This window comes from Oncorhynchus mykiss, chromosome 3 (assembly GCF_013265735.2).
Source record: "Oncorhynchus mykiss isolate Arlee chromosome 3, USDA_OmykA_1.1, whole genome shotgun sequence".
NCBI classification, from domain to species: Eukaryota; Metazoa; Chordata; class Actinopteri; order Salmoniformes; family Salmonidae; genus Oncorhynchus; species Oncorhynchus mykiss.
Genome location: NC_048567.1, coordinates 82154235 through 82226323, shown reverse-complemented (window position 1 = coordinate 82226323; position 72089 = coordinate 82154235). Strand labels below are relative to the sequence as shown.

The following is a 72089-nucleotide window of genomic DNA, read 5'->3' as shown; positions in this document are numbered from 1 at the left end:
AATCTCACGCCCAAGACAAAGGGACTCTCCTGCCCAAGACAAAGGGACTCTCCCGCCCAAGACAAAGGGAATCTCCCGCCCAAGACAAAGGGAATCTCCCGCCCAAGACAAAGGGACTCTCCCGCCCAAGACAAAGGGACTCTCCCGCCCAAGACAAAGGGAATCTCCCGCCCAAGACAAAGGGACTCTCCCGCCCAAGACAAAGGGAATCTCCCGCCCAAGACAAAGGGAATCTCCCACCCAAGACAAAGGGAATCTCCCGCCCAAGACAAAGGGACTCTCCCGCCCAAGACAAAGGGAATCTCCCGCCCAAGACAAAGGGAATCTCCCGCCCAAGACAAAGGGAATCTCACGCCCAAGACAAAGGGAATCTCCCGCCCAAGACAAAGGGACTCTTTCAGCCCAAGACAAAGGGACTCTTTCACCCAAGACAAAGGTACTCTACCGCCCAAGACAAAGGGACTCTCCCGCCCAAGACAAAGGGAATCTCCCGCCCAAGACAAAGGGAATCTCCCGCTCAAGACAAAGGGACTCTCCCGCCCAAGACAAAGGGAATCTCCCGCCCAAGACAAAGGGACTCTTTCGCCCAAGACAAAGGGAATCTCCCGCCCAAGACAAAGGGAATCTCCCGCCCAAGACAAAGGGAATCTCCCGCCCAAGACAAAGGGACTCTCCTGCCCAAGACAAAGGGACTCTCCCGCCCAAGACAAAGGGACTCTCCCGCCCAAGACAAAGGGAATCTCCCGCCCAAGACAAAGGGAATCTCCCGCCCAAGACAAAGGGAATCTCCCGCCCAAGACAAAGGGACTCTTTCACCCAAGACAAAGGGACTCTTTCACCCAAGACAAAGGTACTCTACCGCCCAAGACAAAGGGACTCTCCCGCCCAAGACAAAGGGAATCTCCCGCCCAAGACAAAGGGAATCTCCCGCTCAAGACAAAGGGACTCTCCCGCCCAAGACAAAGGGAATCTCCCGCCCAAGACAAAGGGACTCTTTCGCCCAAGACAAAGGGAATCTCCCGCCCAAGACAAAGGGAATCTCCCGCCCAAGACAAAGGGAATCTCCCGCCCAAGACAAAGGGAATCTCCCGCCCAAGACAAAGGGACTCTCCCGACCAAGACAAAGGGACTCTTTCACTCAAGACAAAGGGACTCTCCCGCCCAAGACAAAGGGACTCTTTCGCCCAAGACAAAGGGACTCTTTCGCCCAAGACAAAGGGACTCTCCCGCCCAAGACAAAGGGAATCTCCCGCCCAAGACAAAGGGACTCTCCCGCCCAAGACAAAGGGAATCTCCCTCCCAAGACAAAGGGACTCTTTCGCCCAAGACAAAGGGACTCTCCCGCCCAAGACAAAGGGAATCTACCCGCCCAAGACAAAGGGAATCTCCCGCCCAAGACAAAGGGAATCTCCCGCCCAAGACAAAGGGACTCTCCCGCCCAAGACAAAGGGAATCTCCCGCCCAAGACAAAGGGACTCTTTCGCCCAAGACAAAGGGAATCTCCCGCCCAAGACAAAGGGAATCTCCCGCCAAGACAAAGGGACTCTCCCGCCCAAGACAAAGGGAATCTCCCGCCCAAGACAAAGGGAATCTCCCGCCCAAGACAAAGGGACTCTCCCGCCCAAGACAAAGGGAATCTCCCGCCCAAGACAAAGGGAATCTCCCGCCCAAGACAAAGGGACTCTCCCGCCCAAGACAAAGGGAATCTCCCGCCCAAGACAAAGGGAATCTCCCGCCCAAGACAAAGGGACTCTCCCGCCCAAGACAAAGGGAATCTCCCGCCCAAGACAAAGGGAATCTCCCGCCCAAGACAAAGGGACTCTCCCGCCCAAGACAAAGGGAATCTCCCGCCCAAGACAAAGGGACTCTTTCCGCCCAAGACAAAGGGAATCTCCCGCCCAAGACAAAGGGAATCTCCCGCCCAAGACAAAGGGAATCTCCCGCCCAAGACAAAGGGACTCTCTTGCCCAAGACAAAGGGACTCTCCCGCCCAAGACAAAGGGAATCTCCCGCACAAGACAAAGGGAATCTCCCGCACAAGACAAAGGGACTCTCCCGCCCAAGACAAAGGGACTCTCCCGCCCAAGACAAAGGGAATCTCCCGCCCAAGACAAAGGGACTCTCCCGCCCAAGACAAAGGGAATCTCCCGCCCAAGACAAAGGGAATCTCCCGCCCAAGACAAAGGGAATCTCCCGCCCAAGACAAAGGGACTCTCCCGCCCAAGACAAAGGGAATCTCCCGCCCAAGACAAAGGGAATCTCCCGCCCAAGACAAAGGGACTCTCCCGCCCAAGACAAAGGGAATCTCCCGCCCAAGACAAAGGGACTCTTCCGCCCAAGACAAAGGGACTCTCCCGCCCAAGACAAAGGGAATCTACCCGCCCAAGACAAAGGGAATCTCCCGCCCAAGACAAAGGGAATCTCCCGCCCAAGACAAAGGGACTCTCCCGAACAAGACAAAGGGACTCTTTCACTCAAGACAAAGGGACTCTCCCGCCAAAGACAAAGGGACTCTCCCGCCCAAGACAAAGGGAATCTCCCGCCCAAGACAAAGGGACTCTCCCGCCCAAGACAAAGGGACTCTTTCGCCCAAGACAAAGGGAATCTCCCGCCCAAGACAAAGGGACTCTTTCGCCCAAGACAAAGGTACTCTTTCGTCCAAGACAAAGGGACTCTTTCGCCTAAGACAAAGGGACTCTTTCGCCCAAGACAAAGGGACTCTTTCACCCAAGACAAAGGGACTCTCCCGCCCAAGACAAAGGGAATCTCCCGCCCAAGACAAAGGGACTCTCCCGCCCAAGACAAAGGGAATCTCCCGCCCAAGACAAAGGGACTCTCCCGCCCAAGACAAAGGGAATCTCCCGCCCAAGACAAAGGGACTCTTTCGCCCAAGACAAAGGGAATCTCCCGCCCAAGACAAAGGGAATCTCCCGCCCAAGACAAAGGGAATCTCCCGCCCAAGACAAAGGGACTCTCCTGCCCAAGACAAAGGGACTCTCCCGCCCAAGACAAAGGGACTCTCCCGCCCAAGACAAAGGGAATCTCCCGCCCAAGACAAAGGGAATCTCCCGCCCAAGACAAAGGGACTCTCCCGCCCAAGACAAAGGGAATCTCCCGCCCAAGACAAAGGAACTCTCCCGCCCAAGACAAAGGGAATCTCCCGCCCAAGACAAAGGGAATCTCCCGCCCAAGACAAAGGGACTCTCCCGCCCAAGACAAAGGGACTCTTCGCCCAAGACAAAGGGACTCTTTCGCCCAAGACAAAGGGACTCTCCCGCCCAAGACAAAGGGAATCTCCCGCCCAAGACAAAGGGACTCTCCCGCCCAAGACAAAGGGAATCTCCCTCCCAAGACAAAGGGACTCTTTCGCCCAAGACAAAGGGACTCTCCCGCCCAAGACAAAGGGAATCTACCCGCCCAAGACAAAGGGAATCTCCCGCCCAAGACAAAGGGAATCTCCCGCCCAAGACAAAGGGAATCTCCCGCCCAAGACAAAGGGACTCTCCCGCCCAAGACAAAGGGAATCTCCCGCCCAAGACAAAGGGAATCTCCCGCCCAAGACAAAGGGACTCTCCCGCCCAAGACAAAGGGACTCTCCCGCCCAAGACAAAGGGACTCTCCCGCCCAAGACAAAGGGAATCTCCCGCCCAAGACAAAGGGACTCTCCCGCCCAAGACAAAGGGAATCTCCCGCCCAAGACAAAGGGAATCTCCCGCCCAAGACAAAGGGAATCTCCCGCCCAAGACAAAGGGAATCTCCCGCCCAAGACAAAGGGACTCTCCCGCCCAAGACAAAGGGAATCTCCCGCCCAAGACAAAGGGAATCTCCCGCCCAAGACAAAGGGACTCTCCCGCCCAAGACAAAGGGAATCTCCCGCCCAAGACAAAGGGACTCTCCCGCCCAAGACAAAGGGACTCTCCCGCCCAAGACAAAGGGACTCTCCCGCCCAAGACAAAGGGACTCTCCCGCCCAAGACAAAGGGAATCTCCCGCCCAAGACAAAGGGACTCTTTCGCCCAAGACAAAGGGAATCTCCCGCCCAAGACAAAGGGAATCTCCCGCCCAAGACAAAGGGAATCTCACGCCCGAGACAAAGGGACTCTCTTTGCCCAAGACAAAGGGACTCTCCCGCCCAAGACAAATGGAATCTCCCGCCCAAGACAAAGGGAATCTCCCGCCCAAGACAAAGGGACTCTCCCGCCCAAGACAAAGGGACTCTCCCGCCCAAGACAAAGGGAATCTCCCGCCCAAGACAAAGGGACTCTCCCACCCAAGACAAAGGGAATCTCCCGCCCAAGACAAAGGGAATCTCCCACCCAAGACAAAGGGAATCTCCCGCCCAAGACAAAGGGACTCTCCCGCCCAAGACAAAGGGAATCTCCCGCCCAAGACAAAGGGAATCTCCCGCCCAAGACAAAGGGAATCTCACGCCCAAGACAAAGGGAATCTCCCGCCCAAGACAAAGGGACTCTTTCGCCCAAGACAAAGGGAATCTCCCGCCCAAGACAAAGGGAATCTCCCGCCCAAGACAAAGGGAATCTCACGCCCGAGACAAAGGGACTCTCTTTGCCCAAGACAAAGGGACTCTCCCGCCCAAGACAAATGGAATCTCCCGCCCAAGACAAAGGGAATCTCCCGCCCAAGACAAAGGGACTCTCCCGCCCAAGACAAAGGGACTCTCCCGCCCAAGACAAAGGGAATCTCCCGCCCAAGACAAAGGGACTCTCCCACCCAAGACAAAGGGAATCTCCCGCCCAAGACAAAGGGAATCTCCCACCCAAGACAAAGGGAATCTCCCGCCCAAGACAAAGGGACTCTCCCGCCCAAGACAAAGGGAATCTCCCGCCCAAGACAAAGGGAATCTCCCGCCCAAGACAAAGGGAATCTCACGCCCAAGACAAAGGGAATCTCCCGCCCAAGACAAAGGGACTCTTTCGCCCAAGACAAAGGGAATCTCCCGCCCAAGACAAAGGGAATCTCCCGCTCAAGACAAAGGGACTCTCCCGCCCAAGACAAAGGGAATCTCCCGCCCAAGACAAAGGGACTCTTCCGCCCAAGACAAAGGGAATCTCCCGCCCAAGACAAAGGGAATCTGCCGCCCAAGACAAAGGGACTCTCCCGCCCAAGACAAAGGTAAATCTCCCGCCCAAGACAACGGGAATCTCCCGCCCAAGACAAAGGGACTCTCCCGCCCAAAGACAAAGGGAATCTCCCGCCCAAGACAAAGGGAATCTCCCGCCCTAGACAAAGGGACTCTCCCGCCCAAGACAAAGGGACTCTCCCGCCCAAGACAAAGGGACTCTTCCGCCCAAGACAAAGGGAATCTCCCGCCCAAGACAAAGGGAATCTCCCGCCCAAGACAAAGGGAATCTCACGCCCGAAGACAAAGGGACTCTCTTTCGCCCAAGACAAAGGGACTCTCCCGCCCAAGACAAATGGAATCTCCCGCACAAGACAAAGGGAATCTCCCGCACAAGACAAAGGGACTCTCCCGCCCAAGACAAAGGGACTCTCCCGCCCAAGACAAAGGGAATCTCCCGCCCAAGACAAAGGGACTCTCCCACCCAAGACAAAGGGAATCTCCCGCCCAAGACAAAGGGAATCTCCCACCCAAGACAAAGGGAATCTCCCGCCCAAGACAAAGGGACTCTCCCGCCCAAGACAAAGGGAATCTCCCGCCCAAGACAAAGGGAATCTCCCGCCCAAGACAAAGGGACTCTCCCGCCCAAGACAAAGGGAATCTCCCGCCCAAGACAAAGGGACTCTTTCGCCCAAGACAAAGGGACTCTCCCGCCCAAGACAAAGGGAATCTACCCGCCCAAGACAAAGGGAATCTCCCGCCCAAGACAAAGGGAATCTCCCGCCCAAGACAAAGGGACTCTCCCGAACAAGACAAAGGGACTCTTTCACTCAAGACAAAGGGACTCTCCCGCCAAAGACAAAGGGACTCTCCCGCCCAAGACAAAGGGAATCTCCCGCCCAAGACAAAGGGACTCTCCCGCCCAAGACAAAGGGACTCTTTCGCCCAAGACAAAGGGAATCTCCCGCCCAAGACAAAGGGACTCTTTCGCCCAAGACAAAGGTACTCTTTCGTCCAAGACAAAGGGACTCTTTCGCCTAAGACAAAGGGACTCTTTCGCCCAAGACAAAGGGACTCTTTCACCCAAGACAAAGGGACTCTCCCGCCCAAGACAAAGGGAATCTCCCGCCCAAGACAAAGGGACTCTCCCGCCCAAGACAAAGGGAATCTCCCGCCCAAGACAAAGGGACTCTCCCGCCCAAGACAAAGGGAATCTCCCGCCCAAGACAAAGGGACTCTTTCGCCCAAGACAAAGGGAATCTCCCGCCCAAGACAAAGGGAATCTCCCGCCCAAGACAAAGGGAATCTCCCGCCCAAGACAAAGGGACTCTCCTGCCCAAGACAAAGGGACTCTCCCGCCCAAGACAAAGGGACTCTCCCGCCCAAGACAAAGGGAATCTCCCGCCCAAGACAAAGGGAATCTCCCGCCCAAGACAAAGGGACTCTCCCGCCCAAGACAAAGGGAATCTCCCGCCCAAGACAAAGAAACTCTCCCGCCCAAGACAAAGGGAATCTCCCGCCCAAGACAAAGGGAATCTCCCGCCCAAGACAAAGGGACTCTCCCGCCCAAGACAAAGGGACTCTTTCGCCCAAGACAAAGGGACTCTTTCGCCCAAGACAAAGGGACTCTCCCGCCCAAGACAAAGGGAATCTCCCGCCCAAGACAAAGTGACTCTCCCGCCCAAGACAAAGGGAATCTCCCTCCCAAGACAAAGGGACTCTTTCGCCCAAGACAAAGGGACTCTCCCGCCCAAGACAAAGGGAATCTACCCGCCCAAGACAAAGGGAATCTCCCGCCCAAGACAAAGGGAATCTCCCGCCCAAGACGAAGGGACTCTCCCGCCCAAGACAAAGGGAATCTCCCGCCCAAGACAAAGGGAATCTCCCGCCCAAGACAAAGGGAATCTCCCGCTCAAGACAAAGGGACTCTCCCGCCCAAGAAAAAGGGAATCTCCCGCCCAAGACAAAGGGACTCTTCCGCCCAAGACAAAGGGAATCTCCCGCCCAAGACAAAGGGAATCTGCCGCCCAAGACAAAGGGACTCTCCCGCCCAAGACAAAGGGAATCTCCCGCCCAAGACAACGGGAATCTCCCGCCCAAGACAAAGGGACTCTCCCGCCCAAACAAAGGGAATCTCCCGCCCAAGACAAAGGGAATCTCCCGCCCAAGACAAAGGGGCTCTTTTGCCCGAGACAAAGGGAATCTCCCGCCCAAGACAAAGGGACTCTCCCGCCCAAGACAAAGGGACTTTCCCGCCCAAGACAAAGGGACTCTCCCGCCCAAGACAAAGGGAATCTCCCGCCCTAGACAAATGGACTCTCCCGCCCAAGACAAAGGGAATCTCCCGCCCAAGACAAAGGGACTCTTTCGCCCAAGACAAAGGGAATCTCCCGCCCAAGACAAAGGGAATCTCCCGCCCAAGACAAAGGGAATCTCACGCCCGAGACAAAGGGACTCTCTTTGCCCAAGACAAAGGGACTCTCCCGCCCAAGACAAATGGAATCTCCCGCCCAAGACAAAGGGAATCTCCCGCCCAAGACAAAGGGACTCTCCCGCCCAAGACAAAGGGACTCTCCCGCCCAAGACAAAGGGAATCTCCCGCCCAAGACAAAGGGACTCTCCCACCCAAGACAAAGGGAATCTCCCGCCCAAGACAAAGGGAATCTCCCACCCAAGACAAAGGGAATCTCCCGCCCAAGACAAAGGGACTCTCCCGCCCAAGACAAAGGGAATCTCCCGCCCAAGACAAAGGGAATCTCCCGCCCAAGACAAAGGGAATCTCACGCCCAAGACAAAGGGAATCTCCCGCCCAAGACAAAGGGACTCTTTCACCCAAGACAAAGGGACTCTTTCACCCAAGACAAAGGTACTCTACCGCCCAAGACAAAGGGACTCTCCCGCCCAAGACAAAGGGAATCTCCCGCCCAAGACAAAAGGAATCTCCCGCTCAAGACAAAGGGACTCTCCCGCCCAAGACAAAGGGAATCTCCCGCCCAAGACAAAGGGACTCTTTCGCCCAAGACAAAGGGAATCTCCCGCCCAAGACAAAGGGAATCTCCCGCCCAAGACAAAGGGAATCTCCCGCCCAAGACAAAGGGACTCTCCTGCCCAAGACAAAGGGACTCTCCCGCCCAAGACAAAGGGACTCTCCCGCCCAAGACAAAGGGAATCTCCCGCCCAAGACAAAGGGAATCTCCCGCCCAAGACAAAGGGACTCTCCCGCCCAAGACAAAGGGAATCTCCCGCCCAAGACAAAGTGACTCTCCCGCCCAAGACAAAGTGACTCTCCCGCCCAAGACAAAGGGAATCTCCCTCCCAAGACAAAGGGACTCTTTCGCCCAAGACAAAGGGACTCTCCCGCCCAAGACAAAGGGAATCTACCCGCCCAAGACAAAGGGAATCTCCCGCCCAAGACAAAGGGAATCTCCCGCCCAAGACGAAGGGACTCTCCCGCCCAAGACAAAGGGAATCTCCCGCCCAAGACAAAGGGACTCTTTCGCCCAAGACAAAGGGAATCTCCCGCCCAAGACAAAGGGAATCTCCCGCTCAAGACAAAGCGACTCTCCCGCCCAAGAAAAAGGGAATCTCCCGCCCAAGACAAAGGGACTCTTCCGCCCAAGACAAAGGGAATCTCCCGCCCAAGACAAAGGGAATCTGCCGCCCAAGACAAAGGGACTCTCCCGCCCAAGACAAAGGGAATCTCCCGCCCAAGACAACGGGAATCTCCCGCCCAAGACAAAGGGACTCTCCCGCCCAAAACAAAGGGAATCTCCCGCCCAAGACAAAGGCAATCTCCCGCCCAAGACAAAGGGGCTCTTTTGCCCGAGACAAAGGGAATCTCCCGCCCAAGACAAAGGGACTCTCCCGCCCAAGACAAAGGGACTTTCCCGCCCAAGACAAAGGGACTCTCCCGCCCAAGACAAAGGGAATCTCCCGCCCTAGACAAATGGACTCTCCCGCCCAAGACAAAGGGAATCTCCCGCCCAAGACAAAGGGACTCTTTCGCCCAAGACAAAGGGAATCTCCCGCCCAAGACAAAGGGAATCTCCCGCCCAAGACAAAGGGAATCTCACGCCCGAGACAAAGGGACTCTCTTTGCCCAAGACAAAGGGACTCTCCCGCCCAAGACAAATGGAATCTCCCGCCCAAGACAAAGGGAATCTCCCGCCCAAGACAAAGGGACTCTCCCGCCCAAGACAAAGGGACTCTCCCGCCCAAGACAAAGGGAATCTCCCGCCCAAGACAAAGGGACTCTCCCACCCAAGACAAAGGGAATCTCCCGCCCAAGACAAAGGGAATCTCCCACCCAAGACAAAGGGAATCTCCCGCCCAAGACAAAGGGACTCTCCCGCCCAAGACAAAGGGAATCTCCCGCCCAAGACAAAGGGAATCTCCCGCCCAAGACAAAGGGAATCTCACGCCCAAGACAAAGGGAATCTCCCGCCCAAGACAAAGGGACTCTTTCACCCAAGACAAAGGGACTCTTTCACCCAAGACAAAGGTACTCTACCGCCCAAGACAAAGGGACTCTCCCGCCCAAGACAAAGGGAATCTCCCGCCCAAGACAAAGGGAATCTCCCGCTCAAGACAAAGGGACTCTCCCGCCCAAGACAAAGGGAATCTCCCGCCCAAGACAAAGGGACTCTTTCGCCCAAGACAAAGGGAATCTCCCGCCCAAGACAAAGGGAATCTCCCGCCCAAGACAAAGGGAATCTCCCGCCCAAGACAAAGGGACTCTCCTGCCCAAGACAAAGGGACTCTCCCGCCCAAGACAAAGGGACTCTCCCGCCCAAGACAAAGGGAATCTCCCGCCCAAGACAAAGGGAATCTCCCGCCCAAGACAAAGGGACTCTCCCGCCCAAGACAAAGGGAATCTCCCGCCCAAGACAAAGGGACTCTCCCGCCCAAGACAAAGGGAATCTCCCGCCCAAGACAAAGGGAATCTCCCGCCCAAGACAAAGGGACTCTCCCGCCCAAGACAAAGGGACTCTTTCGCCCAAGACAAAGGGACTCTTTCGCCCAAGACAAAGGGACTCTCCCGCCCAAGACAAAGGGAATCTCCCGCCCAAGACAAAGGGACTCTCCCGCCCAAGACAAAGGGAATCTCCCGCCCAAGACAAAGGGACTCTTTCGCCCAAGACAAAGGAACTCTCCCGCCCAAGACAAAGGGAATCTACCCGCCCAAGACAAAGGGAATCTCCCGCCCAAGACAAAGGGAATCTCCCGCCCAAGACAAAGGGACTCTCCCGCCCAAGACAAAGGGAATCTCCCGCCTAAGACAAAGGGACTCTTTCGCCCAAGACAAAGGGAATCTCCCGCCCAAGACAAAGGGAATCTCCCGCTCAAGACAAAGGGACTCTCCCGCCCAAGACTAAGGGAATCTCCCGCCCAAGACAAAGGGACTCTTCCGCCCAAGACAAAGGGAATCTCCCGCCAAAGACAAAGGGAATCTGCCGCCCATGACAAAGGGACTCTCCCGCCCAAGACAAAGGGAATCTCCCGCCCAAGACAACGGGAATCTCCCGCCCAAGACAAAGGGACTCTCCCGCCCAAAACAAAGGGAATCTCACGCCCAAGACAAAGGGAATCTCCCGCCCAAGACAAAGGGGCTCTTTTGCCCAAGACAAAGGGAATCTCCTGCCCAAGACAAAGGGACTCTCCCGCCCAAGACAAAGGGACTTTCCCGCCCAAGACAAAGGGACTCTCCCGCCCAAGACAAAGGGAATCTCCCGCCCTAGACAAATGGACTCTCCCGCCCAAGACAAAGGGAATCTCCCGCCCAAGACAAAGGGACTCTTTCGCCCAAGACAAAGGGAATCTCCCGCCCAAGACAAAGGGAATCTCCCGCCCAAGACAAAGGGAATCTCACGCCCAAGACAAAGGGACTCTCCTGCCCAAGACAAAGGGACTCTCCCGCCCAAGACAAAGGGAATCTCCCGCCCAAGACAAAGGGAATCTCCCGCCCAAGACAAAGGGACTCTCCCGCCCAAGACAAAGGGACTCTCCCGCCCAAGACAAAGGGAATCTCCCGCCCAAGACAAAGGGACTCTCCCGCCCAAGACAAAGGGAATCTCCCGCCCAAGACAAAGGGAATCTCCCACCCAAGACAAAGGGAATCTCCCGCCCAAGACAAAGGGACTCTCCCGCCCAAGACAAAGGGAATCTCCCGCCCAAGACAAAGGGAATCTCCCGCCCAAGACAAAGGGAATCTCACGCCCAAGACAAAGGGAATCTCCCGCCCAAGACAAAGGGACTCTTTCACCCGAGACAAAGGGACTCTTTCACCCAAGACAAAGGTACTCTACCGCCCAAGAAAAGGGACTCTCCCGCCCAAGACAAAGGGAATCTCCCGCACAAGACAAAGGGAATCTCCCGCTCAAGACAAAGGGACTCTCCCGCCCAAGACAAAGGGAATCTCCCGCCCAAGACAAAGGGACTCTTCCGCCCAAGACAAAGGGAATCTCCCGCCCAAGACAAAGGGAATCTGCCGCCCAAGACAAAGGGACTCTCCCGCCCAAGACAAAGGGAATCTCCCGCCCAAGACAACGGGAATCTCCCGCACAAGACAAAGGGAATCTCCCGCCCAAGACAAAGGGAATCTCCCGAACAAGACAAAGGGACTCTTTCACCCAAGACAAAGGGACTCTTTCACCCAAGACAAAGGGACTCTCCCGCCCAAGACAAAGCGACTCTCCCGCCCAAGACAAAGGGAATCTCCCGCCCAAGACAAAGGGACTCTCCCGCCCAAGACAAAGGGACTCTCCCGCCCAAGACAAAGGGAATATCCCGCCCAAGACAAAGGGACTCTCCCGCCCAAGACAAAGGGAATCTCCCGCCCAAGACAAAGGGAATCTCCCGCCCAAGACAAAGGGACTCTCCCGCCCAAGACAAAGGGAATCTCCCGCCCAAGACAAAGGGACTCTTTTGCCCAAGACAAAGGGCCTCTCCCACCCAAGACAAAGGGACTCTCCCGCCCAAGACAAAGGGAATCTCCCGCCCAAGACAAAGGGACTCTTTCGCTCAAGACAAAGGGAATCTCCCACCCAAGACAAAGGGACTCTCCCGCCCAAGACAAAGGGACTTTCCCGCCCAGAACAAGGGGACTCTCCCGCCCAAGACAAAGGGAATCTCCCGCCAAAGACAAAGGGACTATCCCGCCCAAGACAAAAGGTATCTCCCGCCCAAGACAAAGGGACTCTTTCGCCCAAGACAAAGGGTATCTCCCGCACAAGACAAAGGGTATCTCCCGCCCAAGACAAAGGGACTCTCCCGCCCAAGACAAAGGCACTCTCCTGCCCAAGACAAAGGGACTCTCCAGCCCAAGACAAAGGGAATCTCCCGCCCAAGACAAAGGGAATCTCCCGCCCAAGACAAAGGGACTCTCCCGCCCAAGACAAAGGCACTCTCCTGCCCAAGACAAAGGGAATCTCCAGCCCAAGACAAAGGGAATCTCCCGCGCAAGACAAAGGGACTCTTCCGCCCAAGACAAAGGGAATCTCCCGCCCAAGACAAAGAGAATCTCCCGCCCAAGACAAAGGGAATCTCCCGCCCAAGACAAAGGGAATCTCCCGCCCAAGACAAAGGGAATCTCCCGCCCAATAAAAGGGACTCTCCCGCCCAAGACAAAGGGAATCTCCCGCCCAAGACAAAGGGAATCTCCAGCCCAAGACAAAGGGACTCTCCCGCCCAAGACAAAGGGAATCTCCCGAAAAGGCAACGGGAATCTCCCGCCCAAGACAAAGGGACTCTCCCGCCCAAAACAAAGGGAATCTCCCGCCCAAGACAAAGGGAATCTCCCGAACAAGACAAAGGGACTCTTTCACCCAAGACAAAGGGACTCTTTCACCCAAGACAAAGGGACTCTCCCGCCCAAGACAAAGGGACTCTCCCGCCCAAGTCAAAGAGAATCTCCCGCCCAAGACAAAGGGAATCTCCCGCCCAAGACAAAGGGACTCTCCCGCCCAAGACAAAGGGACTCTCCCGCCCAAGTCAAAGGGAATCTCCCGCCCAAGACAAAGGGAATCTCCCGCCCAAGACAAAGGGACTCTCCCGCCCAAGACAAAGGGACTCTCCCGCCCAAGACAAAGGGAATATCCCGCCCAAGACAAAGGGACTCTCCCGCCCAAGACAAAGGGAATCTCCCGCCCAAGACAAAGGGAATCTCCCGCCCAAGACAAAGGGAATCTCCCGCCCAAGACAAAGGGACTCTCCCGCCCAAGACAAAGGGAATCTCCCGCCCAAGACAAAGGGACTCTTTCGCTCAAGACAAAGGGAATCTCCCGCCCAAGACAAAGGGACTCTCCCGCCCAAGACAAAGGGACTCTTTCGCCCAAGACAAAGGGACTCTCCCGCCCAAGACAAAGGGAATCTCCCGCCCAAGACAAAGGGAATCTCCCGCCCAAGACAAAGGGACTCTCCCGCCCAAGACAAAGGGAATCTCCCGCCCAAGACAAAGGGACTCTTTCGCCCAAGACAAAGGGACTCTCCCGCCCAAGACAAAGGGACTCTCCCGCCCAAGACAAAGGGAATCTCCCGCCCAAGACAAAGGGACTCTTTCGCCCAAGACAAAGGGAATCTCCCGCCCAAGACAAAAAGACTCTCCCGCCCAAGACAAAGGGACTTTCCCGCCCAAGACAAAGGGACTCTCCCGCCCAAGACAAAGGGAATCTCCCGCCCTAGACAAATGGACTCTCCCGCCCAAGACAAAGGGAATCTCCCGCCCAAGACAAAGGGACTCTTTCGCCCAAGACAAAGGGAATCTCCCGCCCAAGACAAAGGGAATCTCCCGCCCAAGACAAAGGGAATCTCCCGCCCAAGACAAAGGGAATCTCCCGCCCAAGACAAAGGGACTCTCCCGCCCAAGACAAAGGGAATCTCCCGCCCAAGACAAAGGGAATCTCCCACCCAAGACAAAGGGAATCTCCCGCCCAAGACAAAGGGACTCTCCCGCCCAAGACAAAGGGAATCTCCCGCCCAAGACAAAGGGAATCTCCCGCCCAAGACAAAGGGAATCTCACGCCCAAGACAAAGGGAATCTCCCGCCCAAGACAAAGGGGCTCTTTCACCCAAGACAAAGGGACTCTTTCACCCAAGACAAAGGTACTCTCCCGCCCAAGACAAAGGGACTCTCCCGCCCAAGACAAAGGGAATCTCCCGCTCAAGACAAAGGGAATCTCCCGCTCAAGACAAAGGGACTCTCCCGCCCAAGACAAAGGGAATCTCCCGCCCAAGACAAAGGGACTCTTCCGCCCAAGACAAAGGGAATCTCCCGCCCAAGACAAAGGGAATCTCCCGCCCAAGACAAAGGGACTCTCCCGCCCAAGACAAAGGGACTCTCCCGCCCAAGACAACGGGAATCTCCCGCCCAAGACAAAGGGACTCTCCCGCCCAAAACAAAGGGAATCTCCCGCCCAAGACAAAGGGAATCTCCCGCCCAAGACAAAGGGGCTCTTTTGCCCAAGACAAAGGGAATCTCCCGCCCAAGACAAAGGGACTCTCCCGCCCAAGACAAAGGGACTTTCCCGCCCAAGACAAAGGGACTCTCCCGCCCAAGACAAAGGGAATCTCCCGCCCTAGACAAATGGACTCTCCCGCCCAAGACAAAGGGAATCTCCCGCCCAAGACAAAGGGACTCTTTCGCCCAAGACAAAGGGACTCTCCCGCCCAAGACAAAGGGAATCTCCCGCCCAAGACAAAGGGAATCTCCCGCCCAAGACAAAGGGAATCTCACGCCCAAGACAAAGGGAATCTCCCGCCCAAGACAAAGGGAATCTCCCGGAAACGACAAAGGGAATCTCCCGCCCAAGACAAAGGGACTCTCCCACCCAAGACAAAGGGACTCTCCCGCCCAAGACAAAGGGAATCTCCCGCCCAAGACAAAGGGACTCTTTCACCCAAGACAAAGGTACTCTCCCGCCCAAGACAAAGGGACTCTCCCGCCCAAGACAAAGGGAATCTCCCGCTCAAGACAAAGGGAATCTCCCGCCCAAGACAAAGGGAATCTCCCGCCCAAGACAAAGGGACTCTTTTGCCCAAGACAAAGGGACTCTCCCGCCCAAGACAAAGGGACTCTCCCATCCAAGACAAAGGGAATCTCCCGCCCAAGACAAAGGGACTCTTTCGCTCAAGACAAAGGGAATCTCCCGCCCAAGACAAAGGGAATCTCCCGCCCAAGACAAAGGGAATCTCCCGCCCAAAACAAAGGGACTCTCCCGCCCAAGACAAAGGGAATCTCCCGCCCTAGACAAATGGACTCTCCCGCCCAAGACAAAGGGAATCTCCCGCCCAAGACAAAGGGACTCTTTCGCCCAAGACAAAGGGAATCTCCCGCCCAAGACAAAGGGAATCTCCCGCCCAAGACAAAGGGAATCTCCCGCCCAAGACAAAGGGAATCTCCCGCCCAAGACAAAGGGACTCTCCCGCCCAAGACAAAGGGAATCTCCCGCCCAAGACAAAGGGAATCTCCCACCCAAGACAAAGGGTATCTCCCGCCCAAGACAAAGGGACTCTCCCGCCCAAGACAAAGGGAATCTCCCGCTCAAGACAACGGAAATCTCCCGCCCAAGACAAAGGGACTCTCCCGCCCAAAACAAAGGGAATCTCCCGCCCAAGACAAAGGGACTCTCCCGCCCAAGACAAAGGGAATCTCCCGCTCAAGACAAAGGGAATCTCCCGCTCAAGACAAAGGGACTCTCCCGCCCAAGACAAAGGGAATCTCCCGCCCAAGACAAAGGGACTCTTCCGCCCAAGACAAAGGGAATCTCCCGCCCAAGACAAAGGGAATCTCCCGCCCAAGACAAAGGGACTCTCCCGCCCAAGACAAAGGGACTCTCCCGCCCAAGACAACGGGAATCTCCCGCCCAAGACAAAGGGACTCTCCCGCCCAAAACAAAGGGAATCTCCCGCCCAAGACAAAGGGAATCTCCCGCCCAAGACAAAGGGGCTCTTTTGCCCAAGACAAAGGGAATCTCCCGCCCAAGACAAAGGGACTCTCCCGCCCAAGACAAAGGGACTTTCCCGCCCAAGACAAAGGGACTCTCCCGCCCAAGACAAAGGGAATCTCCCGCCCTAGACAAATGGACTCTCCCGCCCAAGACAAAGGGAATCTCCCGCCCAAGACAAAGGGACTCTTTCGCCCAAGACAAAGGGACTCTCCCGCCCAAGACAAAGGGAATCTCCCGCCCAAGACAAAGGGAATCTCCCGCCCAAGACAAAGGGAATCTCACGCCCAAGACAAAGGGAATCTCCCGCCCAAGACAAAGGGAATCTCCCGGAAACGACAAAGGGAATCTCCCGCCCAAGACAAAGGGACTCTCCCACCCAAGACAAAGGGACTCTCCCGCCCAAGACAAAGGGAATCTCCCGCCCAAGACAAAGGGACTCTTTCACCCAAGACAAAGGTACTCTCCCGCCCAAGACAAAGGGACTCTCCCGCCCAAGACAAAGGGAATCTCCCGCTCAAGACAAAGGGAATCTCCCGCCCAAGACAAAGGGAATCTCCCGCCCAAGACAAAGGGACTCTTTTGCCCAAGACAAAGGGACTCTCCCGCCCAAGACAAAGGGACTCTCCCATCCAAGACAAAGGGAATCTCCCGCCCAAGACAAAGGGACTCTTTCGCTCAAGACAAAGGGAATCTCCCGCCCAAGACAAAGGGAATCTCCCGCCCAAGACAAAGGGAATCTCCCGCCCAAAACAAAGGGACTCTCCCGCCCAAGACAAAGGGAATCTCCCGCCCTAGACAAATGGACTCTCCCGCCCAAGACAAAGGGAATCTCCCGCCCAAGACAAAGGGACTCTTTCGCCCAAGACAAAGGGAATCTCCCGCCCAAGACAAAGGGAATCTCCCGCCCAAGACAAAGGGAATCTCCCGCCCAAGACAAAGGGAATCTCCCGCCCAAGACAAAGGGACTCTCCCGCCCAAGACAAAGGGAATCTCCCGCCCAAGACAAAGGGAATCTCCCACCCAAGACAAAGGGTATCTCCCGCCCAAGACAAAGGGACTCTCCCGCCCAAGACAAAGGGAATCTCCCGCTCAAGACAACGGAAATCTCCCGCCCAAGACAAAGGGACTCTCCCGCCCAAAACAAAGGGAATCTCCCGCCCAAGACAAAGGGAATCTCCCGCCCAAGACAAAGGGGCTCTTTTGCCCAAGACAAAGGGAATCTCCCGCCCAAGACAAAGGGACTCTCCCGCCCAAGACAAAGGGACTTTCCCGCCCAAGACAAAGGGACTCTCCCGCCCAAGACAAAGGGAATCTCCCGCCCTAGACAAATGGACTCTCCCGCCCAAGACAAAGGGAATCTCCCGCCCAAGACAAAGGGACTCTTTCGCCCAAGACAAAGGGACTCTCCCGCCCAAGACAAAGGGAATCTCCCGCCCAAGACAAAGGGAATCTCCCGCCCAAGACAAAGGGAATCTCACGCCCAAGACAAAGGGAATCTCCCGCCCAAGACAAAGGGAATCTCCCGGAAACGACAAAGGGAATCTCCCGCCCAAGACAAAGGGAATCTCCCGCCCAAGACAAAGGGACTCTTTCGCTCAAGACAAAGGGAATCTCCCGCCCAAGACAAAGGGACTCTCCCGCCCAAGACAAAGGGACTCTCCCGCCCAAGACAAAGGGAATCTCCCGCCCAAGACAAAGGGACTCTTCCGCCCAAGACAAAGGGAATCTCCCGCCCAAGACAAAGGGAATCTCCCACCCAAGACAAAGGGAATCTCCCGCCCAAGACAAAGGGACTCTCCCGCCCAAGACAAAGGGAATCTCCCGCCCAAGACAAAGGGAATCTCCCGCCCAAGACAAAGGGAATCTCACGCCCAAGACAAAGGGAATCTCCCGCCCAAGACAAAGGGAATCTCCCGGAAACGACAAAGGGAATCTCCCGCCCAAGACAAAGGGACTCTCCCACCCAAGACAAAGGGACTCTCCCGCCCAAGACAAAGGGAATCTCCCGCCCAAGACAAAGGGACTCTTTCACCCAAGACAAAGGTACTCTCCCGCCCAAGACAAAGGGACTCTCCCGCCCAAGACAAAGGGAATCTCCCGCTCAAGACAAAGGGAATCTCCCGCCCAAGACAAAGGGAATCTCCCGCCCAAGACAAAGGGACTCTTTTGCCCAAGACAAAGGGACTCTCCCGCCCAAGACAAAGGGACTCTCCCATCCAAGACAAAGGGAATCTCCCGCCCAAGACAAAGGGACTCTTTCGCTCAAGACAAAGGGAATCTCCCGCCCAAGACAAAGGGAATCTCCCGCCCAAGACAAAGGGAATCTCCCGCCCAAAACAAAGGGACTCTCCCGCCCAAGACAAAGGGAATCTCCCGCCCTAGACAAATGGACTCTCCCGCCCAAGACAAAGGGAATCTCCCGCCCAAGACAAAGGGAATCTCCCGCCCAAGACAAAGGGACTCTTTCGCTCAAGACAAAGGGAATCTCCCGCCCAAGACAAAGGGAATCTCCCGCCCAAGACAAAGGGACTCTCCCGCCCAAGACAAAGGGACTTTCCCGCCCAGAACAAGGGGACTCTCCCGCCCAAGACAAAGGGAATCTCCCGCCCAAGACAAATGGAATCTCCCGCCCAAGACAAAGGGACTCTCCCGCCCAAGACAAAGGGACTCTCCCGCCCAAGACAAAGGGAATCTCCCGCCCAAGACAAAGGGACTCTTTTGCCCAAGACAAAGGGACTCTCCCGCCCAAGACAAAGGGACTCTCCCGTCCAAGACAAAGGGAATCTCCCGCCCAAGACAAAGGGACTCTTTCGCTCAAGACAAAGGGAATCTCCCACCCAAGACAAAGGGACTCTCCCGCCCAAGACAAAGGGACTCTTTCGCCCAAGACAAAGGGACTCTCCCGCCCAAGACAAAGGGAATCTCCCGCCCAAGACAAAGGGAATCTCCCGCCCAAGACAAAGGGACTCTCCCGCCCAAGACAAAGGGACTCTCCCGCCCAAGACAAAGGGAATCTCCCGCCCAAGACAAAGGGACTCTTTCGCTCAAGAGAAAGGGAATCTCCCGCCCAAGACAAAGGGAATCTCACGCCCAAGACAAAGGGAATCTCCCGCCCAAGACAAAGGGAATCTCCCGGAAACGACAAAGGGAATCTCCCGCCCAAGACAAAGGGACTCTCCCACCCAAGACAAAGGGACTCTCCCGCCCAAGACAAAGGGAATCTCCCGCCCAAGACAAAGGGACTCTTTCGCTCAAGACAAAGGGAATCTCCCGCCCAAGACAAAGGGACTCTTTCGCCCAAGACAAAGGGAATCTCCCGCCCAAGACAAAGGGACTCTCCCGCCCAAGACAAAGGGACTCTCCCGCCCAAGACAAAGGGAATCTCCCGCCCAAGACAAAGGGAATCTCCCACCCAAGACAAAGGGAATCTCCCGCCCAAGACAAAGGGACTCTCCCGCCCAAGACAAAGGGAATCTCCCGACCAAGACAAAGGGAATCTCCCGCCCAAGACAAAGGGAATCTCACGCCCAAGACAAAGGGAATCTCCCGCCCAAGACAAAGGGGCTCTTTCACCCAAGACAAAGGGACTCTTTCACCCAAGACAAAGGTACTCTCCCGCCCAAGACAAAGGGACTCTCCCGCCCAAGACAAAGGGAATATCCCGCCCAAGACAAAGGGACTCTCCCGCCCAAGACAAAGGGAATCTCCCGCCCAAGACAAAGGGAATCTCCCGCCCAAGACAAAGGGAATCTCCCGCCCAAGACAAAGGGACTCTCCCGCCCAAGACAAAGGGACTTTCCCGCCCAAGACAAAGGGACTCTCCCGCCCAAGACAAAGGGAATCTCCCGCCCTAGACAAATGGACTCTCCCGCCCAAGACAAAGGGAATCTCCCGCCCAAGACAAAGGGACTCTTTCGCCCAAGACAAAGGGACTCTCCCGCCCAAGACAAAGGGAATCTCCCGCCCAAGACAAAGGGAATCTCCCGCCCAAGACAAAGGGAATCTCACGCCCAAGACAAAGGGAATCTCCCGCCCAAGACAAAGGGAATCTCCCGGAAACGACAAAGGGAATCTCCCGCCCAAGACAAAGGGACTCTCCCACCCAAGACAAAGGGACTCTCCCGCCCAAGACAAAGGGAATCTCCCGCCCAAGACAAAGGGACTCTTTCACCCAAGACAAAGGTACTCTCCCGCCCAAGACAAAGGGACTCTCCCGCCCAAGACAAAGGGAATCTCCCGCTCAAGACAAAGGGAATCTCCCGCCCAAGACAAAGGGAATCTCCCGCCCAAGACAAAGGGACTCTTTTGCCCAAGACAAAGGGACTCTCCCGCCCAAGACAAAGGGACTCTCCCATCCAAGACAAAGGGAATCTCCCGCCCAAGACAAAGGGACTCTTTCGCTCAAGACAAAGGGAATCTCCCGCCCAAGACAAAGGGAATCTCCCGCCCAAGACAAAGGGAATCTCCCGCCCAAAACAAAGGGACTCTCCCGCCCAAGACAAAGGGAATCTCCCGCCCTAGACAAATGGACTCTCCCGCCCAAGACAAAGGGAATCTCCCGCCCAAGACAAAGGGACTCTTTCGCCCAAGACAAAGGGAATCTCCCGCCCAAGACAAAGGGAATCTCCCGCCCAAGACAAAGGGAATCTCCCGCCCAAGACAAAGGGAATCTCCCGCCCAAGACAAAGGGACTCTCCCGCCCAAGACAAAGGGAATCTCCCGCCCAAGACAAAGGGAATCTCCCACCCAAGACAAAGGGTATCTCCCGCCCAAGACAAAGGGACTCTCCCGCCCAAGACAAAGGGAATCTCCCGCTCAAGACAACGGAAATCTCCCGCCCAAGACAAAGGGACTCTCCCGCCCAAAACAAAGGGAATCTCCCGCCCAAGACAAAGGGAATCTCCCGCCCAAGACAAAGGGGCTCTTTTGCCCAAGACAAAGGGAATCTCCCGCCCAAGACAAAGGGACTCTCCCGCCCAAGACAAAGGGACTTTCCCGCCCAAGACAAAGGGACTCTCCCGCCCAAGACAAAGGGAATCTCCCGCCCTAGACAAATGGACTCTCCCGCCCAAGACAAAGGGAATCTCCCGCCCAAGACAAAGGGACTCTTTCGCCCAAGACAAAGGGACTCTCCCGCCCAAGACAAAGGGAATCTCCCGCCCAAGACAAAGGGAATCTCCCGCCCAAGACAAAGGGAATCTCACGCCCAAGACAAAGGGAATCTCCCGCCCAAGACAAAGGGAATCTCCCGGAAACGACAAAGGGAATCTCCCGCCCAAGACAAAGGGAATCTCCCGCCCAAGACAAAGGGACTCTTTCGCTCAAGACAAAGGGAATCTCCCGCCCAAGACAAAGGGACTCTCCCGCCCAAGACAAAGGGACTCTCCCGCCCAAGACAAAGGGAATCTCCCGCCCAAGACAAAGGGACTCTTCCGCCCAAGACAAAGGGAATCTCCCACCCAAGACAAAGGGAATCTCCCACCCAAGACAAAGGGAATCTCCCGCCCAAGACAAAGGGACTCTCCCGCCCAAGACAAAGGGAATCTCCCGCCCAAGACAAAGGGAATCTCCCGCCCAAGACAAAGGGAATCTCACGCCCAAGACAAAGGGAATCTCCCGCCCAAGACAAAAGGAATCTCCCGGAAACGACAAAGGGAATCTCCCGCCAAAGACAAAGGGACTCTCCCACCCAAGACAAAGGGACTCTCCCGCCCCAGAGACAAAGGGAATCTCCCGCCCAAGACAAAGGGACTCTTTCGCTCAGGACAAAGGGAATCTCCCGCCCAAGACAAAGGGACTCTTTCGCCCAAGACAAAGGGAATCTCCCGCCCAAGACAAAGGGACTCTCCCGCCCAAGACAAAGGGACTTTCCCGCCCAGAACAAGGGGACTCTCCCGCCCAAGAAAAAGGGAATCTCCCGCCCAAGACAAAGGGAATCTCCCGCCCAAGACAAAGGGACTCTCCCGCCCAAGACAAAGGGACTCTCCCGCCCAAGACAAAGGGAATATCCCGCCCAAGACAAAGGGACTCTCCCGCCCAAGACAAAGGGAATCTCCCGCCCAAGACAAAGGGAATCTCCCGCCCAAGACAAAGGGAATCTCCCGCCCAAGACAAAGGGAATCTCCCGCCCAAGACAAAGGGAATCTCCCGCCCAAGACAAAGGGACTCTTTCGCTCAAGACAAAGGGAATCTCCCGCCCAAGACAAAGGGAATCTCCCGCCCAAGACAAAGGGACACTCCCGCCCAAGACAAAGGGACTTTCCCGCCCAGAACAAGGGGACTCTCCCGCCCAAGACAAAGGGAATCTCCCGCCCAAGACAAATGGAATCTCCCGCCCAAGACAAAGGGACTCTCCCGCCCAAGACAAAGGGACTCTCCCGCCCAAGACAAAGGGAATCTCCCGCCCAAGACAAAGGGACTCTTTTGCCCAAGACAAAGGGACTCTCCCGCCCAAGACAAAGGGACTCTCCCGTCCAAGACAAAGGGAATCTCCCGCCCAAGACAAAGGGACTCTTTCGCTCAAGACAAAGGGAATCTCCCACCCAAGACAAAGGGACTCTCCCGCCCAAGACAAAGGGACTCTTTCGCCCAAGACAAAGGGACTCTCCCGCCCAAGACAAAGGGAATCTCCCGCCCAAGACAAAGGGAATCTCCCGCCCAAGACAAAGGGACTCTCCCGCCCAAGACAAAGGGAATCTCCCGCCCAAGACAAAGGGACTCTTTCGCCCAAGACAAAGGGACTCTCCCGCCCAAGACAAAGGGACTCTCCCGCCCAAGACAAAGGGAATCTCCCGCCCAAGACAAAGGGACTCTCCCGCCCAAGACAAAGGGAATCTCCCGCCCAAGACAAAGGGACTCTTTCGCTCAAGAGAAAGGGAATCTCCCGCCCAAGACAAAGGGAATCTCACGCCCAAGACAAAGGGAATCTCCCGCCCAAGACAAAGGGAATCTCCCGGAAACGACAAAGGGAATCTCCCGCCCAAGACAAAGGGACTCTCCCACCCAAGACAAAGGGACTCTCCCGCCCAAGACAAAGGGAATCTCCCGCCCAAGACAAAGGGACTCTTTCGCTCAAGACAAAGGGAATCTCCCGCCCAAGACAAAGGGACTCTTTCGCCCAAGACAAAGGGAATCTCCCGCCCAAGACAAAGGGACTCTCCCGCCCAAGACAAAGGGACTCTCCCGCCCAAGACAAAGGGAATCTCCCGCCCAAGACAAAGGGAATCTCCCACCCAAGACAAAGGGAATCTCCCGCCCAAGACAAAGGGACTCTCCCGCCCAAGACAAAGGGAATCTCCCGACCAAGACAAAGGGAATCTCCCGCCCAAGACAAAGGGAATCTCACGCCCAAGACAAAGGGAATCTCCCGCCCAAGACAAAGGGGCTCTTTCACCCAAGACAAAGGGACTCTTTCACCCAAGACAAAGGTACTCTCCCGCCCAAGACAAAGGGACTCTCCCGCCCAAGACAAAGGGAATATCCCGCCCAAGACAAAGGGACTCTCCCGCCCAAGACAAAGGGAATCTCCCGCCCAAGACAAAGGGAATCTCCCGCCCAAGACAAAGGGAATCTCCCGCCCAAGACAAAGGGAATCTCCCGCCCAAGACAAAGGGAATCTCCCGCCCAAGACAAAGGGACTCTTTCGCTCAAGACAAAGGGAATCTCCCGCCCAAGACAAAGGGAATCTCCCGCCCAAGACAAAGGGACTCTCCCGCCCAAGACAAAGGGACTTTCCCGCCCAGAACAAGGGGACTCTCCCGCCCAAGACAAAGGGACTCTCCCGCCCAAGACAAAGGGACTCTCCCGCCCAAGACAAAGGGAATCTCCCGCCCAAGACAAAGGGACTCTTTTGCCCAAGACAAAGGGAATCTCCCGCCCAAGACAAAGGGACTCTTTCGCTCAAGACAAAGGGAATCTCCCACCCAAGACAAAGGGACTCTCCCGCCCAAGACAAAGGGACTCTTTCGCCCAAGACAAAGGGACTCTCCCGCCCAAGACAAAGGGAATCTCCCGCCCAAGACAAAGGGAATCTCCCGCCCAAGACAAAGGGACTCTCCCGCCCAAGACAAAGGGAATCTCCCGCCCAAGACAAAGGGACTCTTTCGCCCAAGACAAAGGGACTCTCCCGCCCAAGACAAAGGGACTCTCCCGCCCAAGACAAAGGGAATATCCCGCCCAAGACAAAGGGACTCTCCCGCCCAAGACAAAGGGAATCTCCCGCCCAAGACAAAGGGACTCTCCCGCCCAAGACAAAGGGACTCTCCCGCCCAAGACAAAGGGAATCTCCCGCCCAAGACAAAGGGACTCTTTTGCCCAAGACAAAGGGAATCTCCCGCCCAAGACAAAGGGACTCTTTCGCTCAAGACAAAGGGAATCTCCCACCCAAGACAAAGGGACTCTCCCGCCCAAGACAAAGGGACTCTTTCGCCCAAGACAAAGGGACTCTCCCGCCCAAGACAAAGGGAATCTCCCGCCCAAGACAAAGGGAATCTCCCGCCCAAGACAAAGGGACTCTCCCGCCCAAGACAAAGGGAATCTCCCGCCCAAGACAAAGGGACTCTTTCGCCCAAGACAAAGGGACTCTCCCGCCCAAGACAAAGGGACTCTCCCGCCCAAGACAAAGGGAATATCCCGCCCAAGACAAAGGGACTCTCCCGCCCAAGACAAAGGGAATCTCCCGCCCAAGACAAAGGGACTCTTTCGCTCAAGAGAAAGGGAATCTCCCGCCCAAGACAAAGGGACTCTCCCGCCCAAGACAAAGGGACTCTCCCGCCCAAGACAAAGGGAATCTCACGCCCAAGACAAAGGGAATCTCCCGCCCAAGACAAAGGGAATCTCCCGGAAACGACAAAGGGAATCTCCCGCCCAAGACAAAGGGACTCTCCCACCCAAGACAAAGGGACTCTCCCGCCCAAGACAAAGGGAATCTCCCCCCCAAGACAAAGGGACTCTTTCGCTCAAGACAAAGGGAATCTCCCGCCCAAGACAAAGGGACTCTCCCGCCCAAGACAAAGGGACTCTCCCGCCCAAGACAAAGGGAATCTCCCGCCCAAGACAAAGGGACTCTCCCGCCCAAGACAAAGGGAATCTCCCGCCCAAGACAAAGGGAATCTCCCACACAAGACAAAGGGAATCTCCCGCCCAAGACAAAGGGACTCTCCCGCCCAAGACAAAGGGAATCTCCCGCCCAAGACAAAGGGAATCTCCCGCCCAAGACAAAGGGAATCTCACGCCCAAGACAAAGGGAATCTCCCGCCCAAGACAAAGGGAATCTCCCGGAAACGACAAAGGGAATCTCCCGCCCAAGACAAAGGGACTCTCCCGCCCAAGACAAAGGGAATCTCCCGCCCAAGACAAAGGGACTCTTTCGCTCAAGACAAAGGGAATCTCCCGCCCAAGACAAAGGGACTCTTTCGCCCAAGACAAAGGGAATCTCCCGCCCAAGACAAAGGGACTCTCCCGCCCAAGACAAAGGGACTTTCCCGCCCAGAACAAGGGGACTCTCCCGCCCAAGACAAAGGGAATCTCCCGCCCAAGACAAAGGGTATCTCCCGCCCAAGACAAAGGGACTCTCCCGCCCAAGACAAAGGCACTCTCCTGCCCAAGACAAAGGGACTCTCCCGCCCAAGACAAAGGGACTCTCCCGCCCAAGACAAAGGGAATCTCCCTCCCAAGACAAAGGGACTCTCCCGCCCAAGACAAAGGCACTCTCCTGCCCAAGACAAAGGGACTCTCCCGCCCAAGACAAAGGGACTCTCCCGCCCAAGACAAAGGGAATCTCCCGCACAAGACAAAGGGACTCTCCCGCCCAAGACAAAGGGAATCTCCCGCCCAAGACAAAGGGAATCTCCCGCCCAAGACAAAGGGAATCTCCCGCCCAAGACAAAGGGAATCTCCCGCCCAAGACAAAGGGACTCTCCCGCCCAAGACAAAGGGAAGCTCCCGCCCAAGACAAAGGGAATCTCCCGCCCAAGACAAAGGGACTCTCCCGCCCAAGACAAAGGGAATCTCCCGCCCAAGACAAAGGGACTCTCCCGCCCAAGACAAAGGGAATCTCCCGCCCAAGACAAAGGGACTCTCCCGCCCAAGACAAAGGGAATCTCCCGCCCAAGACAAAGGGAATCTCCCGCCCAAGACAAAGGGACTCTCCCGCCCAATTGCACAACGTCCCAGAATTTGAGAATTGAACAATATATATATTTTTGAAATTGTGTAAATGGGCGGGGGGGGGGGGGGGGGGGGGAGCTACGATCCGTCCACTTTGTTCACCATTGTGATACCATGGGGGAAAAAAAAGAAACGCACAGCCACATTACCCTGCTTTTCCTCAATTATGAGGCTTGCATCTACAGGTTGGATAAAATGTTTGATAAGAATACTTTTGAAAAGATTACAATGTTATTTAAGTCTTCTAAAATGAATGGTTTTGATCTAATGGTAACTCATGCCCAGCCAAGTGGCCACGCCCAAGTGAATAGACAGTGGTTGTAAATGATGAACCAACCCCTTTTCTACATTTTTATAAAAATCCCCCCCCCCCGTGACCCAAAGTCATGTCAGTTCCAAATACCATGTGGACTTGTCCTCACGTTTAAAAAGGGCTAATTCTAATTTCAACTCTACAGAATAGAAAACGTGAGCGCCTGCTCCACACGTGAAATGGTATGAACTCTGAACTATTGATCTCTCAAGAAGAAGAGAGTCCTAGATCACAGCCTAACAGACTGCAGCTGTAAAGGTAGCAAATCTAGTAAAAACATTGACCGACGCAGAAGACCGCAAGTGAGATGAACATCTCACTCCACGACGACCCGGCAGAATCTACAAAGGGATAATGGCGACCTCGACTGGGCAAACCAGAGCCTCGCATCACCAGCTTAATCGTAAATACTGATTTCATTCCTTTATCCGAACGAGCGATTGTTAAAGTGCATATGTATTCACATTTATGCAAGAATAGGTTCCCATTGTCTTCCTCCGCCCCCCCCCTCTTTTCCTCTCAGAATCTATCATGCTTTACCCAAACTGTTTTTGTTTAGTCCACTAGGGACTTTCCTATCATTGTTAGTAAACAATATCTACTGTTTGATTGTTATGGATTTCTGTGATTATTTAGTTAGTAAATAAATAATTCATTAAATTTGTATATCGCTGATTCATTATGGAAACTAGGGTTCGTGCAGATGTGCAAGAATTTTACGACGTTTGGAATGAGACTAACAAGGTAAAGAATAATTAATGACTGCTATTGATATAAAAGATCTTCAGATCTTTAAGAGGGGATTCGGGAGATAGCCCATGTGCTGGAGTTACATTAAGTTAGCAGATCCACTAACTCACCATCCAGCCCAGTGGTGGAGTTACATTAAGACAGCAGATCCACTAACTCACCATCCAGCTCAGTGGTGGAGTTACATTAAGATAGCAGACCCACTAACTCACCATCCAGCCCAGTGGTGGAGCTACATTAAAACCTCTTTGGGCTAGGGGGCAGTATTTTCACGTCCGGATGAAAAGCGTGCCCAAAGTAAACTGCCTGCTACTCAGGCCCAGAAGTTAGAATATGCATATTATTAGTAGATGTGGAAAACACTCTGACATTTCTAAAACTGTTTTAATAATGTCTGTGCGTATAACAGAACTGATTTGGCCCCGAGCACAATCCATCCAGGGAATGTTTTTTTGAGGTTAATATGTTTTCCATTAGTTTTTGGTAAAGCCTTTTGAATAGAAATATGCTTGCAGTTCCTATGGCTTCCACTAGATGTCAACAGTCTTTAGAATTTGGTTGATGTTTTTCTTTTGAGAAATGAAGAAGTATTCTTTTCCGCTCCATGTGTCACAAGTCTTTTGTTGAACGCGACCTGGAACGTGCTTTGTTTTCGTCCGGTATTGAGCACAGTATATCCCTTCTTAAATTGTATAGATTATTTATGTTTTACAGTCGGATTAGGAATGTTGTTTGAAATGTTTGGACCAAGATTACAGGTAACTTATTAGATACTTTGCAGGAATGTTGAGCGAGTTGTATTTGTGAATCAAACGCACCAAATAAATTGACATTTTTGGGACCTAAACAAGGACATTATCGAACAAAATTACCATTTGTGATATTTATGGGACATTTTGGAGTGCCAACAGAAGAAGATCTTCAAAGGTAAGGCATTCATTATATCACTATTTCTGTCTTTTGTCGCGCACCTGCCTGGTTGAAATCTCATTTTCATGTGTTTGTATGCGGGGTGCTGTCCTCAGATAATCGCATGGTTTGCTTTCGCTGTAAAGCCTTTTTAAAATTGGACACCTTGGCTGGATTAACAAGAAGTTAAGCTTTATTCTGATGTATAACACTTGTATGTTTTATGAATTTTTATGATGAGTATTTCTGTTTTTGAATTTGGCGCACTGCAATTTCACTGGGTGTTGTCAAATCAATCGCGTTAACGGGATTCGAGTGGGAGTAGGATAGAAGGGATCCCGAAGAGGTTTTAAGACAGCAGATCTACTAACTCACCATCCAGCCCAGCCAGAGAGCTGTAGTCATGCTGTGGAAGCTGCTGCTGTTGTCTGGCTCTAGCCATAGCCAGCTCTGTCAGACTGTAGTCCTCTACATAGTCCAGAGGCAGCTCCGGTTCCTCGTAGTAGGGTGGGGCCGGCAGGGCTGCTGCCCCCCGGTGGCGGAATGAGGGCTGTGCAGGGGAAGAGGACAGATAGAGGGAGATGACGTCCTGTAGCAGTTGATGGTCCCTCTCTCTCTGTTTGGCCTGTTGGTATCTGGAGGAGGGGCGGAGCCCTGCGTAGACTCCTCCTCCCTGGTGGAGGGAGCGCTCCATATCTTCCTGGTATCTGTGCTGTAATACACAGAGAGATGGTTTACGGATGAGTTCTGTGTGTGTGCGTGAGTGATTTCATACATTAAACCTTTACTTGTAGCCAGGTAAAGTCATTGAAAATGTACAGTTATAACTATAACTTCTGTTCCCTGATGGAGAGAATCTCCAAATACATGTATACATGTTCAGAATGTTACCTGGTGATATGGTACTGTTAGACAACATACTCAGAATGTTACCTGGTGATATGTTGCTGCTAGCGATAGACAACATACTCAGATTGTTACCTGGTGATATGGTGCTGCTAGACAACATACTCAGAATGTTACCTGGTGATATGGTGCTGCTAGACAACATACTCAGAATGTTACCTGGTGATAAGGTGCTGCTAGACAACATACTCAGAATGTTACCTGGTGATATGGTGCTGCTAGACAACATACTCAGAATGTTACCTGGTGATATGGTGCTGCTAGTGATAGACAACATATAGAGACAGAATACTGACAGCGGAGTTTAAACCAAGTTTACATACATTATATACAACTAGGTAGAGAAGGCACAGAGCCTCAAGGGAATGAATAGATATACAAATACAGTGGGTTTACGGTTGATATACAGTTTAGTATATGAATATACAGAACTAGTCAAAAGTTTGGACACACCTACTCATTCCAGAGTTTTTATTTTATTTTTTTAACCATTTTCTAAATTGTTGAAAAAAAGTATGAAATAACACATATGGAATCACGTAGTAACTAAAAAATATATTTGAGATTTGAGATTCTTCAAAGTAGCCACCCTTTGCCTTGATGACAGCTTTGTGCACTGTTGGTATTCTCTCAACCATTTTCATGAGGTAGTCACCTGGAATGCATTTAAATTAACAGGTGTTTGTGGAAATTCTTTGTTGTGACAAGGTAGGAGTGGTATACAGAAGATAGCCCTATTTAGTTAAATACCAAGTCCAATGTATGACAAGAACATCTCAAATAAGCAAAGAGAAACGACAGTCCATCATTACTTTAAGACATGAAGGTCAGTCAATCCGGAAAATTTCAAGAACTTTGAAAGTTTCTTAAAGTGCAGTCGCAAAAATCATCAAGTGCTATGATGAAACTAGTCCTCATGAGGACCGCCACAGGAAATGAAGACCCAGAGTTACCTCTGCTGCAGAGGATAAGTTCATTACAGTTACCAGCTGCAGAAATTGCAGCCCAAATAAATGCTTCACAGAGTTCAAGTACAGACACAACTCATCATCAAATGTTCAGAGGAGACTACGTGAATCAGGCCTTCATGGTCAAATTGACACCAATAATAAGAAGAGACTTGCTTGGACCAAGAAACATGAGCAATGGACATTAGACCGGTGGAAATCTGTCCTTTGGTCTGATGAGTCCAAATTAGAGAGTAGGTGAACGGACGATCTCGGCATGTGTGGTTCCCACTGTGAAGCACAGAGGAGGAGGTGTGATGATGTGGGGGTGCTTTGCTGGTGACACCGTCTGTCATTTGAATATGGCAACTTCAACGGTTGAACTAACTATGTAATGGATGGATCAATCAAATGAACTTATAAACCAATCAATCAAATGTATTTATAAACCAATCAATCAACTGTATTTATAAACCAATCAATCAAATGTATTTATAAACCAATCAATCAAATGTATTTATGTAATATGCTTTATAGCCATTCTTTGATCTGTGTCCCTAAGTGGAGACATATTATCTATAACCATTCTTTGATCTGTGTCCCTACGTGGAGCCATATTATCTATAGCCATTCTTTGATCTGTGTCCCTAAGTGGAGACATATTATCTATAGCCATTCTTTGATCTGTGTCCCTAAGTGGAGACATATTGCATCTCAAGGTCTCAAGCTGCGCCCCCCTGAAAAATGACAGTGCTTATTCGGGAGTGACGGGTTGGGGTTAACCATCGCTTTGTTAGCCAATGGGACTAGGTAGCCAGCTAGTTTCCCATCCCATCCACCAGAGGACGCTTGGACAAGCCCCGCACTGTCCAAGCCCTCCACATCCATGAAGTGGGAATACCCATGCAACATTAGCTTGGGCCCAGGTCATCTAATCGATGAAGTCTGGAAAATAAGGCAAGCAGCGCTTGACTGTGGCTAGCACCAGTGGCAGCTATTTCTCACCAAACCGGGATGCCTTCCGCACCTGGGGGAGGAGGATGGCCACTCCACTTATAAGTGTCTCAATGAGCGGAAGCCAAGGATTCCCATGCTACATCCACAGCAGGGTAGTGTGTAACAGGTCACATGTCATCAGAGCACAACACATGCTGAAATGGTGTACTATTCTACCTTTACTATTCTACCTTTACTATTCTACCTTTACTAATCCACCATTACTATTCTACCTTTACTATTCTACCTTTACTATTCTACCTTTACTATTCTACCTTTACTATTCTACTTTTACTATTCTACCTTTACTATTCTACCTTTACTATTCTACCTTTACTATTCTACCTTTACTATTCTACCTTTACTATTCTACCTTTACTAATCTACATTTACTATTCTACCTTTACTATTCTACCATTACTAATCCACCTTTACTATTCTACCTTTACTAATCTACCTTTACTATTCTACCTTTACTATTCTACCTGTTTAATTCAGATCCCGCGACACAGTTAACCTCAGTTGCTGGGACTGTTGCTATATGTCCCGCGATACCGCTAAAGTCTGAAGAGCTGTTGCTTGGCGAAGCAGCTAGCCTAGCTGCTAGCTATCAAGCTAGCCACGTTTCCTTTAACAGTTTGAACACAGCCCGCGACGTGGTTAGCCTTTGTATCTGGCACCGTGGATAGTTCCGGGCTTGTAGCTGTTTAAATCCCTGCTGTTTGTTGCCGTTTCCATTGGACCTGTGAGCTGTGCTGGCTGGAATTACGTTGTTTTACCAACATTAGCCTTCGTTGCCATCATCATGCCACCAAAAGTTAAAGATCTTTTAAAATCAACAACACGATGTATACAAGCAATTGTTACAGCAACAGGAAAATAGCTTCAAGTGTTTTGTCCAAATACTGGTGGACTCAACTAACAAAAGAATGGCTGATCTGATTAGAACAGTTTGCAGTTCTCCCCGGGAGAATGTGGATGTCATGATAGAGACAGACTTACAGCAAGATGACAAACTGTAAGTCCATTCGAGATGACATCAGCACTGTCTGTGAATCATTACTACAGATGACTAGGAAAAAAATACTATCTAGACGGACAATCCAGGAGGAACAACGTTTTTGTGGATGTCATACCAGAGTCTCCACCTGGATGGAGACTGAAGAGAAAGTGAGAACAATTATCAGTGAAAAAAAGCTGCAGATGGAACATAGGCAGATTGAGGTGGAGCGCGCTGTAACGAGCCCAGGTGACAGTCTCAGGTTGATAGTGGTGAAGTTCCTAAGGTTCAAGGACAATACGGCTGTTCTGGAGAGAGCCAAGAACTTGAGAGGAACCAGAGGTGGGAAAAAAACGTATGGAAGCTACCAGAAAGCTGCCAGAAAGCTGCCAGAAAGCGTGGTGTCATTGCTTACATCCCCTACGATAAGCTCATTGTCCACCACGGGAGGTTGGGCTCGTGGTAATGGCTGGAGCAGAATAGGTGGATTGGTATCAAATATATCAAACACTTTCCGACTGTTTGATGCCATTCCATTTGCTCCGTTCTGGACATTATTATGAGCCGTCCCCCCTTCAGCAGTCTCCTGTGTTGTCCACCCTCCTTCCAGAAAGCCTGGGAGGAGCCGAGAGAACCCAAGAGAACTCTCCTTGGTTATCGTCACAGCCGTGTATATCTCCCTGCTTCCGGGTCAGCAGCTCCAGTCTACACACACACACACACACACACACACACACACACACACACACACACACACACACGCCTGATTGACTGAATATTAGCTCAACATTGTTTTTAATTGTACTTAGTTTTTTCTCCACGTTATGTCTATCTCTGATAAGCTACATAGGAAAGGGCTAAGAATTGACCATATGTAGCTTTCAAAATAAGGTCAACTTAAGAAACTAAAACAGGAAGCGCTCGTGCTTAGGTCTATCCAACGCTGGTCTGACCAATCGGATTCCACGCTTCAAGATTGCTTCGATCATATGCCAGACCTGTCAGGTGGATGGATTATCTTGGCAAAGGAGAAATGCTCACTAACAGGGATGTACATTTTTTTTTCTTACTAAATAATAATATTTTGGACTGTAGGAAAATTCTGTGATTTCTTAAATTTCAGCTCACGAAACATGGGACCAATAATTTACGTGTTGCGTTTTTTGTTCAGTATAGTTACCAAACTTTAACACACAACATGCAGAAGGATGAGCATGCCCTCCTTAAGTGGGACAGTTCAGTTGGAGTAAAGCCTGATACATTTTTTTGTTCTAAATGTTTGCTTAAGAAATGTGTGAAATGTTCTGTTCAGGTCCAGGCGAAGAGCAGGAAGAATTGAAGGGAGGAATTCATGCCTCGAGTTTATCACCTGTAGAAGGCGGGGCTTCATGTGAGGTACCTCGAGTTTATCACCTGTAGAAGGCGGGGCTTCATGTGAGGTACCTCGAGTTTATCACCTGTAGAAGGCGGGCCTTCATGTGAGGTACCTCGAGTTTATCACCTGTAGAAGGCGGGCCTTCATGTGAGGTACCTCGAGTTTATCACCTGTAGAAGGCGGGCCTTCATGCGAGGTACCTCGAGTTTATCACCTGTAGAAGGCGGGCCTTCATGTGAGGTACGGTGTTCATTGGACTTGTCAGATGTGATTCTATTGTTCTTCAGTAGAGGGTGCTTGCGCGTAAACTCCCAATAGTTGTATTGTACAGAGTTTACCGAAAGTGGACAAATTATCTTTACAATATAAAGTTTGCTGTGTGTCTGAGTGTCTGTGTTAACATGCATGGCTGTAGCCTACAGTACCTGTTGGTAGGTAAAGGGGTCCATGGGAGATGTCTGCATGCGGAGCAGGGACTGGAGATGGTCTACTATCAAGTGGTCCTGGTGGCTGTCAGCCTGACTGGGATATCCTCCCTGATTGGAGGAGCTGCTGGGGTATCCTCCCTGACTGGAGGATCTGCTGGGGTATCCTCCCTGATTGGAGGAGCTGCTGGGGTATCCTCCCTGACTGGAGGATCTGCTGGGGTATCCTCCCTGACTGGAGGATCTGCTGGGGTGTCCTCCCTGACTGGAGGATCTGCTGGGGTATCCTCCCTGATTGGAGGTGCTGCTGGGGTATCCTCCCTGATTGGAGGAGCTGCTGGGGTATCCTCCCTGCTTAGAGGAGCTGCTGGGGTATCCTACCTGACTGGAGGAGCTGCTGGGGTATCCTCCCTGACTGGAGGAGCTGCTGGGGTATCCTCCCTGCTTAGAGGAGCTGCTGGGGTATCCTCCCTGCTTAGAGGAGCTGCTGGGGTATCCTCCTTGCTTAGAGGAGCTGCTGGGGTACCCTCCCTGCTTAGAGGAGCTGCTGGGGTATCCTCCCTGCTTAGAGGAGCTGCTGGGATATCCTCCCTGCTTAGAGGAGCTGCTGGGGTACCCTACCTGCTTAGAGGAGCTGCTGGAGTATTCTCCCTGACTGGAGGAGCTGCTGGGGTATCCTCCCTGACTGGAGGAGCTGCTGGGGTATCCTCCCTGCTTAGAGGAGCTGCTGGGGTAACTTCCCTGCTTAGAGGAGCTGCTGGGGTATCTTCCCTGACTGGAGGAGCTGCTGGGGTATCCTCCCTGACTGGAGGAGCTGCTGAGGTATCCTCCCTGCTTAGAGGAGCTGCTGGGATATCCTCCCTGATTGGAGGAGCTGCTGGGGTATCCTCCCTGATTGGAGGAGCTGCTGGGGTATCCTCCCTGCTTAGAGGAGCTGCTGGGGTATCCTCCCTGCTTAGAGGAGCTGCTGGGGTATCCTCCCTGATTGGAGGAGCTGCTGGGGTATCCTCCCTGATTGAATGAGCTGATGGGGTATCCTCCCTGACTGGAGGAGCTGCTGAGGTATCCTCCCTGACTGGAGGAGCTGCTGGGGTATCCTCCCTGACTGGAGGAGCTGCTGAGGTGTGCTCTCTGATTGGAGGAGCTCTGCTTGGTTCTGGTAGGGAGTACAAGCCAAGGGGGAGAGTTTAGCAGATCAGAGAGAGTCATTCAACAAAGTGCTCAGAATAGGAGTGCTGATATAGGATCAGCTTAGCTTTCTAGGTCATAGTTAATCAAATGTTATACAGACATGGGGGACCTGTTCCTAGTCTGAGACACATTTTGAATACGGGCCCTGAGCATAGTGCTGCTTCCGTCTACTACACAGAGGTGTATAAGACACACAAGACAATGTTGGATAGTCTAGAGAAAAAGCTCACTGGTCTAAATCCACTTTCAGTTCTTGTAAGCATCTTTACATTTACAGCTACACAGAGACAAAATACTGGATAGACCAGCTGGGAGAAGTCCTAGAGGTCAACTTTACATTCTCTCAAATCTATTAGTAAACCTTACTGTGAAAAGGATGAGGCCTTTAGGGACTGTGTGGTGTGAGGAACTCTGCTCAGCTCTTTGGCAACAACGTACTGGGTAATGTCATCCTGCCAGGACAGACCTACAATTGGACAATTGGGTTAAAGAATATTTGCTTAGGTAATTCATATTTTAGGAACATGTTGAATCAATGATGTATTTGAACATGACTCGATTTTTGGTTAAATCAGCTAAAAAGTCATTGTAAAACACAGGGGGCTCTATTTTCTGGTGCTAAGGAGGCGCAAGGGTCAAACGCACGTTAGTTTGCAATTTGGTCAAGTAATACTGGTGCACTGGCATTTTCCTGCCTTAACGCTAAGTTTGGCTATTCAACATAATTTCCCAGCCGTATTAACGCCAGGTTTGGTAATTCAACAACATTTCCCAGCCCGAAATGCAATTCGACATAAGCTCACTTGCGCTGAGGTGGGAAGCTTGGCAGTATATGAGGTGTGTCCTTAAAAACAAGCGTAAAAGTGACAATTTAATGGAGAGCTAATGGGACGTCTTAATACCCACAAAAGAAGCAGCACTTAGCAGTAATACGGTTGACAATGACGTGTATTTAGAGAGCGAAAGCCCAGTGTATTTAGAGAGCGAAAGGCCAGTGTATTTAGAGAGCGAAAGGCCAGTGTATTTAGAGAGCGAAAGCCCAGTGTATTTAGGGAGCGAAAGGCCAGTGTATTTAGAGAGCGAAAGCCAAGTGTATTTAGAGAGCGAAAGGCCAGTGTATTTAGAGAGCGAAAGGCCAGTGTATTTAGAGAGCGAAAGCCCAGTGTATTTAGAGAGCGAAAGCCCAGTGTATTTAGAGAGCGAAAGGCCAGTGTATTTAGAGAGCGAAAGCCCAGCCTTTCCTGCCATGACGCACAGTTCCCATGGAAGAAGAGATGTTTCTTTTTGTGCTGGAGAATTTCCTATTTAGAAACATTAAAAAACAAATGGGGTCCCCCCCATCCCCCATTGAATTAAAAACCAAGCATAGCCTACCCACCCTTTAATCAATGCTGGTTTAGAAGCATTGCATAGGTGCATACTTTTTCTCTGGCCATTAGCCAAGTAGCCTATGAATAACAGGGTTTTAATTAGTCAACTAAGAGTGCTTTGGATCGTTTCCTAATTTAATTAATTAATTTAAAAAGGCAAGTCAGTTAAGGACAAATGACTGCCAATGACTGCCTACCCCGGCCAAACGGCCAATGACTGCCTACCCCGGTCAAACGGCCAATGACTGCCTACCCCGGCCAAACGGCCAATGACTGCCTACCCCGGTCAAACGGCCAATGACTGCCTACCCCGGCCAAACGGCCAATGACTGCCTACCCCGGCCAAACGGCCAATGACTGCCTACCCCGGTCAAACGGCCAATGACTGCCTACCCCGGCCAAACGGCCAATGACTGCCTACCCCGGTCAAACGGCCAATGACTGCCTACCCCGGCCAAACGGCCAATGACTGCCTACCCCGGCCAAACGGCCAATGATTGCCTACCCCGGCCAAATGGCCAATGACTGCCTACCCCGGTCAAATGGCCAATGACTGCCTACCCCGGCCCAACGGCCAATGACTGCCTACCCCGGCCAAACGGCCAATGACTGCCTACCCCGGTCAAACGGCCAATGACTGCCTACCCCGGCCAAACGGCCAATGACTGCCTACCCCGGTCAAACGGCCAATGACTGCCTACCCCGGCCAAACGGCCAATGACTGCCTACCCCGGCCAAACGGCCAATGATTGCCTACCCCGACCAAACGGCCAATGACTGCCTACCCCGGCCAAACGGCCAATGACTGCCTACCCCGGTCAAACGGCCAATGACTGCCTACCCCGGCCAAACGGCCAATGACTGCCTACCCTGGCCAAACGGCCAATGACTGCCTACCCAGGCCAAACGGTCAATGACTGCCTACCCCGGCCAAACGGCCAATGACTGCCTACCCCGGCCAAACCCTCAAAGACACGCTTCAAACTATTCAGTCCTCCTATAATACCATATCTACGGCAATTTGAGAAAAAAATAATAATCTACCTCACACATAGGTACATTTGACAGGAGTCCAGTGTTTTGTACAGATGTGCGAATGTTATGCGTACTCTGGGCAAAGGCTAATATAATGAAGGCTAGTACAGCAATACATTGTTTCTTTTTTATCCTGGCCTTGCAAAGCTGACAAGTATATTTTCATTTAGGAGAAGTGCGACACTTAAAGACAAGTAGTCTAGGTTCGGCTAGGCTCGGTTCGGCTAGGCTCAGCTCGGCTAGGCTAGGCTAGGTTCAGGCCGGCTAGGCTCGGCTAAGATCGGCTAGGCTCGGCTAAGCTCGGCTCGGCTAGGCTCAGCTCAACTCAGCTCGGCTCGCCTAGGCAAGGTTCGAGCCGGTGAGGTTTGGCTACGCTAGGATCGGCTAGGCTCGGCTAGGCTAGGCTAGGTTCGGGCCAGCTAGGCTCGGCTAAGATCGGCTAGGCTCGGCTAAGCTCGGCTCGGCTAGGCTCAGCTCAACTCGGCTAGGCTCAGCTCAGCTAGGCTAGGTTCGGCTAGGTTCGGCTCGGCTAGGCTCAGCTCAACTCAGCTCGGCTCGCCTAGGCAAGGTTCGAGCCGGTGAGGTTTGGCTACGCTAGGATCGGCTAGGCTCGGCTAGGCTAGGCTAGGTTCGGGCCAGCTAGGCTCGGCTAAGATCGGCTAGGCTCGGCTAAGCTCGGCTCGGCTAGGCTCAGCTCAACTCGGCTAGGCTCAGCACAGCTAGGCTAGGATCGGCTAGGTTCGGCTAGGCTAGAATCGGATAGGTTTGGCTAGGCTCGGCCAGGCTAGGTTCGGCTATGCAAAGTTCGGCTACGCTAGATTCGGCAAGGTTTGGCTAGGCTCGGCTAGGCTCATTGAAGCCAATTACAACAATGTTGGCTTTGAGCAAACACTGGATGTTTTTTTTAAACTTTTGCTAACACTTACTGTAGCCTATGCTATTTAATAAACTGTAATATCAATCCACAGTCGACCAGGACGAGAATATTCCGCGCACACAGCCGAATTGGAGTTGATGACAACCCAAAGACCATCAATAACCTACAGAACCGGAGACAAACAAGCAACATTAAGACAATGGATGTGTTGATTGGCTAGTGAGTGGCCAAGGCCTCGTCACACCAACAATTTGTTTATAAATCAAAACCCAGCCCTCTTGCACCACCGCCTGCTATTGGGCCTCATAATTATGTAAATAACACAAATATTTGTGACACACCCCCGGACCTAGAGCTAAGATTTACCTTATTTTTGTTGTTTTGTTGTTGTTGTTGGTTTGTTTAAAATAGAGCCCTTAGATTTCAACCACATGCAGTGGTTGTCTTAGGCTGTTGACTCACCCTGTAGCATGAGCTGCTTGAGGACTTCCTGCATCCTCTTCAAAACAGGAAATGACACCTGGTACTGCACCTGGTCCTGCTTAGAGGTACGGCACTGCCCAAAGAGACCGTCTGTAACACACAGCAGAACACGTCAACACAGTTACTAGACACGCATAGACAGACACAGTGCCCAAAGAGACCGTCTGTAACACACAGCAGAACACATCAACACAGTTACTAGACACACATAGACAGACACAGTGCCCAAAGAGACCGTCTATAACACACAGCAGAACACATCAAAACACAACACACACTGTCTTCAACACACACACACACACACACACACACACACACACACACACACACACACACACACACACACACGGCTTCTCCATCCTGGAGGGGGAAATCCATCATTTCCAGGCCCAGGGACATGTACTAATCTGTGATGACCTAAATGCCAGAACCGGACAAGAACCTGACACCCTCAGCAAACAGGGGGACAAACACCTGCCTGCAGGTGACAGCATTCCCTCCCCCATATGCCCCCCTAGGCACAACTATGACAACATAACCAACAAAAATGGGTCACAACTCCTGCAGCTCTGTCACACGCTGGGTATGTACATAGTCAATGGTAGGCTTCGAGGGGACTCCTATGGTAGGTACACCTATAGCTCATCTCTTGGCAGTAGTACTGTAGACTACTTTATCACTGACGTCTCTCAGAGCGTTCACAGTCAGTCCACTGACAGCCCTATCAGATCACAGCAAAATCTACACATTCTACTTGAATTCAATCCCTTTTAGACAACTTCCTGGACAAAATGTTTCACTGTAATAGTGAAGGTGTAAACTTGGCAGTAGAGAACCTAAACAGTATATTTGACATTATATCCGTCCGTTAAAACCGCAGAGAGCATCATGAAGAACAAGGAACACACCAGGCAGGTCCGAGATACTGTTGTGAAGAAGTTTAAAGCCGGATTTGGATACAAAAAGATTTCCCAAGCTTTAAACATCCCAAGGAGCACTGTGCAAGCGATAATATTGAAATGGAAGGAGTATCAGACCACTGCAAATCTACCAAGACCTGGCCGTCCCTCTAAACTTTCAGCTCATACAAGGAGAAGACTGATAAGAGATGCAGCCAAGAGGCCCATGATCACTCTGGATGAACTGCAGAGATCTACAGCTGAGGTGGGAGACTCTGTCCATAGGACAACAATCAGTTGTATATTGCACAAATCTGGCCTTTATGGAAGAGTGGCAAGGAGAAAGCCATTTCTTAAAGATATCCATAAAAAGTGTTGTTTAAAGTTTGCCACAAGCCACCTGGGAGACACACCAAACATGTGGAAGAAGGTGCTCTGGTCAGATGAAACCAAAATTGAACTTTTTGGCAACAATGCAAAACGTTATGTTTGGCGTAAAAGCAACACAGCTCATCACCCTGAACACACCATCCCCACTGTCAAACATGGTGGTGGCAGCATCATGGTTTGGGCCTGCTTTTCTTCAGCAGGGACAGGGAAGATGGTTAAAATTGATGGGAAGATGGATGGAGCCAAATACAGGACCATTCTGGAAGAAAACCTGATGGAGTCTGCAAAAGTCCTGAGACTGGGACGGAGATTTGTCTTCCATCAAGACAATGATCCAAAACATAAAGCAAAATCTACAATGGAATGGTTCAAAAATAAACATATCTAGGTGTTAGAATGGCCAAGTCAAAGTCCAGACCTGAATCCAATCGAGAATCTGTGGAAAGAACTGAAAACTGCTGTTCACAAATGCTCTACATCCAACCTCACTGAGCTCGAGCTGTTTTGCAAGGAGGAATGGGAAAAAATGTCAGTCTCTCGATGTGCAAAACTGATAGAGACATACCCCAAGCGACTTACAGCTGTAATCGCAGCAAAAGGTGGCGCTACAAAGTATTAACTTAGGGGGGCTGAATAATTTTGCACGGCCAATTTTTCAGTTTTTGATTTGTTAAAAAAGCTTGAAATATCCAATAAATGTCGTTCCACTTCATGATTGTGTCCCACTTGTTGTTGATTCTTTACAAAAAAATACAGTTTTATATCTTTATGTTTGAAGCCTGAAATTTGGCAAAAGGTCGCAAAGTTCAAGGGGGCCGAATACTTTCGCAAGGCACTGTATCTGTGGTTTCCCCGCAAACTGGGCTACTTGGAAACTATGTCGGAGGTGGAAATCTATTGGTCGGAGGGTTGCAGGTGGAAATGTATTGGTCGGAGGGTTGCAAGTGGAAATGTATTGGTCGAGGGTTGCAAGTGGAAATGTATTGGTCGAGGGTTGCAGGTGGAAATGTATTGGTCGGAGGGTTGCAGGTTGAAATGTATTGGTCGAGGGTTGCAGGTGGAAATGTATTGGTCGGAGGGTTGCAGGTGGAAATGTATTGGTCGGAGGGTTGCAGGTGAAAATGTATTGGTCGGAGGGTTGCAGATGGAAATGTATTGGTCGGAGGGTTGCAGGTGAAAATGTATTGGTCGGAGGGTTGCAGGTGGAAATGTATTGGTCGGAGGGTTGCAGGTGGAAATGTATTGGTCGGAGGGTTGCAGGATGAAATGTATTGGTCGGAGGGTTGCAGGTGGAAATGTATTGGTTGAGGGTTGCAGGTGGAAATGTATTGGTCGGAGGGTTGCAGGTGGAAATGTATTGGTCGGAGGGTTGCAGGTAGAAATGTATTGGTCGGAGGGTTGCAGGTGAAAATGTATTGGTCGAGGGTTGCAGGTTGAAATGTATTGGTCAGAGGGTTGCAGGTGAAAATGTATTGGTCGAGGGTTGCAGGTGGAAATGTATTGGTCGGAGGGTTGCAGGTGGAATGTATTGGTCGAGGGTTGCAGGTGGAAATGTATTTGTCGAGGGTTGCAGGTGGAAATGTATTGGTCGGAGGGTTGCAGGTTGAAATGTATTGGTCGGAGGGTTGCAGGTGGAAATGTATTGGTCGAGGGTTGCAGGTGGAAATGTATTGGTCGGAGGGTTGCAGGTGGAAATGTAATGGTCGAGGGTTGCAGGTGGAAATGTATTGGTCGGAGGGTTGCAGGTGGCAATGTATTGGTCGAGGGTTGCAGGTGGAAATGTATTGGTCGGAGGGTTGCAGGTGGCAATGTATTGGTCGAGGGTTGCAGGTGGAAATGTATTGGTCGATGGATGCAGGTGATAGTGTATTGGTCGGAGGGTTGCAGGTGGAAATGTATTGGTCGGAGGGTTGCAGGTGGACATGTATTGATCGAGGGTTGCAGGTGGAAATGTATACATACTATGTACAGACTCAGTGAGCAGAGCCTTGCTATTGAAAGAGGCCACCGTAGGCAGACATGGCTCTCAAGAGAAGACTATGGCTATGTGCACACTGCCCACATAATGAGGTGGAAACTGAGCTGGCACTTCCTAACCTCTTGCAAAAACTATGACCATATTCGAGACACATATTAATAAATAACGTGCGACAAAGTACAGGAAAACGACTTCACGCGCTCTAGAGCACTTTAGATACATTTGCTAAGAGGTTGTTTAAACTGCATTCTAATGTCGACTTTTTGCTTATCGAAAACCGTATCAAGCGAAGGGTTTTCGGCATAATCAGTGGAAATTTGAAATGGAAGTGATGGTACTCCTTTGCCTTGTTATAGGCTATTTATTAAATCTGTGTTCCTGCTCCAGGTAGGCTAACAGTAACAGTCAGATTAAGCTACAGGTAAAATTTTTAAAAAAAAACAACACTGGCTGTTGTTGACAAACATCGGCCTATTCAGTTCATAACTATATTATTACTATTTGATTCAGGGATTGAAACGACGACCCGCATCTTCAGTAGCCTATTCCAGAGGCCTATTCAGTTCATAACTATATTATTAATAGTTGATTCAGGGATTGAAACGACGACCCGCATCTTCAGTAGCCTATTCCAGCAGGGGGCGAAAGAAGCACTTCTTATCTCGAAATCGCCTCGCTGTTCATACGAAATAAAATCAATTTGAATAAAATGCTAAAAGGGTTTATTTTCCATGACATCTTGCCTCGGTTATTGTCGGCTATTTGAAATAAGATGTAGGCCTATCATGGTCTATAGGTTACCTACATCTAGCAAACCAAACCATGGCAAAATGTAAAGACAATCATAAACCCAGATTTTAGTCAGTAGACCTAGACTATGGCTATAAGTATATATTACCTTGACTAACCCGTACCCCTGCAGATTGACTCAGTACCGGTAGACCCTGTATATAACTTCATTATTGTTATTTTATTGTGTAACTGTTTTTTACTTTATTTTTTTTAGTAAATATTTTCTTAACTTCTATTATCTTAAAAGTGCCATCGTGGTATTGTGAACACATCGTGGTATTGTAAACACATAGTGGTATTGTAAACACATCGTTGTATTGTAAACACATCGTGGTCGTGGTATTGTAAACACATCGTGGTATTGTAAACACATTGTGGTATTGTAAACACATCGTGGTATTGTAAACACATAGTGGTATTGTAAACACATCGTGGTATTGTAAACACATCGTGGTCGTGGTATTGTAAACACATCGTGGTATTGTAAACACATTGTGGTATTGTAAACACATTGTGGTCGTGGTATTGTAAACACATCGTGGTATTGTAAACACATCGTGGTCGTGGTATTGTAAACACATCGTGGTATTGTAAACACATCGTGGTATTGTAAACACATCGTTGTATTGTAAACACATCGTGGCCGGGGAGGTGAGAGCGGAAAAGGAGGAGGTGAGAGAGGGAGGGAGAGAGAGAGAAAGAGAGAGGAAGGAGGAGATGAGAGAGGGAGAGGAAGGAGGAAATGAGAGAGAGGAAGGAGGAGATGAGAGAGGGAGGGAGAGAGAGGAAGGAGGAGGTGAAAGCAGGGAAGGAGGAGATGAGCGAGAGGAAAGAGGAGGAGAGAGCGGGGAAGGAGGAGATGAGCGCGGGGAAGGAGGAGGAGAGACAGAGAGTGAGAGGAAGGAGGAGATGAGAGAGAAGAAGGCAGCGATGAGAGAGAGTGGAAGGAGGGGATGAGAGAGGGAGAGAAAGAGAGTGGAAGGAGGAGATGAGGGAGGGAGAGAGAGGAAGGAGGAGATGAGAGTGAGGCAGAGAGGAAGGAGGAGATGAGAGAGAGGGAGAGGAAGGAGGAGATGAGAGACGGAGAGAGAGAGGAAGGAGAAGATGAGAGAGGGAGAGAGAGAGAGGAAGGAGGAGATGAGAGAGAGGAAGGAGGAGATGAGAGAGGGAGAGAGAGAGGAAGGAGGAGATGAGAGAGGGAGAGAGAGAGAGGAAGGAGGAGAGAGAGAGGGATGAGAAAGGGATAGTGAGTGTGTACGTATGTGTGGAGGAGTAGTGTGTAAGCACTAGTGATTCATCCTCTTTCTGAGGAGCAGAGAGATAAAGAGAGAGAGAGATAAAGAGAGAGAGGAAAGCGAGAGAGAAGGAGAGAGAGAGAGGCAAGCGAGAGAGAAGGAGAGCGAGAGAGAGACTGTGGGGGCGTTGACCCAGCTGCCTAGCTGCTATCAGCCTGATGATTTCACCGTTGCCAGGGAGACGATATGTAGTGTTGAAGAGGAGCTTTGATGAGGCTGAGGAGAGGAGAGGAGAGGGAGGGAGGGAGGGAATCACGGAGGAGAGGGAGGAGAGGGAATGACGGAAGAGAGGGAGTGACGGAGGAGAGGGAGGGAGGGAATTATGGAGGAGAGGGAGGGAGGGAATTATGGAGGAGAGGGAGGAGAAGGAATGACGGAGGAGAGGCAGTGATGGAGGAGAGGGAATTATGGAGGAAAGGGAGGGAGAGAATTATGGAGGAGAGGGAGGGAGGGAATTACAGAGGAGAGGGAGGAGAGGGAATGACGGAGGAGAGGGAGGGAGGGAATTACGGAGGAGAGGGAGGAGAGGGAATTACGGAGGAGAGGGAGTGATGGAGGAGAGGGAGGGAGGGAATGACGAGGGAGGGAGGGAGTGATGGAGGAGAGGGAGGGAGGGAATGACGGATGAGAGGGAGTGACGGAGGAGAGGGAGGGAGGGAATGACGGAGGAGAGGGAGTGACGGCAGGAGAGGGAGGGAGGGAATGACGGAGGAGAGGGAGTGACGGAGGAGAGGGAGGGAGGGAATGACGAGGGAGGGAGGGAGTGATGGAGGAGAGGGAGGGAGGGAATGACGGAGGAGAGGGAGGGAGGGAATGACGGAGGGAGGGAGGGAATGACGGAGGAGAGGGAGGGAGTGAGGGAGGAGAGGGAAGGAATGAGGGAGGAGGTGACAGAAGAGAGCGAGGAGGGAGATGTTTGCCTGTGTGTGTCTACCCCTCCCTAATACACTACAACAATAAACACAAACACACACGCACACACACATAAACACACTCATCACCATAATATGGCATACACAGTAACACACAGGGTACCCGGTGCAAATTCAAATGGAATGTTGCTCAATTTTAATGCTGAATGCAGCTCGCTAAGGTTGTGTGTCTGTGGAACCTAGATAGCTAAGGTTGTGTGTCTGTGGTACCTAGATAGCTAAGGTTGTGTGTCTGTGGAACCTAGATAGCTAAGGTTGTGTGTCTGTGGTACCCAGATAGCTAAGGTTGTGTGTCTGTGGTACCTAGATAGCTAAGGTTGTGTGTCTGTGGTACCTAGATAGCTAAGGTTATGTGTCTGTGGTACCTAGATAGCTAAGGTTGTGTGTCTGTGGTACCTAGCTAGCTAAGGTTGTGTGTCTGTGGTACCTAGCTAGCTAGCTAAAGGTGTGTGTCTGTGGTACTTAGCTAGCTAAGGTTATGTGTCTGTGGTACCTAGCTAGCTAAGGTTATGTGTCTGTGGTACCTAGATAGCTAAAGTTATGTGTCTGTGGTACCTAGATAGCTAAGGTTGTGTGTCTGTGGTACCTAGCTAGCTAGCTAAAGGTGTGTGTCTGTGGTACTTAGCTAGCTAAGGTTATGTGTCTGTGGTACCTAGATAGCTAAGGTTATGTGTCTGTGGTACCTAGCTAGCTAGCTAAGGTGATGTGACTGTGGTATCTAGCTAGCTAAAGGTATGTGTCTGTGTTAGCTAGATAGCTATGGTTTTGTGTCTGTGTTACCTAGATAGCTAAGGTTATGTGTCTGTGGTACCTAGATAGCTAAGGTTATGTGTCTGTGGTACCTAGATAGCTAAGGTTATGTGTCTGTGGTGCCTAGATAGCTAAGGTTATGTGTCTGTGTTACCTAGTTAGCTAAGGTTATGTGTCTGTGTTACCTAGATAGCTAGCTAAGGTTATGTGTCTGTGGTGCCTAGATAGCTAAGGTTATGTGTCTGTGTTACCTAGTTAGCTAAGGTTATGTGTCTGTGTTAACTAGATAGCTACGGTTATGTGTCTGTGGTACCTAGCTAGCTAAGGTTATGTGTCTGTGGTACCTAGCTAGCTAAAGTTATGTGTCTGTGTTACCTAGCTAGCTAAGGTTATGTGTCTGTGTTACCTAGATAGCTAAGGTTATGTGTCTGTGTTACCTAGATAGCTAAAGTTATGTGTCTGTGTTACCTAGATAGCTAAGGTTATGTGTCTGTGGTACCTAGCTAGCTAGCTAAGGTTATGTGACTGTGGTATCTAGCTAGCTAAAGGTATGTGTCTGTGTTACCTAGATAGCTATGGTTTTGTGTCTGTGTTACCTAGATAGCTAAGGTTATGTGTCTGTGGTACCTAGATAGCTAAGGTTATGTATCTGTGGTACCTAGATAGCTAAGGTTATGTGTCTGTGGTGCCTAGATAGCTAAGGTTATGTGTCTGTGTTACCTAGTTAGCTAAGGTTATGTGTCTGTGTTACCTAGATAGCTAGCTAAGGTTATGTGTCTGTGGTGCCTAGATAGCTAAGGTTATGTGTCTGTGTTACCTAGTTAGCTAAGGTTATGTGTCTGTGTTACCTAGATAGCTACGGTTATGTGTCTGTGGTACCTAGCTAGCTAAGGTTATGTGTCTGTGGTACCTAGCTAGCTAAAGTTATGTGTCTGTGGTACCTAGATAGCTAAGGTTGTGTGTCTGTGTTACCTAGATAGCTAAGGTTATGTGTCTGTGGTACCTAGATAGCTAAGGTTATGTGTCTGTGTTACCTAGATAGCTAAGGTTATGTGTCTGTGGTACCTAGCTAGCTAAGGTTATTTGTCTGTGTCTGTGGTACCTAGCTAGCTAAGGTTATGTGTCTGTGTCTGTGGTACCTAGCTAGCTAAGGTTTTGTGTATGTGATTGTTGTACCTAGCTAGCTAAGGTTATGTGTCTGTGTCTGTGGTGCCTAGATAGCTAAGGTTATGTGTCTGTGTCGGTGGTATCTAGGTAGCTAAATAGCTACTATGCATCAATGAATAAGTCTGCACCAATACATCATACATATCATACACCCACGCATCATAACACTGATGAAAATCCATTACACTCAGTCAAAAGCTACGCAGCTGCTGTGAGGATTGGACAAATAAACCAACAGCTACGTAGCTGCTGTGAGGGTAGGACAACTAAACCAACTAAACCAACAGCTACGTAGCTGCTGTGAGGTTTGGACAAATAAACCAACAGCTACATAGCTGCTGTGAGGATAGGACAAATAAACCAACAGCTACGTAGCTGCTGTGAGGATAGGACAAACAAACCAACAGCTACGTAGCTGCTGTGAGGATAGTACAAATAAACCAACAGCTACGTAGCCGCTGTGAGGATAGGACAAATAAACCAACAGCTACGTAGCTGCTGTGAGGATAGGACAAATAAACCAACAGCTACGTAGCTGCTGTGAGGATAGGACAAATAAACCAACAGCTACGTAGCTGCTGTGAGGATAGGACAAATAAACCAACTAAACCAACAGCTACGTAGCTGCTGTGAGGATAGTACAAATAAACCAACAGCTACGTAGCCGCTGTGAGGATAGGACAAATAAACCAACTAAACCAACAGCTACGTAGCTGCTGTGAGGATAGTACAAATAAACCAACAGCTACGTAGCCGCTGTGAGGATAGGACAAATAAACCAACAGCTACGTAGCTGCTGTGAGGATAGGACAAATAAACCAACAGCTACGTAGCCGCTGTGAGGATAGGACAAATAAACCAACAGCTACGTAGCTGCTGTGAGGATAGGACAAATAAACCAACAGCTACGTAGCTGCTGTGAGGATAGGACAAATAAACCAACAGCTACGTAGCCGCTGTGAGGATAGGACAAATAAACCAACAGCTACGTAGCCGCTGTGAGGATAGGACAAATAAACCAACAGCTAGGTAGCTGCTGTGAGGATAGGACAAATAAACCAACAGCTACATAGCTGCTGTGAGGATAGGACAAATAAACCAACAGCTACGTAGCTGCTGTGAGGATAGGACAAATAAACCAACAGCTACGTAGCTGCTGTGAGGATAGGACAAATAAACCAACAGCTACGTAGCCGCTGTGAGGATAGGACAAATAAACCAACAGCTACGTAGCTGCTGTGAGGGTAGGACAAATAAACCAACTAAACCAACAGCTACGTAGCTGCTGTGAGGTTTGGACAAATAAACCAACAGCTACATAGCTGCTGTGAGGATAGGACAAACAAACCAACTAAACCAACAGCTACGTAGCTGCTGTGAGGTTTGGACAAATAAACCAACAGCTACGTAGCTGCTGTGAGGATAGGACAAATAAACCAACAGCTACGTAGCTGCTGTGAGGATAGTACAAATAAACCAACAGCTACGTAGCCGCTGTGAGGATAGGACAAATAAACCAACAGCTACGTAGCTGCTGTGAGGATAGGACAAATAAACCAACAGCTACGTAGCTGCTGTGAGGATAGGACAAATAAACCAACAGCTACGTAGCTGCTGTGAGGATAGGACAAATAAACCAACAGCTACGTAGCCGCTGTGAGGATAGGACAAATAAACCAACAGCTATGTAGCCGCTGTGAGGATAGGACAAATAAACCAACTAAACCAACAGCTACGTAGCTGCTGTGAGGATAGTACAAATAAACCAACAGCTACGTAGCCGCTGTGAGGATAGGACAAATAAACCAACAGCTACGTAGCTGCTGTGAGGATAGGACAAATAAACCAACAGCTACGTAGCCGCTGTGAGGATAGGACAAATAAACCAACAGCTACGTAGCTGCTGTGAGGATAGGACAAATAAACCAACAGCTACGTAGCTGCTGTGAGGATAGGACAAATAAACCAACAGCTACGTAGCCGCTGTGAGGATAGGACAAATAAACCAACAGCTACGTAGCCGCTGTGAGGATAGGACAAATAAACCAACAGCTAGGTAGCTGCTGTGAGGATAGGACAAATAAACCAACAGCTACATAGCTGCTGTGAGGATAGGACAAATAAACCAACAGCTACGTAGCTGCTGTGAGGATAGGACAAATAAACCAACAGCTACGTAGCTGCTGTGAGGATAGGACAAATAAACCAACAGCTACGTAGCCGCTGTGAGGATAGGACAAATAAACCAACAGCTACGTAGCTGCTGTGAGGATAGGACACTGGGAAATGGCGCTGTACAACTGTCGGCTTCACACCAACTGCTATTTTGTGGTGTTTCTTTGGGAGATAATATTCCCGCCATCATTTCCTAAAACAGCGATCAAGAATCTCGATTTGGGGGAAGATTTCTACTTCAACGAGGCAGCTTCTCTGGATGTCATGTGATCCATGATCTGCCAGATCAGAGGCAGTAGGGATGACTTGGACTGTTTTCCTGTCAAAATGTAACAAGTACTTTTTGGGTGTCAGGGAAAATGTCTAGAGTAAAAAGTACATTATTTTCTTCAGAAATGTAGTGAAGTAAAAATACAATTTGTCATAAATATAAATAGAATATAAATAAATATAAATAGTAAAGTAAAGTACAGATACACCCCCAAAAACAACTTAAAAGTAGTATTTTTATACCACTGTGTAAAGCTGACCACAGACCAGGTGTAACAGTATAACTTTAGACCGTCCCCTCGCCCATGCCCGGGCGCGAACCAGGGACCCTCCTGCACACATCAACAACTGACACCCACGAAGCATCATTACCCATCGCTCCACAAAAGCCGCAGCCCTTGCAGAGCAAGGGGAACAACTACTTCAAGGTCTCAGAGCAAGTGATGTCACCGATTGAAACGCTATTTAGCGCGCACCACCGCTAACTAAGCTAGCCGTTTCACATCCGTTACACAGGGCCCTATCCCCGGGAGTCGAAAGAGGAAGTGTCATGATTAGACTACGTCGGCAAGCATCTAGACCTCCATTGTCTTGTCAGCGAACGTGCAATTTACTAGAGAAGAAATATATCAACAGGAACAGAATAACTGTAATGTCCTAATGTTTCTCATAGCTGAATAACATTTAATATTTTAGCAGACACTCTTATCCAGAACAATCTAGAAGAAAAATAAATGCACACCTATTTAGGTAAGGTGCTGGCTAGCGGAGTAGAAAACGTGAAAATAAAGGAGAGCCGCACACTCTAGGAGCTCAGATGCAAAAATGTAATATCCAACGTTTCGACAGCCAAGCTGTCTTCATCAGGGTATCCAGAGTGACTTGAATAGTTTTTTCTTACTGGTCCCCCATGGGAATCGAACCTACAACCCTAGCGAACCTACAACCCTAGTGCTGCACGCGCCATGCCCTACCAACTGAGTTACACGGGAACAACATGGGATAATATACACCTCTCTCTCTCAAATGTTTTAAAGAAGTCTCAAGTTTTTTGCTCGTCTGAGTTAGAATACCTCATGAATAAGCTGCAGATCATACTATTTGCCGAGAGAGCTTTCATCTATAATTTTCGTAGCTGTCTATTTATCACCCCAAACCGATGCTGTCATTAAGACTGCACTCAACGAGCTGTATAAGGCCATAAGTAAAGAAGAAAATGCTCATCCAGAAGCAGCGCTCCTAGTGGCCGGGGACTTTAATGCAGGAAAACTAAAATCAGTTTTACCTCTTTGTTTGTGTCCAGTGACATACCAGACGAGCTAAATGCCTTCTAGGATCGTTTTGAGGAAAGCAACCATGCAACCATGCTGAACCATGCATGAGAGCACCAGCAAGTTCTGGACGACTGTGTGATCTCGCTCTCCGTAGTGATGTAAGTAGGACCTTGAAACAGGTTAAAATTCGCAAAGCCACAGGGCCAGACAGATTACGAGGACATGTATTAAAAGCATGCGCTGACCAGCTGGCAAGTGTCTCTCTGACCCAGTCTGTAATATCTACATGTTTCAAGCAGACCACCATAGTCTATTTGACAAACGTAAAGACTAAGCTCCGGACCATGAGATTGAACACCTGCAACTGGATCCTGGACTTCCTGACGGGCCGCCCCCAGGTGGTAAGGGTAGGCAACAACACATCCGCCATACTGAGCCTCAACACGGGTACCCCCTCTGGGGTGAGTGCTTAGTCCCATTCCTGTACGTTTTGGGTTTATGGAAACTGTAGTAAACGCTTACATGCCCCAGGGAGATACAGAAAGTGTTTGAGGAACAGGAGATACAGGAAGACGGTGATTGGGGAGATAGGAGATACCTCTAGGAGATACCTCTAGGAGATACAGGAAGTGGGTGATTCGGGAGATAGGAGATATATCTAGGAGATACAGGAAGAGGGTGATTGGGGAGAGGAGATACCTCTAGGAGATATCTCTAGGAGATACAGGAAGTGGGGTGATTCGGGAGATAGGAGATACCTCTAGGAGATATCTCTAGGAGATACAGGAAGAGGGTGATTGGGAAGATAGGAGATACTTCTAGGAGAAAAAGGAAGAGGGTGATTGAGGAGATAGGATATACCTCTAGGATATATCTCTAGGAGATACAGGAAGAGGGTGATTGGGGAGATAGGAGATACCTCTAGGAGATACCTCTAGGAGATATCTCTAGGAGATACAGGAAGAGGGTGATTGGGAAGATAGGAGATACCTCTAGGAGATATCTCTAGGAGATACAGGAAGAGGGTGATTGGGGAGATAGGAGATACCTCTAGGAGATATCTCTAGGAGATACAGGAAGAGGGTGATTGGGAAGATAGGAGATACCTCTAGGAGATACAGGAAGAGGGTGATTGGGGAGATAGGAGATACCTCTAGGAGAGACAGGAAGAGGGTGATTGAGGAGATAGGATATACCTATAGGAGATATCTCTAGGAGATACAGGAAGAGGGTGATTGGGGAGATAGGAGATACCTCTAGGAGATATCTCTAGGAGATACAGGAAGAGGGTGATTGGGGAGATAGGAGATACCTCTAGGAGATACAGGAAGAGGGTGATTGGGGAGATAGGAGATATCTCTAGGAGATACAGGAAGAGGGTGATTGGGGAGATGGGAGATATCTCTAGGAAATACAGGAAGAGGGTGATTGGGGTTGTTCGGGGGACCAGGATCAGGACCAGGACCCCCCCCCCCCCCCACACACACACACACACGCAAACACTTGTGTCCCTGGAAGGGTTGCGTCACCTGAGTGGGTTGATTCACTGATGTGGTCATCCTGTCTGGGTTGGCGCCCCCCCACCCCCCTTGGGTTGTGCCGTGGTGGAGATCGTTGTGGGCTATACTCAGCCTTGTCTCAGGATGGTAAGTTGGTGGTTGAAGATATCCCTCTAGTGGTGTGGGGGCTGTGCTTTGGCAAAGTGGGTGGGGTTATATCCTTCCTGTTTGGCCCTGTCCGGGGGTGTCCTCCGATGGGGCCACAGTGTCTCCTGACCCTTCCTGTCTCAGCCTCCAGTATTTGTGCTGCAGTAGTTTATGTGTCGGGGGGCTAGGGTCAGTTTGTTATATCTGGAGTACTTCTCCTGTCCTATTCGGTGTCCTGTGTGAATCTAAGTGTGCGTTCTCTAATTCTCTCCTTCTCTCTTTCTTTCTCTCTCTCGGAGGACCTGAGCCCTAGGACCATGCCTCAGGACTACCTGACATGATGACTCCTTGCTGTCCCCAGTCCACCTGGCCGTGCTGCTGCTCCAGTTTCAACTGTTCTGCCTTATCATTATTCGACCATGCTGGTCATTTATGAACATTTGAACATCTTGGCCATGTTCTGTTATAATCTCCACCCGGCACAGCCAGAAGAGGACTGGCCACCCCACATAGCCTGGTTCCTCTCTAGGTTTCTTCCTAGGTTTTGGCCTTTCTAGGGAGTTTTTCCTAGCCACCGTGCTTCTACACCTGCATTGCTTGCTGTTTGGGGTTTTAGGCTGGCTTTCTGTACAGCACTTTGAGATATCAGCTGATGTAAGAAGGGCTATAGAAATAAATGTGATTTGATTTGATTTGAATTGTGGAGACCCGTTAAGTGCTCAGTAGCTCCTACACACACACACACACACACACACACAGACACACAAACACATACAGACACACACACACAGACACACAGACACACAGACACACAGACAGACAGACAGACAGACAGACAGACAGACAGACAGACAGACAGACAGACAGACAGACAGACAGACAGACAGACCGACAGACAGACAGACAGACAAACAGAGGATACTCACCATCAGAGCAGAACTGCTCCCTGGAGCACAGCCTTGTCTCAAACACACAACCTGAGAGTGGGAGAGAGAGAAGGAGAGAGAGAGGGAGAGAGAGAGGGAGAGAGAGAGGGAGAGGGGAGAGAGATGGAGGAGAGAGAATGAGAAAGGGTGAAAGAGAGGGAGAGAGAGAGGGGAGAGGGGTGGAGAGAAAGGGGGAGAGAGAGGGGGTGGAGAGAGAGATATGGGGAGAGGGAGAGGGAGAGATGGACGAGAGAGAGAGAGGGGGAGAGATGGAGGAGAGAGAGGGAGAGATGGAGGAGAGACAGAGGGAGAGAGATGTGTGAGAGAGCGGGTGAGAGAGATATGGTGAGAGAGAGAGATTAACAGCAGCTCTGTTAAAAGCATTAATTGATTGGAAACTGTTACAGTAACTTCTAAAGAGTCTAGGTTATACCTGCTACCTGCTACCTGCTACCTGCTACCTCTTACCTACTACCTACTACCTGCTACCTGCTACCTACTACCTTCTACCTGCTTCCTGCTACCTACTACCTGCTACCTGCTACCTTCTACCTGCTACCTCTTACCTACTACCTACTACTTTCTACCTGCTCCCTGCTACCTACTACCTTCTACCTGCTTCCTGCTACCTACTACCTGCTACCTGCTACCTGCTACCTTCTACCTGCTTCCTGCTACCTACTACCTGCTACCTGCTACCTTCTACCTGCTACCTCTTACCTACTACCTACTACATACTACCTGCTACCTGCTACCTACTACCTTCTACCTGCTTCCTCTTACCTACTACCTACTACTTTCTACCTGCTACCTGCTACCTGCTACCTGCTACCTGCTACCTGCTACATACTACCTGCTACCTGCTACCTACTACCTGCTACCTGCTACCTTCTACCTGCTACCTCTTACCTACTACCTACTACTTTCTACCTGCTACCTGCTACCTGCTACATACTACCTGCTACCTGCTACCTACTACCTTCTACCTGCTTCCTGCTACCTACTACCTACTAACTTCTACCTGCTACCTGCTACCTTCTACCTGCTACCAGCTACCTTCTACCTGCTACCTCTTACCTACTACCTACTACTTTCTACCTGCTACCTGCTACCTGCTACCTACTACCTACTACCTTCTACCTGATACCTGCTACCTACTACCTACTACCTTCTACCTGATACCTACTACCTTCTACCTCCTACCTCTTACCTACTACCTGCTACCTACTACTTACTACTTTCTACCTGCTACCTGCTACTTATTACCTTCTACCTCCTACCTACTACCTGCTACCTGCTACCTTCTACCTGCTACCTTCTACCTGCTACCTCTTACCTACTACCTGCTACCTTCTACCTGCTACCTTCTACCTGCTACCCGCTACCCGCTACCCTTTACCCACTACCCTCTACCCGCTACCCGCAACCTGCTACCTGCTCTACTAATGTTAGCTGTAAGGGCGTCACACACTCATCAAGCATCAGCTATAAGTAATCTCAGCAACCCAGAACCAAAACGCTGTGCCAGATACTCGATAGATTTATATTACGTACTTCTGTCCACAAGAGATTAGCTATCAGAGGAACAAACCCAACGAACACACAAGTCTGATCACAGATAGATGCACACTGTACAGACATACTATCACATGTGACATAACAGCAAACAGCATGAGGTTCCTGTACCATATATTCACTCTGTCTCGCACTGTGGAAGAGAATGAGAATACAGTGGGGCAAAAAAGTATTTAGTCAGCCACCAATTGTGCAAGTTCTCCTACTTAAAAAGATGAGAGAGGCCTGTAATTTTCATCATAGGTACACTTCAACTATGACAGACAAAATTAGAGAAAAAAATACAGAAAATCACATTGTAGGATTTTTAATTAATTTATTTGCAAATTATAACAAAGCCATCACCAACAGAGAGATGAACCTGGAGAAGAGTCCCCTAAGCAAGCTGGTCCTGAGGCTCTGTTCACAAACACAAACAGACCCCACATAGCCCCAGGACAGCAGCACAATTAGACTCAACCAAATCATGAGAAAACAAAAAGATAATTACTTGACACATTGGAAAGAATTAACAAAAAAACAGAGGAAACTAGAATGCTATTTGGCACTACACAGAGAGTACACAGCAGTAGAATACCTGACCACTGTGACTTACCCAAAATTAAGGAAAGATTTGACTATGTACAGACTCAGTGAGCATAGCCTCGCTATTGAGAAAGGCCGCCGTAGGCAGACCTGGCTCTCAAGAGAAGACAGGCTATGTGCACATTGCCCACAAAATGAGGTGGAAACTGAGCTGCACTTCCTAACCTCCTGTCCAACATATGACCATATTAGAGAGACATATTTCCCTCAGATTACACAGACCCACAAAGAATTCGAAAAAACAAATCCAATTTTGATAAACTCCCATATCTACTGGGTGAAATACCACACTGTTCCATCACAGCAGCAATATTTGTGACCTGTTGCCACAAGAAAAGGGCAAGCAGTGAAGAACAAACACCATTGTAAATACAACCCATATTTATGCTAATTTATTATCCCTTGTGTACTTTAACTATTTGCACATCGTTACAACACTGTATATAGACATGGGTAGAGTATGGAGGAAGTATGGGTAGAGTATGGAGGAAGTATGGGTAGAGTATGGAGGAAGTATGGGTAGAGTATGGGGGAAGTATGGGTAGAGTATGGAGGAAGTATGGGTAGAGTACGGAGGAAGTATGGGTAGAGTATGGAGGAAGTATGGGTAGAGTATGGAGGAAGTATGGGTAGAGTACGGAGGAAGTATGGGTAGAGTATGGAGGAAGTATGGGTAGAGTATGGAGGAAGTATGGGTAGAGTATGGAGGAAGTATGGGCAGAGTATGGAGGAAGTATGGGTAGAGTACGGAGGAAGTATGGGTAGAGTATGGAGGAAGTATGGGTAGAGTATGGAGGAAGTATGGGTAGAGTATGGAGGAAGTATGGGTAGAGTATGGAGGAAGTATGGGTAGAGTATGGAGGAAGTATGGGTAGAGTACGGAGGAAGTATGGGTAGAGTATGGAGGAAGTATGGGTAGAGTATGGAGGGAGTATGGGTAGAGTACAGAGGAAGTATGGGTAGAGTATGGAGGAAGTATGGGTAGAGTACGGAGGAAGTATGGGTAGAGTATGGACGGAGTATGGGTGGAGTATGGAGGAAGTATGGGTAGAGTATGGAGGAAGTATGGGTAGAGTACGGAGGAAGTATGGGTAGAGTATGGAGGAAGTATGGGTAGAGTATGGAGGAAGTATGGGTAGAGTATGGAGGAAGTATGGGTAGAGTATGGAGGAAGTATGGGTAGAGTCCGGAGGAAGTATGGGTAGAGTACGGAGGAAGTATGGGTAGAGTATGGAGGAAGTATGGGTAGAGTACGGAGGAAGTATGGGTAGAGTATGGAGGAAGTATGGGTAGAGTATGGAGGAAGTATGGGTAGAGTACGGAGGAAGTATGGGTAGAGTATGGAGGAAGTATGGGTAGAGTATGGAGGAAGTATGGGTAGAGTACGGAGGAAGTATGGGTAGAGTATGGAGGAAGTATGGGTAGAGTATGGAGGAAGTATGGGTGGAGTATGGAGGCCCAGATCTAGTGTGTGTGTGTGTGTGTGTGTGTGTGTGTGTGTGTGTGTGTGTGTGTGTGTGTGTGTGTGTGTGTGTGTGTGTGTGTGTGTGTGTGTGTGTGTGTGTGTGTGTGTGTGTGTGTGTGCTTGCAGGGCTGGTCAGTCAGAGTCTACTGCCAGCAGAACACAGAAGGACAAATTGATGAAGAATTGGGGCTATAAAACATAACTCAGAGTAAAGTCTGAACTGGCCTAGAAGGAGGTGGGGTGAGGTGGGGCTCAGAGTAAAGTCTGAACTGGCCTAGATGGAGGTGGGGCTCAGAGTAAAGACTGAACTGGCCTTGATGGAGGTGGGGCTCAGAGTAAAGTCTGAACTGGCCTAGAAGGAGGTGGGGTGAGGTGGGGCTCAGAGTAATGTCTGAACTGGTCTAGAAGGAGGTGGGGCTCAGAGTAATGTCTGAACTTGCCTAGATGGAGGTGGGGTGAGGTGGGGCTCAGAGTAAAGTCTGAACTGGTCTAGAAGGAGGTGGTGCTCAGAGTAAAGTCTGAACTGGTCTAGAAGGAGGTGGGGTCCAGAGTAAAGTCTGAACTGGCCTAGATGGAGGTGGGGTGAGGTGGGGCTCAGAGTAAAGTCTGAACTAGGTTACTGTTATTCCTGTCCTTCTCTCTCTGGGGCAACAAAAGGAAGGACAGTGTGGGGCAGGAACAATGCAGCGATAGTTCTGTTCTGCCATTTCTGCCTGGATACCATGTCCTTTCTACAGTAGCAGCTGAGGACACGGTCATATGACATTCTTGTTGTTGAATGGATACCATGCCTGGATACCATGTCCTTTCTACAGTAGCAGCTGAGGACACGGTCATATGACATTCTTGTTGTTGAATGGATACCATGCCTGGATACCATGTCCTTTCTACAGTAGCAGCTGGGGACACGGTCATATGACATTCTTGTTGTTGAGTGCTTGGTCTGGTTTCAGGTGTCAAATGTAATGAGGAATATAACATAGCACAAAGCTGGTCAATAAAACATCAGTAACTGACAATAGTGAACTGTGGTGATTGATTATGGACTGAAACCAGTGGAGAATACGGATAATGCTTTCACAGACCTCAGTATTGATTATGGACTGAAACCAGTGGAGAATAGGGATAATGCTTTCACAGACCTCAGTATTGATTATGGACTGAAACCAGTGGAGAATACGGATAATGCTTTCACAGACCTCAGTATTGATTATGGACTGAAACCAGTGGAGAATAGGGATAATGCTTTCACAGAACTCAGTATTGATTATAGACTGAAACCAGTGGAGAATAGGGATAATGCTATCACAGAACTCAGTATTGATTATCAACGAAAACCAGTGGAGAATAGGGATAATGCTTTCACAGACCTCAGAATTGACGGCTGCCTGGACAGATTGGACTGATCTCTTCCATGGCTATTAGCCTTTAGCTATTATACACAGACAGATAGCACAGACACACACATCCACAATGTCAGACAACACAAACACATGTATCCTCCCAGCAGACCAGACATCTTTTAGAAATCTTTGAGCGATTTGATCGAACGTGTCTGGAGTGCAGGTTCAACCTATAACCCAACATATAGCCCGGTCTTTGGTAACAAAATGTTAACCCGGAATTGCCCTTATTTCCCCAGAGTGGAAACAAAGAGTTCAGCGTGTCCGCATGCATCCTGTACCCAGGCAAAACCTCTTGGTCTCTTACCTGTACCCAGAAAAACCTCCTGGTCTCCTACATAATGTACCCAGCTAAAACCTTCTGGTCTCCATCATGTACCCAGCTAAAACCTCCTGGTCTCCATCCTGTACCCAGGTAAAACCTCCTAGTCTCCATCATGTACCCAGGTAAAACCTCCTGGTCTCCATCATGTACCCAGGTAAAACCTCCTGGTCACCTCAATCATGTACCCAGCTTAAACCTCCTGGTCTCTTACATGTACCCAGAAAAACCTCCTGGTCTCCTACATCATGTACCCAGCTAAAACCTCCTGGTCTCCATCCTGTACCCAGGTAAAACCTCCTAGTCTCCATCATGTACCCAGGTAAAACCTCCTGGTCTCCATCATGTACCCAGGTAAAACCTCCTGGCCACCTCAATCATGTACCCAGCTTAAACCTCCTGGTCTCTTACATGTACCCAGAAAAACCTCCTGGTCTCCTACATCATGTACCCAGCTAAAACCTCCTGGTCTCCATCATGTACCCATCTAAAACCCCCTGGTCTCCTACATGATGTACCCAGCTTAAACCTCCTGGTCTCCTACATCATGTACCCAGCAAAACCTCCTGGTCTCCTACATGATGTACCCAGCAAAACGTTCTAGTCTCCTACATCATGTACCCAGCAAAACCTTCTAGTCTCCTACATCATGTACCCAGCTAAAACCTCCTGGTCTCCTACATCATGTACCCAGCTAAAACCTCCTGGTCTCCTACATCATGTACCCAGCAAAACCTTCTAGTCTCCTACATTATGTACCCAGCTAAAACCTCCTGGTCTCCATCATGTACCCATCTAAAACCTCCTGCACTCCATCATGTACCCAGGTAAAACCTCCTGGTCTCCATCATGTACCCAGGTAAAACCTCCTGGTCTCCATCATGTACCCAGCTAAAACATCCTGGTCTCCATCATGTACCCAGGTAAAACCTCCTGGTCTCCATCATGTACCCAGTAAAACCTCCTGGTCTCCTACATCATGTACCCAGCTAAAACCTCCTGGTCTCTGTCATGTACCCAGTTTAAACCTCCTGGTCTCCATCATGTACCCAGTAAAACCTCCTGGTCTACATCATGTACCCAGCTAAAACCTCCTGGTCTCTGTCATGTACCCAGTTAAAACCTCCTGGTCTCCATCATGTACCCAGCTAAAACCTCCTGGTCTCTGTCATGTACCCAGTTAAAACCTCCTGGTCTCCATCATGTACCCAGCTAAAACCTCCTGGTCTCTATCATGCACCCAGCTAAAACCTCCTGGTCTCCTGCATCATGTACCCAGCTAAAACCTCCTGGTCTCCATCATGTACCCAGCTAAAACCTCCTGGTCTCCATCATGTACCCAGAGCTGTCATGATGTATGCAATGACTAATAGCTCTCCCCTGACAACACACAGAGCGAGAGAGAGAGAGAGAGAGAGACAGAGAGAGAGAGAGACAGAGACAGAGACAGACAGACAGACAGACAGACAGACAGACAGACAGACAGACAGACAGACAGACAGACATGTGGATAAGACATGTCAGAAAATATATTCAGGGTGTTTGTTCCCCGTTCATTATATTCAGGGTGTTTGTTCCCTGTTCATTATATTCTGGGTGTTTGTTCCCCGTATATTCTTGGTGTTTGTTCCCTGTATATTCTTGGTGTTTGTTCCCTGTATATTCTGGGTGTTTGTTCCCTGTATATTCTTGGTGTTTGTTCCCTGTATATTCTGGGTGTTTGTTCCCCGTATATTCTGGGTGTTTGTTCCCTGTATATTCTGGGTGTTTGTTCCCTGTATATTCTGGGTGTTTGTTCCCTGTTCATTATATTCTGGGTGTTTGTTCCCCGTATATTCTTGGTGTTTGTTCCCTGTATATTCTGGGTGTTTGTTCCCTGTATATTCTTGGTGTTTGTTCCCTGTATATTCTGGGTGTTTGTTCCCTGTATATTCTTGGTGTTTGTTCCCTGTATATTCTGGGTGTTTGTTCCCCGTATATTCTGGGTGTTTGTTCCCCGTATATTCTGGGTGTTTGTTCCCTGTATATTCTGGGTGTTTGTTCCCCGTATATTCTGGGTGTTTGTTCCCCGTATATTCTGGGTGTTTGTTCCCTGTATATTCTGGGTGTTTGTTCCCCGTATATTCTGGGTGTTTGTTCCCCGTATATTCTGGGTGTTTGTTCCCCGTATATTCTGGGTGTTTGTTCCCTGTATATTCTGGGTGTTTGTTCCCCGTATATTCAGGGTGTTTGTTCCCTGTTCATTATATTCTGGGTGTTTGTTCCCTGTTCATCCAGGGTGTTTGTTCCCCGTATATTCTGGGTGTTTGTTCCCTGTATATTCTGGGTGTTTGTTCCCTGTATATTCTGGGTGTTTGTTCCCTGTATATTCTGGGTGTTTGTTCCCTGTATATTCTTGGTGTTTGTTCCCCGTATATTCTGGCTGTTTGTTCCCCGTATATTCAGGCTGTTTGTTCCCTGTATATTCTGGGTGTTTGTTCCCTGTATATTCTGGGTGTTTGTTCCCTGTATATTCTGGGTGTTTGTTCCCCGTATATTCTGGGTGTTTGTTCCCTGTATATTCTGGGTGTTTGTTCCCTGTATATTCTGGGTGTTTGTTCCCCGTATATTCTGGTTGTTTGTTCCCCGTATATTCTGGGTGTTTGTTCCCCGTATATTCTGTGTGTTTGTTCCCTGTATATTCTGGGTGTTTGTTCCCCGTATATTCAGGGTGTTTGTTCCCTGTTCATTATATTCTGGGTGTTTGTTCCCTGTTCATCCAGGGTGTTTGTTCCCCGTATATTCTGGGTGTTTGTTCCCCGTATATTCTGGGTGTTTGTTCCCTGTATATTCTGGGTGTTTGTTCCCCGTATATTCTGGGTGTTTGTTCCCCGTATATTCTGGGTGTTTGTTCCCCGTATATTCTGGGTGTTTGTTCCCTGTATATTCTGGGTGTTTGTTCCCCGTATATTCAGGGTGTTTGTTCCCTGTTCATTATATTCTGGGTGTTTGTTCCCTGTTCATCCAGGGTGTTTGTTCCCCGTATATTCTGGGTGTTTGTTCCCTGTATATTCTGGGTGTTTGTTCCCTGTATATTCTGGGTGTTTGTTCCCTGTATATTCTGGGTGTTTGTTCCCTGTATATTCTTGGTGTTTGTTCCCCGTATATTCTGGCTGTTTGTTCCCCGTATATTCAGGCTGTTTGTTCCCTGTATATTCTGGGTGTTTGTTCCCTGTATATTCTGGGTGTTTGTTCCCTGTATATTCTGGGTGTTTGTTCCCCGTATATTCTGGGTGTTTGTTCCCTGTATATTCTGGGTGTTTGTTCCCTGTATATTCTGGGTGTTTGTTCCCCGTATATTCTGGTTGTTTGTTCCCCGTATATTCTGGGTGTTTGTTCCCCGTATATTCTGTGTGTTTGTTCCCTGTATATTCTGGGTGTTTGTTCCCCGTATATTCAGGGTGTTTGTTCCCTGTTCATTATATTCTGGGTGTTTGTTCCCTGTTCATCCAGGGTGTTTGTTCCCCGTATATTCTGGGTGTTTGTTCCCTGTATATTCTGGGTGTTTGTTCCCTGTATATTCTGGGTGTTTGTTCCCCGTATATTCTGGGTGTTTGTTCCCTGTATATTCTTGGTGTTTGTTCCCCGTATATTCTGGCTGTTTGTTCCCTGTATATTCTTGGTGTTTGTTCCCTGTATATTCTGGCTGTTTGTTCCCCGTATATTCTGGGTGTTTGTTCCCTGTATATTCTGGGTGTTTGTTCCCTGTATATTCTGGGTGTTTGTTCCCTGTATATTCTGGGTGTTTGTTCCCCGTATATTCTGGCTGTTTGTTCCCTGTATATTCTTGGTGTTTGTTCCCCGTATATTCTGGGTGTTTTTTCCCTGTTCATCCAGGGTGTTTGTTCCCCGTATATTCTGGCTGTTTGTTCCCTGTATATTCTGGGTGTTTGTTCCCCGTATATTCTGGGTGTTTGTTCCCCGTATATTCTGGGTGTTTGTTCCCCGTATATTCTGGGTGTTTGTTCCCTGTATATTCTTGGTGTTTGTTCCCCGTATATTCTGGGTGTTTGTTCCCTGTATATTCTGGGTGTTTGTTCCCTGTATATTCTGGGTGTTTGTTCCCCGTATATTCTGGGTGTTTGTTCCCCGTATATTCTGGGTGTTTGTTCCCCGTATATTCTGGGTGTTTGTTCCCTGTATATTCTGGGTGTTTGTTCCCCGTATATTCAGGGTGTTTGTTCCCTGTTCATTATATTCTGGGTGTTTGTTCCCTGTTCATCCAGGGTGTTTGTTCCCCGTATATTCTGGGTGTTTGTTCCCTGTATATTCTGGGTGTTTGTTCCCTGTATATTCTGGGTGTTTGTTCCCCGTATATTCTGGGTGTTTGTTCCCTGTATATTCTTGGTGTTTGTTCCCCGTATATTCTGGCTGTTTGTTCCCTGTATATTCTTGGTGTTTGTTCCCCGTATATTCTGGCTGTTTGTTCCCCGTATATTCTGGGTGTTTGTTCCCTGTATATTCTTGGTGTTTGTTCCCTGTATATTCTGGGTGTTTGTTCCCTGTATATTCTGGGTGTTTGTTCCCCGTATATTCTGGCTGTTTGTTCCCTGTATATTCTTGGTGTTTGTTCCCCGTATATTCTGGGTGTTTGTTCCCTGTTCATCCAGGGTGTTTGTTCCCCGTATATTCTGGCTGTTTGTTCCCTGTATATTCTGGGTGTTTGTTCCCCGTATATTCTGGGTGTTTGTTCCCCGTATATTCTGGGTGTTTGTTCCCCGTATATTCTGGGTGTTTGTTCCCTGTATATTCTTGGTGTTTGTTCCCCGTATATTCTGGCTGTTTGTTCCCCGTATATTCTGGGTGTTTGTTCCCTGTATATTCTTGGTGTTTGTTCCCTGTATATTCTGGGTGTTTGTTCCCCGTATATTCTGGGTGTTTGTTCCCTGTATATTCTTGGTGTTTGTTCCCCGTATATTCTGGCTGTTTGTTCCCTGTATATTCTTGGTGTTTGTTCCCTGTATATTCTGGCTGTTTGTTCCCCGTATATTCAGGCTGTTTGTTCCCCGTATATTCTGGGTGTTTGTTCCCCGTATATTCTGGGTGTTTGTTCCCTGTATATTCTGGGTGTTTGTTCCCTCATTCATATTGTTCAGAGGATGCTTCTAAAGGGAGATCTGCGATCCACACACTTTTGTTTGAACTCTTTTCATTTATCCACATTCACTTACTGCCAGATGCACTTCAGTGTACAAAAGAAACGCAAGAGATGAAGGGATCTTATAATTAGCTCGGTAGGGCCAAACCAACACCTATGGAGACAGCATATTCCACAGCATAACAGACAAACACGGAGATGGAACACAGATGCTGTAAATAATGATGAGTGACAACATTAAAAATGCATGTTTAAGTCAAACAGGGAACACATTCATTTAATGGCCATACTAACTGCTTCCATTATTCTAATGAATAACAATACAGAAATAACTAAATCCCTGAACCTTCACCTTTATAACGCCAGGTAGCCATGGTAACTGGCTGGGATGAGGCGGTGCTCCTCTGTTACCAGGGAGCTAGGCATTATGAGACCTGAGAGTCAGAATAATGCTCAATGTGGAACTAAATGGTGTGACGAGGGTGTAGGAGGAGGGGGGAGTAGGAATAGAGAGGGGTATAAAAAACAGGGAAGTGGAGACGAAGGTTTGCAGAGAAGAGACGGAGAGTATAATCTGAACAGGCAATGCAAGTAGCGCTAAACCGTAGCCTAGTTGCTCTCCGTGGTTCTGAAACGCATAAACTTCATGCAAGTAGAAAGCCGATACTGCAAACTTTAGGTCTGAAAGCTATAAAGCTGGTATTTCATAAAGCCAATAGAAAACCATTTCTACTTTATGGACTTTTTCTTGTCAACAGTGAACTGTGGTTGTTTTAGCTGTTAATTGTTAAACGTTTAGCTGTTAATTGAAGTTACAAAAACCGACACCAAAGCTATTTAAAAACATCCAACTAATAAAAATGTATTTACTCAATATCTCTTCCCAATTCCGATTTATTTCATTACTTTGATGAAATGTAATGCCATTCACACCTTGTAGATCTTTAAGGTAAAAACGTGTGAATCATACATTTCTCTAAACCGCGGACCTCATTCCAAACACTGCTTCAGTAGCTACCGCTCAGTGAAGTTTCCCTCTATCACTGCCTCTTCTCTTCCATCTCTGCCTCCACTAAAACTCCATGTTCCCGACACTCCAACATCATCTTACCGTATCTGCTTGACGTCCCAAACTGGTACAACACCGTCATGAAAAGCAACGCTCTCCATAGCTTCGGGTGCTTCATTTTTAGACAGACACCACCTAAAATACAACTATTGTCTGATGTACCAACACGATCCAATTCCTGTCCCGTTGGAAATAGAATCAAATCCCCATGTTTCTTCACCGAGCTACGGGCAGACCTATACCGCGCTGGATTCACCGAAACAAAATGTTTCGCTAAAGTGCAATAACTGGGTTTGGCCAGAAAAAGAGAGGAAAAAACCAAACACACATACGACACAAGGGCATCCAAACCCTTGAAATTCTGGAGCGGATTGGGGAGCGGGAATTGCTCGGTCTGTGGTGGCGGGGACATTCATATTATACATTCATATGGTGGGGGACCCGCAATGACGTCACAGGAGAACGCAGTGGACCGACGGTAATGGGAGCTACACCTGTGACTGTGTCAGATGACTTTATATCAGAGAACAGCCGTAGGGAAATGGTCTATACGGTCTTTATCTTTGATGGTCAATGTTGGTTCTGCTTCTTCTGTCCTATTTTTGGATAGAGAAATTGATTCTCAGCCCACTTTTAGGTTAGGGTTAGTAGTTCATTCGAAATCTGTGCTGATATTGATACTGCTTGACTAAGCTTTACTCATACACCCCTAAATGAGCACCCCTCACCTGAGGCTGAGGGACATCTTTCAAGAATGTTCAAATGAAACAAGGCTACCAGGAGGGGAGGGGGGGGGGGGGGGGGGGCTAACTGAAGAACACAAAGAGACAGAAAACGTGAAGTATTCAATATGTTCGATGTCCTCCCTCTTCCTACCACCTGCTGCCATGCAAACTAGGACGTAGGCTTCGTGGCTGTTTATACAAATTGACATGACGGCAGGGACACCTAGTGTCTGCTTTTCAATACTGCATTGTCATTCATCGACAGAAGAAGTAAGATCTACACTTGAGCTAGTTTGCTACAGCCGGAAATAGTCCTGCAGCAACAGACAGTGTGAATGAGGACAATTAGTGGACATTATTTTTAGGGGTTGATACATTTTTCGTTGGGGGAAATCAAGTCTGACATTTTAAAGTAGATATTACAAACTTTAGAAGCTTTCCTAAACCTCCAGCTACTCTACACTACTCCAACTGTTTAACTCTACTCTCTCCAACTACTCTACACTACTCCAATTACTCTAGCACAACTACTCTACTCCAACTACTCCACTCCAACTACTCCACTCCAACTACTCTTCTCCAACTACTCTAGCACAACTACTCTAGCACAACTACTCTACTCCAACTACTCCACTCCAACTACTCCACTCCAACTACTCTTCTCCAACTACTCTACACTACTCCAATTACTCTAGCACAACTACTCTACTCCAACTACTCCACTCCAACTACTCCACTCCAACTACTCTTCTCCAACTACTCTAGCACAACTACTCCACTCCAACTACTCTACTACAACTACTCTACTCCAACTACTCTTCTCTACTCTAGTCGAACTACTCCACTCCACCTACTCTAGTCCAACTACTCTACTCTACTACAATTACTCTAGTCCAACTACTCTACAACTACTCTAGTCCAACTACTCTACTATACTACAACTACTCTAGTCCAACTACTCTACTCCAACTACTCTACTACAACAACTCTACTCTACTCCAAATACTCTAGTCCAACTACTATACTCTACTCCAACTACTCTACTCCAACTAATCTACTACAACTACTCTACTCTACTCCAAATACTCTAGTCCAACTACTATACTCTACTCCAACTACTCTACTCCAACTAATCTACTACAACTAATCTACTACAACTACTCTACTCTACTCCAAATACTCTAGTCCAACTACTATACTCTACTCCAACTACTCTACTCCAACTAATCTACTACAACTACTCTACTCTACTCCAAATACTCTACTCCAACTACTATACTCCAAATACTCTACTACAACTACTCTACTCTACTCCATCTACTCTACTACAACTACTCTAATCTACTCCAAATACTCTAGTCCAACTACTCTACTCCAACTACTCTAGTCCAACTTCTCCCTCCAACTACTCTAACTACAACTACTCTACTCCTCTCCAAGTACTGTAGTCCAAGTACTCTACTCCAAAGTACTCTACTACAACTACTGTATTTATCCAACTACTCTATTCTACTACTCTAATCTATTCAACTACGCTACTACAACTATTTTACTCATCTCCAACTACTGTAGTCCAACTACACTCATCCAACTACTCTACTACAACTACTCTACTCATCTCCAACTACTCTAGTCCAACTACTGTACTCTACTCCAACTACTGAGTACTTTTTAAATGAGCTACGTTTGACTTTTCTTGTTATTTTTGTTATCCTACCACTAACAGTACTCTTACTTGAGTAGAATATTTCAGTACTCTTTCCGCCCCTCGGTGTGCAGAGACAAAGGCAAGCTGATTGATTATTACGTAGGATTATATTAAAACCTAATCATCAAAGGAAAGCCGCTCACCACCAGCTGTCCTTCCCGAGGCTTGTGGTAAAGATGACTCACATGAAGTCACTGCTGCTAAGATAAAAGATGGTCTAGGTGTATTTTTTTTTTTTTTAGCATGTTGTTTAAGGGAGAATAAGAATAACCACAGGTCATGTGTTTGTTTGAAATATTATGTTTTATGGGTTTGTTTATGCCACAGTGAAACTTTCCCAAGCAGTTGTGAAACTCTCTCTCTCTCTGTCTCTCTCTCTCTCTGTCTCTGTCTCTCTCTGTCTCTGTCTCTCTCTCTCTCTCTCTCTCTGTCTCTCTCTCTCTCTCTCTCTCTCTCTGTCTCTGTCTCTCTCTGTCTCTGTCTCTCTCTCTCTCTCTCTCTGTCTCTCTCTCTCTGTCTCTCTGTTACTCTGTCTCTCTCTCTCTCTCTGTCTCTCTCTCTCTCTGTCTCTCTCTCTCTCTGTCTCTGTCTCTCTCTGTCTCTCTCTCTCTCTCTCTCTCTCTCTCTGTCTCTCTCTCTCTCTCTGTCTCTGTCTCTCTCTGTCTCTGTCTCTCTCTCTCTCTCTCTCTGTCTCTCTCTCTCTCTGTCTCTCTGTTACTCTCTCTCTCTCTCTCTCTCTCTCTCTCTCTCTCTCTCTCTCTCTCTCTCTGTCTCTGTCTCTCTCTGTCTCTTTCTCTCTCTCTCTCTCTCTCTGTCTCTCTCTCTGTCTCTCTGTTACTCTGTCTCTCTCTCTCTGTCTCTGTCTCTCTCTCTCTGTCTCTCTCTCTCTCTGTCTCTCTCTCTGTCTCTCTCTCTCTCTGTCTCTCTCTCTCTCTCTCTCTCTCTCTCTCTCTCTCTCTCTCGTCTCGTGTGGTGGTTCACCTCTCTGGCATGTGTGTATGTGTGTTTTGTGGGTTGCTCGGCAGCGGGTGTGTGTTTTTGACCGATGACCCCCACTATGCAATCCACATCTCTCTAACACCATATCAAATGTCAGATGTCATGGCATTTCTGCTCTCTCTCTCTCTCTCTCTCTCTCTCTCTCTCTCTCTCTCACTCACTCTCACTCTGGCTCCCTGTTTCTCTGTCTGTGTGTCTGTCTCTGTATCTCTCTCCCTATACCCCTCACCACCCCCCCTCTCTCTCTCTCTCTCTCTCTTTCCTACTCCCTCTTTCTTCCCATTTCACCTACTCTACAGGGCCATTATTTCCCAGCATGCCACTCTTCCAGGTACAGGCAACTCCCACATGGTCCACATTCCATAGGCCCCCCTCCCTCTCTCTCTCTCTCTCTCTCTCTCTCTCTCTCTCTCTCATCCCCTCTCTCTTCCCCCCCTTCCACCCACCCTCTTTCTCTCTATCTCCCCCCTCTCTCTGTCTCTACCCCCCCTCTCTCTCTCTCTCTGTCTCTCTCTCTCTTTCTCCACAACCCTCTCAACCCTCTACCAGCCTGATACCAGCTGAAGCTGTCAGCAGGAGGACTTATTGCCAGGATTGTGTATCCATGAGAATGAGAGGGGATAATTGTAAAATGTCAGACATTCAGACTGACTCTTCTAACGTTCATTGGTCAGGTGCACACAGTCCAGTGAAATACAGTAGAGTTTTTTGCTGTGGTCACTATACTGTAGTCGCTACACTCTTAGGAAAAGGGTTCCAAAAGGGTTATTTGGCTGTCCCCATAGGATAACCTGTTTTGGTTCCACATAGAACCCTTTTTGGTTCCAGGTAGAACTCTTTTGGGTTCCCGAGTTGAAGCTTCTGTGTAAAGGTTTCTACATAGAACTTAAATTGGTTCTACCTGGAACCAAAAAAAGGGTTCCTCCAAGTGTTCTCCTAGGTTCTAGATAGCACCCTTTTTTTTCTAAGTGTGTAGATACTCTTTTGTGACAGATGAAACATGGCCCGACCAGCATGCATGCAATATTGGTTCTGTAGAAAGAACTAGAAACTAGATTCATTCAGATACATTTTACGACCGTTGGCAGTGGCACACGGCAGACTGGGCATAGCTCAGGGCTATATTAAGTTGAGAATATCTAGAGCACAGGTTAGTTTCTGTCCCCACTGTTTGGGGTTGCCAAGCAACCGAAGACCCCTAGCTTCAAATGGGACATACTGTTTCCAAAATGGCACCCTATGCCCTATGTAGTGCACTACTTTTGTGTCCAGTGTCCTGAGCTAATAGGTTTTGGATGTATCATGGGTGTTTGTTATGTCTCCAGGGGGGAAATCAATCAATCAGGGACAGCTGTCTATCGTTGTCTCTTATTGGGAACCATATTTAAGTAGCTTTTTCCCCACAGGGTTTTTGTGGGTAGTTATTTTGTGTTTCTGCACCTGACAGGACTGTTTCTGGTTTTTGTTCAGTCTCAGTGTTATTTTTTGTTATTTCGTGTTAAGTTGAAATATAAGTATATGCACTTACCGCGCTGCTCTTTGGTCCACACCTTATTCAACAGACAATCGTTACAACTAGCTAATTCAAATAATGACCAAAGTATAACTAAGCTGACAACGTCTTAAGTTTAGCGACTTAAAAAAATATATATATAATTACAGGAAAATAAACCCGCAACAACAATTATTTACGTGATAATGGAGAACTTACAGAAAATAGCTTACTGCTACAGTTGGACCAAATAAAAGTAGGTCATTCTATCAGAGAATTTTTGGTCTGGTTGCCGCGGCAATCCGACAACCATGACAACGGACAGTAGCAGAGATTTAAACTTTTTCCATGTCTCTGCGACAAAGAAACTGACAGTCACAGTGACAGTCTACACATATATTCCATCGGAGTATAAATTAAATTAAATTTTGACCAGCGACAATTGTCGCATTCAAACTAATTGTCAGGTTAGACCACGTTTTAAACTGGCTTTTAGTGTTGCAGTTGATCTGATCCAACAAGCCTAAATAATCCTGACTCAGCTTCTTTTCTTGGCAGTCAACTGGACACGACAAGACAGAATGTATGTAGGTGTGTGTGTGTGTGTGTGTGTGTTCAGCCAGTCTGTCGGTCTTGTCTGTCCATCTGTCTGTCCAACACTAAGACACCTCACTAAGAACTGACTGGATTGGACCAGTTCCAACACTAAGACACCTCACTAAGAACTAACTGGATTGGACCAGTTCCAACACTAAGACATCTCACTAAGAACTGATTGGACCAGTTCCAACACTAAGACACCTCACTAAGAACTGACTGGATTGGACCAGTTCCAACACTAAGACACCTCACTAAGAACTGATTGGATTGGACCAGTTCCAACACTAAGACACCTCACTAAGAACTGACTGGATTGGACCAGTTCCAACACTAAGACACCTCACTAAGAACTGACTGGATTGGACCAGTTCCAACACTAAGACACCTCACTAAGAACTGATTGGATTGGACCAGTTCCAACACTAAGACACCTCACTAAGTACTGACTGGATTGGACCAGTTCCAACACTAAGACACCTCACTAAGTACTGACTGGATTGGACCAGTTCCAACACTAAGACACCTCACTAAGTACTGACTGGATTGGACCAGTTCCAACACTAAGACACCTCACTAAGTACTGACTGGATTGGACCAGTTCCAACACTAAGACACCTCACTAAGTACTGACTGGATTGGACCAGTTCCAACACTAAGACACCTCACTAAGTACTGACTGGATTGGACCAGTTCCAACACTAAGACACCTCACTAAGTACTGACTGGATTGGACCAGTTCCAACACTAAGACACCTCACTAAGTACTGACTGGATTGGACCAGTTCCAACACTAAGACACCTCACTAAGTACTGACTGGATTGGACCAGTTCCAACACTAAGACACCTCACTAAGTACTGACTGGATTGGACCAGTTCCAACACTAAGACACCTCACTAAGTACTGACTGGATTGGACCAGTTCCAACACTAAGACACCTCACTAAGTACTGACTGGATTGGACCAGTTCCAACACTAAGACACCTCACTAAGTACTGACTGGATTGGACCAGTTCCAACACTAAGACACCTCACTAAGTACTGACTGGATTGGACCAGTTCCAACACTAAGACACCTCACTAAGTACTGACTGGATTGGACCAGTTCCAACACTAAGACACCTCACTAAGTACTGACTGGATTGGACCAGTTCCAACACTAAGACACCTCACTAAGTACTGACTGGATTGGACCAGTTCCAACACTAAGACACCTCACTAAGTACTGACTGGATTGGACCAGTTCCAACACTAAGACACCTCACTAAGTACTGATTGGATTGGACCAGTTCCAACACTAAGACACCTCACTAAGTACTGACTGGATTGGACCAGTTCCAACACTAAGACACCTCACTAAGTACTGACTGGATTGGACCAGTTCCAACACTAAGACACCTCACTAAGTACTGACTGGATTGGACCAGTTCCAACACTAAGACACCTCACTAAGTACTGACTGGATTGGACCAGTTCCAACACTAAGACACCTCACTAAGTACTGACTGGATTGGACCAGTTCCAACACTAAGACACCTCACTAAGTACTGACTGGATTGGACCAGTTCCAACACTAAGACACCTCACTAAGTACTGACTGGATTGGACCAGTTCCAACACTAAGACACCTCACTAAGTACTGACTGGATTGGACCAGTTCCAACACTAAGACACCTCACTAAGAACTAACTGGATTGGACCAGTTCCAACACTAAGACACCTCACTAAGAACTGATTGGATTGGACCAGT

The 72089-nt window shown here is 49.3% G+C and overlaps 1 protein-coding gene across 1 annotated transcript; it reads right to left on the bottom strand.

Annotated features, from left to right (window-relative positions):
- Positions 1 to 28510: 28510 nt before the first annotated feature.
- On the bottom strand, positions 28511 to 65167 carry LOC118944725 (trophinin-like). The gene is made up of 6 exons (XM_036965249.1): positions 64859 to 65167; positions 53261 to 53311; positions 38746 to 38856; positions 35368 to 35467; positions 33811 to 34966; positions 28511 to 28873 (listed from the first exon to the last, which is right to left on the bottom strand). The coding sequence occupies exons 1-6, from the start codon at positions 64932 to 64934 to the stop codon at positions 28511 to 28513; spliced, it is 1857 nt and encodes a 618-aa protein (XP_036821144.1). The 5' UTR covers positions 64935 to 65167.
- Positions 65168 to 72089: the final 6922 nt, after the last annotated feature.

Excerpts from the sequence above, each read along its gene's own strand:
- LOC118944725 (XM_036965249.1), bottom strand. The coding sequence starts at position 64,934 with ATGAAGCACCCGAAGCTATGGAGAGCGTTGCTTTTCATGACGGTGTTG. Across the intron at positions 38,857-53,260 it reads GGAGCAGTTCTGCTCTGATG|ACGGTCTCTTTGGGCAGTGC; the intron begins GTGAGTATCCTC and ends TGTGTGTTACAG. Across the intron at positions 28,874-33,810 it reads ACCCCTTTACCTACCAACAG|CACAGATACCAGGAAGATAT; the intron begins GTACTGTAGGCT and ends TGTGTATTACAG.